This window comes from Bombina bombina, chromosome 2 (genome assembly GCF_027579735.1).
Source record: "Bombina bombina isolate aBomBom1 chromosome 2, aBomBom1.pri, whole genome shotgun sequence".
NCBI classification, from domain to species: Eukaryota; Metazoa; Chordata; class Amphibia; order Anura; family Bombinatoridae; genus Bombina; species Bombina bombina.
Window position 1 is genome coordinate 250,111,554 of NC_069500.1, and position 72,089 is coordinate 250,183,642.

The 72,089-nt window shown below is 37.8% G+C and overlaps 1 protein-coding gene across 1 annotated transcript; it reads left to right on the forward strand.

The window, feature by feature from the left end:
• The first annotated feature begins 12,189 nt into the window (after nucleotides 1-12,189).
• FAM174A (family with sequence similarity 174 member A) lies at nucleotides 12,190-38,430 on the forward strand. Its single transcript, XM_053700476.1, has 3 exons — nucleotides 12,190-12,602; nucleotides 23,374-23,505; nucleotides 38,206-38,430. The coding sequence occupies exons 1-3, from the start codon at nucleotides 12,292-12,294 to the stop codon at nucleotides 38,207-38,209; spliced, it is 447 nt and encodes a 148-aa protein (XP_053556451.1). The 5' UTR covers nucleotides 12,190-12,291; the 3' UTR covers nucleotides 38,210-38,430.
• The last annotated feature ends 33,659 nt before the right edge of the window (nucleotides 38,431-72,089 follow it).

Below are 72,089 nucleotides of genomic sequence, written 5' to 3' on the forward strand. Positions count from 1 at the left end.
TTCAAACAGGTGCCATTAATGCAGGTAATGAGTGGAGGACAGAGGAGCCTCTTAAAGAAGAAGATACAGGTCTGTGAGAGCCAGAAATCTTGCTTGATTGTAGGTGACCAAATACTTATTTTCCACCATAATATGCAAATAAATGATTTCCAAATCAGACAATGTGGTTGTCTGGATTTGTTTCCACATTTTGTCTCTCATAGTTGAGGTATAAAAGGATGAAAATTACAGGCCTCTCTCATCTTCTTAAGTGGGAGAACTTGCACAATTGGTGGCTGACTAAATACTTTTTTGCCCCACTGTATATGCCCCACTGTATATAGATAAATGATATATATGATAGTAGTGTGGGAATGTGAAAAGAGTGATGTAAAAAGAATCTGTAATATTAGGGCAATGAATAATCATTCAGATACATAACTAGTTATGAGTGACATAATCATATTGATAGATGTCAAAAGAACATATAAAGAGAATCTATCAATCCGGATAACAATATAGGTGAACAAGTGTCCAAGTTAGAAGGCAGCCAAATCCATAGTTGAGAAAAGAGGGGGATATAGTTTTCAGCTTGAATATCCAATACATTGCCCTCTGTCTCAATCTATTATACTGATTATAGATATTGGATCTCTCTATCAATTCAATTGGACAGATGAAGAAGATATTTAAATCACTATTATGGACAGTATGGCAGTGTCTAGGAATGCTATGGTTTTTAAAGTTCTTTCCTACAAACTGGATCCCACATATCTGACAGGTCAACACATAAATTACATATGTAATGTTAGGTGATGGGAAATCATATATTTTTTTACCAGTTGAGTTTGATTGAAATTCTTTGCAATCTGGTCTATTGTATTTACAAAAATTACAGTTTTTAAGATGGCATTTACTGTATATACCTTTCTGGAAAGGACTAGTGTTTTGTTTTTCATTTCCTATGGTTTTGGTTCCACTATTCTTATTATCATTTACTACCACTTCACTAGAAGCCAAGTGGTTTTTAAGTGTTGGGGCACGTCTGAAAACACATTTAGGTTTTTTATCCAAACTTTTCCCCAAAATTGGGTCCTTAAGTAAAATACCCCAGTGTTAATTTAAAATTATTTTTATTTTATTATGGTTCACATTATATTGAGTAATGAACATTGGGCACTTCTGGTTTAGATCACTTGTCATTATTATCATTATTATTTTAAATACATCTGTTTGTCTTCTCTTTTGCACTTGAATATCCTACTTCAATAATGTGTATAGGGTAACCTTTTTCCAGAAACCAGTCTTTAAAAACTATGCTATGTGTCTAAAAATCTGCCAAATTACTCCAATTTCTAAGTATTATTTGGAATTTTCCATAAGTGACATTAATTTTCCAGGGAAAATAATGATTGCTTCTATAATCTAGATAACTGTTACAGTCAACAGTCTTAAAGTGAGTAGTTGATTTGATCAATTTCTCCTCTGAGAAGGAAAGGCACAAATCCAAAAAGACTATGGATTCCTTTTGTATATTATTAGAGAAAGTAAGTCCCATATTGTTAGAATTAATATGTTCAATAAAAGCAAGGGCTGAAGATCTAGCTCCCTTCCAAAGGAACAATAGGTCATCTATGTATCTGCCATAGGCCACAGTCGCCGCAAAGTCCTTGTTGTAAATATATTTATGTTCGAACTTGCCCATATACAAGTTAGTGAAACTTGGTGCGACCTGGTCCCCATGACTGTGCCTCTGGTTTGAAGATAGAATTTGTCTTAAAACATAAAATAATTATGCTCCAGGATAAAAGCTATTAGTTGAAGAATGAATTGTTTTTGTACTTCAGGTAAGTATATATCACTTTCCAAATACTCCTGAATCGCTAATACACCTGAAGCATGTGGAATAATAGAGTATAAAGCATGTACGTCACACACATGATCCACAAGTAGTTATCTTCTGTAATACTTTTTACCTATGCTGCATTGGACACCATTAATTCCTGTGTGGAGCTTCTTCTGCTTTGCTGCCTTACTATTTAGGAATTTGATTCTTTAGAACCTGTGGAAACCTGCATCCAGCATTAATAGGAAAAGAGAATTTCCAATGGCACTACTTGTGCATAATAGACCTGTCTATCCTTAATTTGGCCCACTGATACGGCTTGGCATGGGTGCTAAGTGTATAAATTCTAATACTTGCTAGGAGAGAAAAAGAATACACATTGAAAGCACTCCCAGGTCAATTGCATAAAATTCATGTATTCAACTTGAATGTAATTCCACTAAGGAATTGGGGAGACAAGAAAATTAACTATAGTTAAAATATAACTTTTATTGGGGTCAAAAAATAAAATAGGAAAAATATTAAAAACACACTTAAGTACCGAAAGTAGTATACTGAGGTGGAGTGGTAAACTACTGATCAATTATAATATGCCAAAACAATATCTCTGTCTAAAATATCGCAATTGTCAAGTGAATACATAAGGGTTAAATCTAGGTACGAAAATGAATAAGTTATGATCAAAGAAACCACTTAATGTATCCAGTAACTATGCAGGTGACAGAGTGGAGTGAGTAGGATGTCACTGTTGTTTGAGACGTTCAATGTGATAGGTAATAATATTGTACCAAATCTAGAGAAAAGGAGTGAAATAAGGATGCAGACCTTATAGTATTAGTGAATATCAGAACAATGAATATAACCAGAAGTGTGACACAAAATATTTGTTTGGTTAAGGACCAAATCGAATACTCCACTAAAATGTTCAACAACTGGATTATTATGCTTGCTAGTAAAGGATATAAGTGATATTAAAGATGCTCAAGTTGCTAGGTAAAATAAGAACATGCAACTAAGTTAGTAACAGATTCAATCACTGGTAAATTACCATAGTGCTGAAAATACTTAGGTATGCTTATTGTACACTGCTAAGAGTATCGAGCACTGTTATCCTGTGTTAAGCTCCTTAAAAGCGGAGTCTCCACAGTAACTAAGTACTATATATTATCCTGTAATGTGCTCACTAAGAGTGGGGTATTAGCAGTACTGAGCACTATATTAATATTACTAGCAAACCGGGCTCATAAATGCCACAAAGATAAATGATGGAGTTTACTATATAATGATAGAGCTGACTGTAGTAATATTAGTAATTTGCTCAAGTGATATTAGGTGAAGATAAGTTCAATAGGCATACCACCTGAGTGGCAGCGCTAATTATATAAAATTCATATCGACTTAGTAACTTGCGGTGGAGTTAAGGTTAGCTATACTTTTCAAGTTACTGATATATATGCCGGTACTTATTAAATATTTAAGACAAAATAATATTCGTGCGGCTTGAGTAAACTTCTAATATTCAATTGCTGTGAATGTATCTATGTGACTACTGATACATATTGGAGTGTGTCATAGCATTAGAGTTGTATTTTATCAGCAGCATACACACCCTTTATTAAGGTATAGGACTACAACAGATGCCTCTGCATTGTCAGTATGTAGAGCGTTAACTATCTTATAACCCGAACACACCGTTCATCGGGTGTAATTGTATCCAAGCTAAAAGCAGGATATAGTTTGATGTTGTATATACTTAAAAGATCATATAGAGAATACAATTAAGAGTGGTTCGTGTCTCACTAGCTCTGCTAATAGAAGATATGCATTAGGCTGTACAAACCAATAGAACAAATGCTATTGGTTACAGGTGTTGCAACGTCACAGTCACATTTGCGTGTGTATTTGTTATTCACATTAGCATCTCAGTTGTATCGCCAATGCACATACGTTAGAGGTTATAGCTGTCCTGAACAGTAGTTTGGCTGCATAAAATGCACTTAGTAAACGGTGCTGTGTACTTGCGGTCTATACACTGCAGCAGTGCTCGCTCTCACTAGATTAGTGTTAGGTAAATCGAATATGGAATTTCGTTTATGTCTCAAAATAAAACACATTCATTCACTCACATTCACCACGTTATAATGGTAAGGCATATGGTATTAATAACATTGAGATACCACTTAGAGAGTATTCACTTATAGGATAAATAAATGCTTAGTAAGCATAAAAGTAATACGATAGTTGACTACAGTAAATTTCGTAAGCTTAAGGCTTGCTAAAAACACAGGAGCTCCTAGGACTCCTCACCATTGCCCTAACGTCCCTAACATGTTTCGCCACATTGCATGGCTTTTTCAAAGGTGAACGCGCTGCACTATAGTCGGCTATTTAAGGCTGTTAGATGTTACATCCCCAAAATATGTGTATATGCCTTCTGACCTATCAATGACAAGTATGGTATTGGTGTCATAGTGGGGGGGTGGGTATTGACATGATTGCATCACAGACAGTTAACTGTTTCATGGCTGTGGAACTGCCCAGTATTGATATTTGAAGCAAACGGATCCCCCTTGATGATTAGGACTAAATGTTGATAATAGTAACGTGACTAGAACAGACTGTTATACATGTCAGTGTCAGTGAAGCAAATACCAATGTGATACAATTTGTATACTACTATACGTGTTACTATTAAAACTACAGACATGTATGCTTGCTGACTTACATGAAATCGTCAATACACATAATTATTGTGTTAATGTTAATGTACTATGAATGCTTCCAAGTGTTTATTCCTCTATCTAGGAATAGATTAACACAAAATCAAGGTTTCTTCCGTATTAGGTAATATTTAAATCTATATGAGCGGTTAGTTGTAAAAATTATTACCTTGGGTAATTTATAGCAGCAACTTATACTGTATCAAAAATTGACGGAAGTGTACATGTTACATGATGGTGATGATAATTATGTGACTGCGAAATTTGAAACTCGATAGAAACGGGAATGTGATACTCATGTGATGAATATGTCAGGTTATGTGTCCTAGATCAAAAGTGAAGTGCTATTGATGGAAAACAAAAGCAAAAACGTGCATTGACTAACTAAAATGTAAACATGTGCATCAGCTGATCAATAGTGTGCTGGCGTTGACTTGATGTTGAAAATAAAGAACAAACTATATGTATTTAAAATAACTGAGCTACTGTGGTGCAATGTAAGAATAAGGACAATTATGTAAACTCTTATAAATATTGTGTGAGAGATCAGTGCTAACTGATTCGTGTTCAATGTTAAGATAGTGAATTTGAAATAAAATTTATATAATGTGTTGGAAATCAGTGATAACTGATTAATAGGCAGTGTATAAAGAGTGAAAGAATATTCTTAAGTGAAACTTATATAGTGTGAGCTGGATATGTGAATTGAGAAATTTAGACCCACATGTCCAGGGGTGTTGGTGTAGGGGTAAAGTTTGGTGTATTTAGATCCAAAATAAGGTGGCGCAAATTAATGCAGTTCTGTCTTTAGTGGTGTGAATGTAAATGTTGTCTCACTGTGGGTCCAATAATATTCTCTCTACACAAGTGTACAATAGTGTGTGAAAAGGTGCGTGAAAAAAGAGTGTAAAAAAGGAGATATAATCCCTCTGTGACGATAAAAATAAAATCTCTAAACTAGAGTTCCACAATTAAACAAGAAGTTTATTCAATAGAGGACTTTAAAATATGTATATATCAATATGGCGGTCTATTCACATATAAACATTCTGTATAATATACAATCCTAAAACACCGGTGTTGTTTCATATACTAAAAACAGTAAAAAAACCTAAAAATTAAATAGTACAAACATGCGGGTATATACGCAAGATTATGAACTGTATATTCATTAATAAAAAGGTTACTCTTTTACCTCTAAACAAAGGACTGGCAATTAAAAAACATATATGAATAATGAATACATGTAACAAATGTCCGTTATTACAGCAAAGGAACTGCACAGATATTGAAGGGTTTCGCAAGTATATAACAGTTCCTTATAGGCTTATATTTTGGCAAACAGGGGTTACTATTCTTCCATCATTTAGATCGTATGTGGAAACATATATGACAGATATTTCCTAGTACGGTATTTAAACTCGCAACTTTAACTATGTTGCTTGCACTTTACTGTACTGTTAGTTCTTAAGTTTCAGCGTCTCTATTATTTTACCAGGAGGTAAGTTACATACGGTTTAACGATGGGTGTAGGGATTCCTTCCTTCGAACAGTGCACTGTTGACGTCTTCCTTCTGTGGTACAGAAAAGCCGGTGGAGTGCTATATCTCTTAGCCTCCGCTTACCAGCGGTGTTGGTAATTGTCTCCTTGGGTTGCCGCTTCTCCAGTAGCGGGCCTTGGTGGTGATTCCGTGAGCTCCGATCCACAGCTTGCTTCTGTCTTTGTGAGTTATTTAACCCAGACTCGGTATTTGCTTTCACCGGTCTCCTCACTGTTATCACAGCCGACAAAGTCCTCCTCTGGAGCTAAGTTGTTTGGCTCACTTCTCACTTTTTCCAAATTCAAGTGGTCAGGTTTCTACGTGTTTCGGCATTGCGCATTTCTAATTAGATTTATCTCGACCTTTAACCCCAAGAGCACACAAATACTGGACATTCTACAAAAGAATTGGTATATTCTTACCTCCGATCCCATTCTATCACATATTGTGGGAGAAAGAGTCCAAACAGGCTTTAGGAGAACTCGCAATCTAAAGGACCTGATTAGTCCCAGCCACTTACAAGGACCGAAAACAAAAGGAGCATTTAAGAAGGGTTGATATAAATGTGGCACATGCAGCACGTGTAGTTTTATGGTTAAAAAAGACGAACTTTGCGATCGTTTTAAAAAAACGCATAAAATTAAATCACACATCAACTGCCATACAGAGGGAGTTGTCTATGCCCTTCAATGCAAATGCAATAAGACCTATGTAGGCATGACAACTAGGAAAGTTAGACTGAGATTACAAGAACATCTGAGGAACATAAAAAATGCTGCCAAAGATTTACAGGATGGTAAAAATGTGACCTCGGTAGCACGCCATTTTTACAAGCGACACAATTCCAAACAATCTGAACTTAAATGTTTTGGAATAGAAAAAATGCAACTAGGCATAAGAGGTGGTAACCTGGAAAATATCCTGTTACAAGCAGAAAGCAAATGGATTTTCCTGTTGAATACTGTCCAACCGTATGGACTAAATGAATACAACAATTTTGTTTCATTTTTATAACTATCATGAAGATACATAGCGAACGCTAATCTAATCAAACCAAACATCATATTTTTTCATTGTCAGATGACACATCAAACCTTACCCCTACACCAACACCCCTGGAAATGTGGATCTAAATTTCTCAATTCACATATCCAGTTCACACTATATAAGTTTCACTTAAGAATATTCTTTCACTCTTTATACACTGCCTATTAATCAGTTATAACTGATTTCCAACACATTACATAAATTTTATTTCAAATTCACTATCTTAACATTGAACAAGATTCAGTTAGCACTGATCTCTCACACAATATTTATAAGAGTTTACATAATTCTCCTTATTCTCACATTGCACCAAAGTAGCTCAGTTATTTTAAATACATATAGTTTGTTCTTCATTTTAAACATCAAGTCAACGCCAGCACACTATTGATCAGCTGATGCACATGTTTACATTTTAGTTAGTCAATGCACGTTTTTGCTTTTGTTTTCCATCAATAGCACTTCACTTTTGATCTAGGACACATAACCTGACATATTCATCACATGAGTATCACATTCCCGTTTCTATCGAGTTTCAAATTTCACAGTCACACAATTGTCATCACCATCATGTAACATGTACACTTCCGTCAATTTTTGATACAGTATAAGTTGCTGCTATAAATTACCCAAGGTAATATTTTTTACAACTAACCGCTCATATAGATTTAAATATTACCTAATACGGAAGAAACCTTGATTTTGTGTTAATCTATTCCTACATAGAGGAATAAACACTTGGAAGCATTCGTAGTACCGTTAACATTATCACAATAATTATGTCTATTGACGATTTCATGTAAGTCAGAAAGCATACATGTCTGTAGTTTTAATAGTAACACGCATAGTAGTATACAAATTGTATCACATTGGTATTTGCTTCACTAACACTGACATGTATAACAGTCTGTACTAGTCACGTTACTATTATCAACATTTAGTCCTAATCATCAAGGGGGATCCGTTTGCTTCAAATATCAATACCGGGCAGTTCCACAGCCATGAAACAGTTAACTGTCTGCGATGCAATCATGTCAATACCCACCCCCCCATGACACCAATTCCATACTTGTCATTGATAGGTCAGAAGGCATATACACAGCCTTAAATAGTCGACTATAGTGCGGTGCGTTCACCTTTGAAAAAGTCATGCAATGTGGCGAAACATGTTAGGGACTTTAGGGCAATGGTGAGGACTGAGGAGTCCTAGAAGCTCCTGTGTTTTTAGCAAGCCTTAAGCTTCCGAAATTTACTGTAGTCAACTATCGTATTACTTTTATGCTTACTAAGCATTTATTTATCCTATAAGTGAATACTCTCTAAGTGGTATCTCAATGTTATTAATACCATATGCCTTACCATTATAACGTGGTGAATGTGAGTGAATGAATGTGTTTTATTTTGAGACATAAACGAAATTCCATATTCGATTTACGTAACACTAATCTAGTGAGACCGAGCACTGCTGCAGTGTATAGACCGCAAGTACACAGCACCATTTACTAAGTGCATTTTATGCAGCCAAACTACTGTTCAGGACAGCTGTTACCTCTAACGTATGTGCATTGGCGACACAACTGAGATCCTAATGTGAATAACAAATACACACGCAAATGTGACTGTGACATGTTGCAATACCTTTAACCAATAGCATTTGTTCTATTGGTTTGTACAGCCTAATGCATATCTTCTATTAGCAGAGCTAGTGAGACACGAACCACTCTTAATTGTATTCTCTATATGATCTTTTAAGTATATACAACATCAAACTATATCCTGCTTTTAGCTTGGATACAATTACACCCGATGAACGGTGTGTTCGGGTTATAAGATAGTTAACGCTCTACATACTGACAATGCAGAGGCATCTGTTGTAGTCCTATACCTTAATAAAGGGTGTGTATGCTGCTGATAAAATACAACTCTAATGCTATGACACACTCCAATACGTATCAGTAGTCACAGAGATACATTCACAGCAATTGAATATTAGAAGTTTACTCAAGCCGCACGAATATTATTTTGTCTTAAATATTTAATAAGTACCGGCATATATATCAGTAACTTGAAAAGTATAGCTAACCTTAACTCCACTGCAAGTTACTAAGTCGATATGAATTTTATATAATTAGCGCTGCCACTCAGGTGGTATGCCTATTGAACTTATCTTCACCTAATATCACTTGAGCAAATGACTAATATTACTACAGTCAGCTCTATCATTATATAGTAAACTCCATCATTTATCTTTGTGGCATTTATGAGCCCGGGTTGCTAGTAATATTAATATAGTACTCAGTACTGCTAATACCCCGCTCTTAGTGAGCACATTACAGGATAATATATAGTACTTAGTTACTGTGGAGACTCTGCTTTTAAGGAGCTTAACACAGGATAACAGTGCTTGATACTCTTAGCAGTGTACAATAAGCATACCTAAGTATTTTCAGCACTATGGTAATTTACCAGTGATTGAATCTGTTACTAACTTAGTTGCATGTTCTTATTTTACCTAGCAACTTGAGCATCTTTAATATCACTTATATCCTTTACTAGCAAGCATAATAATCCAGTTGTTGAACATCTTAGTGGAGTATTCAATTTGGTCCTTAACCAAACAAATATTTTGTGTCACACTTCTGGTTATATTCATTGTTCTGATATTCACTAATACTATAAGGTCTGCATCCTTATTTCACTCCTTTTCTCTAGATTTGGTACAATATTATTACCTATCACATTGAACGTCTCAAACAGTGACATCCTATTCACTCCACTATGTCACCTGCATAGTTACTGGATACATTAAGTGGTTTATTTGATCATAACTTATTCATTTTCGTACCTGGATTTAACCCTTATGTATTCACTTGACAATTGAGATATTTTAGAAAGAGATATTGTTTTGGCATATTATAATTGATCAGTAGTTTACCACTCCACCTCAGTATACTACTTTCGGTACTTAAGTGTGTTTTTAATATTTTTCCTATTTTATTTTTTGATCCCAATAAAAGTTATATTTTAACTATGGTTAATTTTCTTGTCTCCCCAATTCCTTACTGGAATTACATTCAAGTTGAATACATGAATTTTATGCAATTGACCTGGGAGTGCTTTCAATGTGTATTCTTTTTCATTTCAAGCCTGCATCCAGCATTAGCCTGTGGACTGCGATCAAGTACTGGAGGCGAGTTTGACAGACGACTCAGAGGATCCGGCCTGCTCATATAGCACGCTATATTTTCTGTATGTGTTCCTGCTCACAGCTACTTGGTGCAGTCTGTCTGCCCTATGAGGCGCCCTCTTTCTTCTTTTGTATTGTAGAATTTCCTAGAGTCTGGCCATTCAGAAGAGCTGCCTTGGAGGTTGTTTGGGGACAAGAACTGCTACCTTTGTCATTTACAGACTGTTATTCTTTTATGGGACTATCTCTGGGCTTACTGGTGTGTTTTATCTATATCACATATATAATCTGTGTTTCATCATCACATTGTTTTATATATATATATATCTCCATTTTTGTTACATATACCTGGCGCCCCTTTATTGTGTGTGATTTTATACATACACATAGTTTTTGATGTATTTATACAGTATGTGTATATATGTATGTACTGTATATACATAAGCGATTACATATATATATATATATATATATATACCCACATACACATTTTAGAAATATATATTATACACCTTTGTACCCTTATAAAAAAATGTATTCATATTTTTATGAATCACTTTTATCAAATAGTTTTATGTGAGTTTAACTGTGCATTTTAATGTATTTATGTTGTGTTCAGTGAACATTTGTTTCTTTAAGTTTTAGGGGCCGATTTTTAAATATGTGGGCAGACATGATACGCTGTAGCGGATCATATCCGCCCCACATCGATAAATGCAGACAATATACGCTGTCGTCATTTATCATTGCACAAGAATTTCGGGTGAAATGCTTGTGCAATGCCGCCCCCCGCACATTCGCGGCCAATCGGCTGCTAGCAGGGGGTGTCAATCATCCGATCGTATTCGATCAGAATTATTGCTATCCACCACCTGAAAGGTGGCGGATGAGTTAAGAAGCAGCGCTCTTACGACGGCTGCTTATAACTTTTGTTTCTGGCGAGCCTGAAGGCTCGCACGAAAACTGCTGCATTGGCAGCATGGTAAATCGGCTCCTTAGCCTTTAGGCAAGGTCTTCAGTAGCGCTAACACATTCTTCCTTTAACAATAAAATTATCCCACATAATTTTTGCTATCTATTACACTACTTTATACAAAAATATTTGACGATTCTTAAAAAGAAGAGTGGATTACAAAAATGCAAGTGCACATGGGCTGAAATGTGTAAGTTAATGGTGACCAAAGAGGGGAATAAGACGTGATATGTGTGTGCTCCATCTTTAAGTAAATCATTGGTTTAGCATTTAATACAACAATGATAGCGACTGGCTTCCTAGTGTTGCTAGGAAAAATGCATGGAAGTACAACTTATGTTTCTAAAAATGATTTGCTCTTCTTCTGCTCTATATGTGTACGGTGTTGAGTCACAGCAGACTTTATATTTAGCTAACACACAGGGACATTTAAGTGTCCACTATTTTTGTGAAGATTTTACTGGACTGGTAAAATACTAAACTTCCCAGTTAAATATTGAACGCCTGGCAACTCTATCTGCAGAAGACATAAAACGTACCTCACACGGTCTCAGTGTGACAGAGCTTGTTGTATATAGAATTTTTAAAATGGTAACACTCGCAGAGTGCAAAAATGAAACGAAATAAAAGCCCTTTATGTAAAAGCACTAATAATTCGGCTATGCAAGCATTTTTAATTGAGATGCTTACGCGTATAGATGACACATTCTGTATTTATATGAGAAATGTAACCTTGATGTGTGTATTTGTAACCCACAAAGCAAGAGCTCTTGCAACAGCAGCAGCACACAAACACAATACAATAATACACATTACACAGTTCCACTATCCAAACTGATTGATCGCATACGTGACGTCAGCTCGTACGTTGCTTGGCAACCAAGCGGCGTGTCCGCTTAGACCCGGAAGTAGTGTGATGATGGCCTGTGTGTAGTGGATTCAGCATTACTTGCAGTTGTAAGCAAAGCCTTGTCCTCTGCGGCGACTTGGGGCAGCCCAATATGAGGTGCGGGCATTGCCTCTGGTCGCTTTTCTCGGTGACTGGGCTTCTGTATATACTAATAGCCTTTAGCCTCATTTCTTGTGCTAGCACTTTACCTGGATCTGTCTCTTCTACGTCCCCTACCAATTTAAGTGGCCCTCAGTCTGCAAGCCCTGCTAAAGAGAGCAACTCGAGTACTGTTGGAAAAGAACACGCTTCAACAGTATCCGGAGTGTTCCCACCGAACAAACCCCGCACACAGAGAGCCCTTGTAGTTCTTATGGTTGTGAGCGCTGCCGTTATTGTGTATTTTGTGATACGAACTATTAGGTAAGCACTACTTTAAAGTACAGGGGATATGGACAGTTTGGGAGGGGTGTTGTTTAGCATTATAAAAATGAGAAAATGTAAGCCCTTCCACTGTGATATCTGTCATCCTTTACCCCTTTGAGAAGAAAACAAAAGCACGTGTGGCCAGGCTAAGTCTTTATGATTGGTACCTTGCTCCTGCGCCCCTATTGTAATTTAAGTGTTTTCCACTCCCCTAGGGAGGCCGATGTGTCTTCCATGGACAAGCCCTAGCCATCCTACCTGAAGCACAGTGATTGACACGTGTAGGATCTAATTTTTTTTATTTGTACCCATTTGGCCACACCAAAGGATATAAGATAATAAACAAATATAAATGGGGGTTTCAGGGAATGTGCCCCTGTGTTGCAAAGTCATACAATTGTTGGTAACAAAGTGGATATTTTGCAGTGCCGCAATTAATGTCTGATGTACAGTATATGAAAAAAATGCTTTAATTGCCCTTTAATGCTGTTTAAAGTCAAACACTATAATTGTGGAAATAATCTATCGAAAGCAAAGAGTAACCTGTTAATAATATGCATATGTGTTTAATTATCTTAAATTGGTGATAGAATTAATACATTTGGGATGGTAATGGGCAGATTTTGAAACACTTTGGTGTACCTTAAATCAGGTCAGATCAGGGATAGGCAAGGTGTCCGTATACGGACACTGGTGTCCGTGACTGGCCCCTGCAGTGTCCGCCACCTGTTTTGTGGAGGGGAGGGAGTAGTAGGATAGATGAATGCTGGTCCTCACTCCTCCTTGACCCAAGCGGTGCCACACTAAGTAGCGGGAAAGTGAGGGAAGAAGCAAGCTGCCTGCAGTCAACTAACCGTGAGTCGTGACCCATCACAATTCATTGATCTGTGCGGCAGCATGGTGCTGGTGTCTGTGTGTAGAAGACCGCTGCCTACTCTGACAAACCTTACGTAAACAAGTAAGTAACCAATCATGATGATCATGCAATTAACATCAAGGTGAGTGGGTTTGGTCAGGAGTTGCAGACTCTCAATATAACCACAAAAAAAAGGTAATACCACAAGTAGTCTTTATATAAATGTTATTTTAAACTTGTTTGTATAGATGACTAATTTGTACTTGTGGAATTAGACCAGGGGTGTCCAATATGCAGCCCATTTGACAGCAAAGTGTCGCTCTCCTGACTTATAGAAACATAGAATATGTCGGCAGATAGGAACCATTCGGCCTATCTAGTTGGCCCAATTTTCTGAATACTTTCATTAGGTCCTGGCCTTATCTTATATCTAACATAACCTTATGCCTATCCCATGTATGTTTAAACTACTTCACTGCCTCTACCACTTCTGCTTGATGGCTATTCCACCATGTATCCACTACCCTCTCTGTAAAGAGAGTGCTTTTTGATGTTTTTAATTTGAAATGTACCTTGATGTCCTTCACTAACGTCTGTACTTTGAAAAATGTCCGCCACAGCCTTGGTCCGTGCCTATCCCTGGGTCAGATATATATATATTAAAACTCTAGGAGCCAGTAGAAAAATGTATAGATACATATTTTAACACTTTGCTTATCTTCAAACACACAGGACAATAGAGGTTAAACCGTGGCTCTATGACACACGGCAGTAATTTAATCCCTTGACTGCTGGATCACCTAGACAGCACTGATTTGTCACCCTATTTGTCTAGAGTACACACGGGTAATCACTGATGTGTGTTGCCCAGAGCACATGCATCATGTCATTATTTATTCTACAAAGCTTAGTCAACACCAGTGAGTTGAATGAAAGAGGATGAAAGTGCAAAAGTGACATGTTGTTGCACTGGTGCACATACAGACAGGGTGAGAGTGACTGTAACCCTTTCACTTCTCCCTAGCTACTCAGAGCCAGGAGGGCATTTTACTGAATACTAAGGACTATTTCGAGGCACTATTGCTACCTGCTTTGTTCTTTTAGATACCTATATATTAAAGGGACAGTCAAGTCCAAAAAAAACTTTCATGTTTCAAATAGGGCATGTAATTTTAAACAACTTTCCAATTTACTTGTATCACTAATTTTGCTTTGTTCTTTTGGTATTCTTAGTTGAAAGCTAGACCTAGGAAGGCTCATATGATAATTTCTAAGCCCTTGAAGGCCGCCTCTAATCACATGCTTTTGTATTTGCTTTTTACAGCAGGGGAGAGCTAGTTCAGGTAAACCCTATAGATAACATTGTGAGCACGCCCGTGGATTATGGCAGACACTGCACTAATTGGCTAAAATGAAAGTCAATAGATAATATACACAATGTCATGTGATCAGGGGGCTGTCAGAAGATGCTTAGATACAAGTTAATCACAGAGGTAAAAAGTGTATTATAACTGTGTTGGTTATGCAAAACTGGGGAATGGGTAATAAAGGGATTATCTATCTTTTAAAACAACAAAAATTCTGGTGTTGACTGTCCCTTTAAGTGTCATATTGCTGAAATTTAGAAATAAAGAAGTCTCTGAGTTTCCTTAACTTAGTTGAAAAATACATTTATCTCTCTTGACATATTTTAAAGGGACAGTCTAGTCCAAAACGTGTATTCTTTAAAAATATAGATAATTCCTATATTACCCATTCCCCAGTTTTGCATAACCAACACGGTTATATTAATATACTTTTTACCTCTGTGATTACCTTGTATCTAAGTCTCTGCAAACTGCCCTCTTATTTCAGTTCTTTTGACAGACTTGCATTTTAACCAATCTGTGCTGACTCCTAGGTAATTCCACAGGAGTGAGCACAATGTAATATATATATATATATATCTCACTCACACAAGAACTAGCACTGTCTAGCTGTAAAAAACTGTCAAAATGTACTGATAAAAGGCAGCCTTCAAGGGCTTAGAAATTACCACATGAGCCTACCTAGGTTTAGTATTCAACAAAGAATACCAAGAGAACAAAGCAAATTTGATGATAAATGTAAATTGGAAACTTGTTTAAAATTGCATGCCCTATTTAAATCAAGAAAGTTTAATTTTGACTAGACTGTCCCTTTAACTAAAATGAACCACTGAAGAAATGAGCATTAGTAATGCTTAACTGTAAATAAACCTTGTTTTTAGTGAAAACAGATATTCATCTTAAAATTAAGCATATATTCTACATGAAATACAGTAAAACAGGACGTGTTTAAGCTAAGATCAAGATTAATGCCGCTCAGCTATGTACTTGGTAAAATAACAGCTGGGCAAGAATTTGTAGACTACTATAAAATATTCCATAATTTAGCCAATTCTAATGTTTTTGTTAAACCATTCAAGTGTGAAATTAGAGTTTTCGTCGATCCTCTGCATTTAATTAGATAATTGGTTCTCAACCTCTCTTTCTGTTAGGGCTCACGTAATATATATATATTTTTAATGGCTGACATCCCCTCTATTAATGTACTACAAATAAGTGTATATGAAAATATGAAGGTTCCATCCAAGGAAAAAAAAACATTTAATTATGATTACCAAACATCATGCAAAGGACATAGTACAGTTGGTAAAATATGGTGAAAATACCTTGTTCAGGAAATGTGAACAGAAAAACAGGAGGGTAGTTAAAGGGATACTAAACACATACTTTTTTTTTCTTTCACGATTTCGAATAGAACTTTCATTTTGAAGAAACTTCTAATTTACTCCTATTATCAGTTTTTCTTCATACGCTTGGTATCTTTATTTGAAAAAGCAGGAATGAAAGCTTAGGAGCTGACCCATTTTAGGTTCAGCACCAGTGTAGCGCTTGCTGATTGGTGGCTAAATGTAGCCACCAATCCGCAAGCAATATCCAGGATGCTACCCAGGGTTCTGAACCAAAAATGGGCATGATTGATATTGGAAAAATAACAACTTTTCCTTTTTTTTATTCTTTTCAAACCTAATTTTAATAATAGTACAAGCTGAAAGTAAGGGAACATGAAACCCAAACGTTTTCATTCATAATTCAGACAGAGCATAGAATTAAAAAAAAAAATGTTTCCAATTAACTTCAATTATCAAATTTGTTTTGTTCTTGTGTTATTCTTTGTTTAAAAGAGAGGTAGCTTGCACATGCCCAGAGCACTACATGGTAGAAGTAAATTGTATGCTTTGTCTGAATTATTAAATAAAAATTTGGGGGTTTATGTCTTTTAGGTGAAAATAAAAATTATAACAGTGATAGCCATAGTATAAACTGAAAGCATAACAATTTGTACACCAATTCCGATAAATTTGGTTTCTCTATACTGTTAAAAAAGAAACAGATTATTGCAAAATACGTTTAATTGAAATTTAAAGTTTTTTTATGGCTTACAGTTCACTATGAGAAATGACCAGAAAAATTATGTTACCTCTTACAAAAATACATCTGTATGTCCAGACGTGTTGATAAACCATAACAAATTTGTTGACAGAATGTAATCTGTCTTATTAAGACTTTTGTTTGCTTAAATGGACATGAAACCCAAAAGTTTTCTTTCCTGATTCAGGCAGAGCTTACAATGTTAAACAAGTTTCCTATAGTCTTCTGTTATCTAATTTGCTTCATTCTCTTGGCATCCTTTGTTGCAGTAGCAGTAATGCACTACTGGGAGCTTATTGAACACATGACATCAGGTGAGCCAATGAGAAGAGGCAAATATGTGCAGCCATCAATCAGTCACTAGCTCTCAGTACTACATTGCCGCTTTTGAGCCTACCTAGGTATGCTTAAGTTGTTTAAGATTGCATGCTGTGGTGGAATCACAAAATAAACATTTGGAGTTTCATGTCCCTTAAAGGACAGGAACAGTATAGTCAAAATTAAACTTAAATCGACAGTTTAGTCCAAAATAAACTATCATGATTCAGATAGGGCATGTCATTTTTAACAACTTTCCAATTTATTTATATAACCAATTTTCCTTTGTACTCTTGGTATTCTTAGTTGAAAGCTAAACCTAGGAGGTTCATATGCTAATTTCTTACACCTAGAAAGCCAGCTCTTATCTGAATGCCTTTTGACAGTTTTCACCACTAGAGGGTGTTAGTTCGCGTGTGTCATATAAATAACACTGCTCACGCACGTGGAGTTTAGGAGTCAGCACTTATTGGCTAAAATGCAAGTCTGTCAAAAGAACTGAAATAAAGGGTTAGTTTGCAGAGGTTTAGATACAAGATAATCAGAGGTAAAAAGTGTATTACTATAACTGTTGGTTATGCAAACCTAGTGAATGGGTAATAAAGGGATTATCTATCTTTTAAAACAATAAAAATTCTGGTGTAGACTTACTCTGTAAATTGACTAGATAGATCATGTAATTTTAAACAACTTTCCAATTTACTTTTATCATCAAATTTGCCTAGTTCTCTTAGTAATCCTAGGTGAGCCCAGGATGGTGCACATTTCTTAAGACATCAATCAGCAGTGCTTGTAACATTGTTTATAGCAGTGTTATACATAGTTACTAATAATGCTGCCATAGACTGCTATAGACACATGCACACTCCTATAAGCCTACCTATGTATGCTCTCTTTCGTAAAATAATGATTTTCCACAGTCCTCCATAACATGAGATATTTCCCACCACTAGGAAGAGGTCAATAACCCATATCAGAGCTAAAAATCCCTCCCATCTCTCTCTAGTTTTGTTCTTGGCCTCGTAAGAGATGGTTGAGAATAGAGGTTGATCCAGTTACTTGCTTATGGATTACACATTGGGAGCTCAGACCTATGTGAGACCCAGAGTCCCTGGGGATTATCATTTACAAAGAGGACAGAAAAGACTCTTTGCAGCAGCTGAATGATACAGGGACACAGGAATACCCTTTTATATGCACATCATTCCCCTAATGGGACTTCAGCCATAACTACCCTCAAGTGTCGCAGGGACTTGTCTCTAGCCTCCCCATGAGGGACTCGGGTATTTCCTACTGCAATCCTCTGTGTTATTCAATACCTGCACTGGATGGGCTCTCTACTAAATACTGCTGCATTGACATACCTGCTAAGGCAGTGGAGGGGTGCTGTGTAAGGTAAGTGGCTTTACACAACATAGACACAGCCCAGAGTCTATTTGTAGGTACTCTCACACAGAAATTGAATAGCCAGGGGACTTAACCTGTCATGTCCTTAACGGTTTTATCATCATTGGGAACATTAGCAGGGAAGCATATGACCCTTTTCAGCCCTCTGGCAACTCTGGGGGTGTTTTTTGCGGCACATTTATTATTTAGGTGTATGGCCCTTTTTGCTCAGTGCAATATGCGGTTTTGTAGAGGAGGCTCCGGTTAGGCTGGGGCCAATGTTTTGAGATTTTCAATGGGTTATTATGTTTGGTGTACGATTATTTATTAAAAATGAACCAAATTTCTGCTTTATTTGTTCTTTTTCATAAGATGTTGGCTAAACTTCCTTAGGATCAGACTTTTGTCCAGGTGTTCGTTAGAATTATTCCAATTGTGATTTCTATTTCTCCACCCTGGAATCTGAATCTACTTTTCTCTGCATGACAAGGTTCTTTGTTTGAACAAATGCATTCCATTGATATCTACTTTTACCTTAGAAAGTACTCTTACTATTGGAGAGTTGCTGAGTTGTTAACCTTGTATTTTGATCTCCATGTCTAATTATTCACAAGGAGAAGGCTATACTTTGTACTAAATATGATTTTCAAAGGAACACCCTAGGGTTGTGCAATATGGGCAAAATTAAAAATCGCAATTTAGGACCCAAAAAAATCGCGAGTGTGATTTTAATCGTGATTTTCTTATAAATGACTAACACCTTAATTTTTTTCAAAAAATAATTATTTAACACAACAGAATCTTAATGTACATGTTTCTCAATGTCCAATACACTCTGGGAGCATAAAAATACAAACCGCAAAATAGTTAAAATAAAATTAGCTGCATGTGCTGTGGATACATAGTAGACACTAGCCAGTTCTTAGGTCTTCTGACAGAACATTGTCATGATTTCTTGGGCAATCAGTCTACCTGTGGTATGAGTAACATATGAAGCAGAGTGCATGGAGAAACCTGAAAAGTGCTGACTGTCCAGCAGCATGATTTGTGTTTCTAAGTGCAGTAAAAGTAGTGCAATGCACACTGCTTCATGTGTTAGTCATTTAGCTGAATGACTGTCTAGGAAAGCATGGGGGATGTGTTATTGACTCTCATCCTCCCTCTCCGCCTCCGTTTTCATGATGAACAGAGAATTATTATTAATTTTTTTTTTTACGTGCATACTCTCGCGGTTTTTAAATCGCATATGCGATTAATCGTGCAGCCCTAGAACACACCAATTAAGAAATGGTTGTTCCTTTATTGTGTTCAGATTTTGCTATCACTAAGTAGCGACTCTTACATAATCTTGAGGTAGCCAATGTTTTGAAGTTCTATCTCCAAACCACTAAATATTTCAGACAAACTTCTAGTTGGGGCTTGTAAGGGATAGAAAGCTACTAAGGTAGTATTGACCTCTTGGCTCAAATAAGTGATTCACAGGCTTACTTGAAGGTAGAAAAGTTGCTTCCTAAGTGCATTCAGCTCTACAAGAGCAGTTGCAACATCATGAGTTTTTTAAAATTATGCATCTTTTGGAGCAAATTTGCAAAGCTGCAACATATTTTCTCTGCATACTTTTTTCAGAGTTTATCGCTTTGAGCTTTTGTTTTTTTTTTGCAAGCAGCTTTTGCCAGGAAAGTCCTTCAGGCTACAGCGTCTGCATAAAAAGAACTGCCAAAAAAAGTTATCTCACCCTTTCCGTAACATAGACCACCAGTTTGGGTATTAATCTCATATGTTATAGAGGATTGTAGACCATCATCATTTTATGAAAGAAAACAAAATTGATGCTTACCTGATAAATTATTTTCTTTCGGAATGATGATAGTCTACAGGCCCTGCCCATTTCAATGGTTGGGTGACAGTTCTAATGACACCTCTACAGACCCTACTTTTTCTTTCATACCTATATGTTTCCTATTCTTTACTCAGCTATACGTTAAACTAGAGAGAGATGGGAGGGATTTTAAGCTCTAATATGGGTCCTTGACCTCCTCCTAGTGGCGGGAAATATATCCCATATATGATGGAGGACTGTGGAACATTATCATTCCAAAAGAAAATAATTTACCAGGTAAGCATACATTTTGTTTTTTAACAATGTATTGTATACCAAGAGAACAGAGCAAATTAGATAAGAGAATTAAATTGGAAAATTGTTAAAAAATTGCATGTTTTTTTTTATTAATCATGAAAGTTTAATTTTGACTTTAATGCCATTGCTCCCCTACAAATCTATGTACACAGAATCAACCCATACTAAGTTTCAAGAAGCTCACTGAATAGATGATGGTTTGGAGGGGAATAGATCTGCACAAGTACTTAAATGTGAGGAGGGAGTTATTTTTTATTATACTTTATTTATGAAGCGCCAACATATTCCTCAGCGCTGTCCATGGGTACAATTCATTTAAATAAAACAATGATATAAGACTTGTAGGAGACAGGACAACATTTACAAACACATACAGGAGGAATTGAGGGCCCTATTGCCGTGGGAAACTTACAATCTAGAGGGGTAGAAGGTTGAGAAACAGGAGGCAAGGACTGCAAGATTGAGAAAGATGTTAAGGTAGAGTTAGATGAGGGAAATGTTAGGTAAGTGAAAATGTATTATTGAGTTGAGTGGTAGGCTTCACTGAGTTACAATCATTAACAATTAAATAAGTTATTTTATTTAAATTGTTATTAAAGTGAAGGTCAATTTTCATCAATGAGTGCCCGGTTTTTAAAAATACTTTTAAAAACAGGGGCACTTTCATTGATGAAAATTAACATTGCACTGGATTTGAAGAAATACTTACCTTTTACTCCTGCAAAGCCGGATCGACGATCCCCCTCCTCCTTCTTCCTGCTGTACACCACAGCAATGACGAAACTGGCTTCCTCCAATCACAGCCGGGCATCACGAGCAGGGCGCTCTGGGGTGCAAGCCATGATTGAAGGATGCCGGTTTTGTCATTTCTGACGTCAGTACAGAGGAACTGAGGCTGGGATCGGCGATACGGTTTTGCAGAAGTAAAAGGTAAGTATTTCTTCTAATACAGTGCAATGTAAATTTTCATCAATGAAAGTGACCCTATTTTTAAAAACCGGGTACTCATTGATGAAAATTGGCCTTCACTTTAAGGTAATGGTTATTTCTCTTAAATTAAATAAAACTATTTAAATTGTTATTGTTAAGGTAATCCATTATTTTTCTCCTTCCAATAAAATATAGCTGAAAAGTTGATCAAATATGAAATGTAGCTACCAATCAGCAAGCGCTACCCAGGTGTGATATATATATATATATATATGTTATTACCAAACTGTAATCGTCTTGTATAACTGGAAAAATAATCTGAAAAGTCATTATTTTAAAAATGAAAACCATGATTTATATTGATTTAAATCGGTCTTACTTACTTGTGCTTTATATCGGCTTGATTTAAATCAAATCCACCCTGATAGAGATGGTGTTTCCTTCATTGTGTCACTCCTCAGATGCTTTTGGCGACTTATTACACCTAGCAGTTATGTTTTTATTTACACATTCTGAAGGGATTTTGCATTTCTTTATCTAAAAATATTGCAGATTATGATCTGCCACAGGCTATAGGCTGCTTTCATCAGCATATTGTGGATCGAGCAAAGTGTGCACGCTCATTTGCGTGTTGTCCTCCTAAACATTGGCTCCTTTTTTTTCTTCCTCATAAATTAATTTCTGCTAGGCACCAGTAAAAAACAATGCAAAGATATTGTTTTTTATTTTTCTCAGTGGGTTGATTGACCCAATTTTTATTTCATACTATCATATAAGTTGTTTATTAACTGAATTTACAATTATTACTAGTGGAGCTGTACAACCTTAGCATATCACTGAACAGATGCTGATGAAATGCAGCATTAAAAGTGTGTGTGTTGCGGCATCTCAGTGTTAATAGGCATCGGTTGGTTATTAGGCTCTGTGCAGTGCCATTATAGTGGTAAAGACAAAACCTGCTTTTTTTTTTTTACTTTCTTTTACACACTTTGAATTAAGTGTCTTGCACTGGTTTGCAGTCTTTGATACTGTTGACAACCATCATTGCTCCAAACTTCCAGTCCTTTGACATTTGTGCATCCTCTGCTTCTTTAACACTTTTTGTCTGGGTGCACAAGGCTCTGCTCTTGATCCCCCTCCTCTTTTCAAGCTACACATTATCCCTAGGTTCTTTAATAGAAGTCCCACAGGTTTCAGTATAATTTGCTGATGATCCAAAAATCTACACCAAACCTATAATCCTCCTTGCTAACTTATGTCAGTATATGTTTTTCAAATATTTATCCTCTCAGATAAATGTCTCTAATGCTAAGCTCCTTATCTCCCCCCCCTTCTTCCAAGACCACTACCCCAACTCTCCTATGACCCCAACTCCTCATGCTGATGCCTTGGAGTCACACTTGGCCAATTCATGCTGTTTCCACCTTTATAACATCTCCAAAGTTAGCTGTTTCCTCACACAACTGCAATATTAATCCACTCTAATCATTTCCCACATTGGCTATTGCAACTTCATCTTCTCTGGTCTCCCTAGCTACAATCTGCCCCCTGTTTTTCTCATGCATCAGAAAACACTAACTATTCTGCACGGTTTGTGCATTTTCCCTTTTCTTTGTTGTTGATTTGTTTTTGCTTTTTTTGTTTTTGTTTGTATTTTTATGTTTTTTAATGTAACATTTTTTTCAGGTCAAGAAGGAAAAACAGAAAAACTAGAAAATATGGTGTGTTGGATACTAACATCGGAAACATGGAATTAACTCCATTAGAGCAAGATGATGAAGATGATGATACATTATTTGATGCCAATCATCCTCGAAGGTGAGTCTCTCTGATGTTATACACTTTACATGTTTATCCTGACTTATTAAGGTTTTATTCTCTTCAAAGCACAGAAAAGCATGCTTCCCTAATGCCATACATTTTATATCACACTTTCATATTTATTTCTGACAGCTGAGCAGTTATTAAGATCTTATTAGACACATCACTGATTCTTCGCTACTGTCGGCCACATACAAAGCACTATTTAACCTCTTTGCAGCTTCAATGCTTAATCCTGCTCCACCACATATAGAACATTATAACCCATTGTCACTTGCTTTTGAGTCCGTATTTATCCCTTGAACCATTTGAACACTATTTATCCTACTGTAAGCTGCACACAGAACAGTATTAATCCCTTGTTCAGATATATAAAGTGTTTACCACCACAAAATATGTTTACACCATCTGTGGGCCTCTAAAATAAATGTTGTTGGTCTATGGGCTACATATTTCTAATAGACAACAAAGATCTATGTATGGCACTACTTCGGGCAGACTCTCTACATATAAATGTATTCTGTTGTGATGGGATGCCATCTCACACACAATCATTCTTAATACCTTAAGATCTAAAGAGTGGTGCTCTGCGGTATAATATATTAAAAATCAAATTAGTTAAAGTGAATGTAAGTTTTAATGAAGTTGAGTGCCTGGTTTTTAAAAATACTATTAAAAACAGGGGCACTTTCATTCATTAAACTTTTACATTTTAGCGTTTTTTTTTTTTTTTAAATACTTACCTTTTTTCTTTAGGAAACCCAGACCGGCGACCCTCCACCCGCAGCTTTTCTGTACTTACCTCAGCAATGACAAAACTGGCTTCCTTCCATCATGGCATACACCCCAGAGCGCCCATTGAGTGATTGGAGGAAGCCAGTTTCGTCATTGTGTTGGTAAGTACAGAGGAGCTGCGGGCGGAGGATCGACAGTCTGGGTTTCATAAAGAAAAAGATAAGTATTTAAAAAAACAAAAACTCTTCAATGTAAAGTTTAATGAATGAAAGTTCCCCTATTTTAATAGTATTTTTTAAAAACTGGGCACTTATTCATACAATTTTACATTCACTTAAAAGAACCTAAAAAAGAACCACAATCATATTACTCAATACCCTGACCCAAGAAGAGGGAAAATCTAGTAAATAATTAAACTTAACTTTTAGTAACTCTTAAAAAAAAAATAGGAAGTTTAAAATCGTAATCCCACAGTGCTATTATAATTATATTGATACTCCAAAAGCATAGGCAGAACGCATCAATTGTCTGACTTGGATAATTCAATAATATGTACAAGTTATGGAATAAAATAACGTTCAATAAAAAGTAAAAACAGATCAGTTTTGGTATTATTCATTTGCGTTGGGTACGCTGATTGTTAAATAACAATGAATTTTATGTACATGTGACGTATAACCAGATTAGTCTGGTTTTATTGTGATTCACAGTTATATAAATGCATACAAAGAGAGAAGCGCTCTACCAGGAACAAACAACTCGGTAGCCTGTTCTATGGCGAGTTACAAACTAGGAGCAGCCTCTTGTAGCCTGCTTTGTATGCATTCACAGTAATATATCTGATTAGGTACAAAAAACAGGTAAGTATGGGTAAACTATGTATACTAATAAAACATTAACCAGATGGAGAGAACTGACAAACATAGATAACTGCTATATCGATTAAAGTGCAAGCCTGCTGATAGCTTCAAAAGATACCTGTTTAATAATCCAAGTGCCCCAATATTCCATTGTATAAAATAGCTAAAAAATATTGTGTGGGGAAGGAGAATATAAATAATTGCTGGATTTTAAATAATCTAGATTAAAGGGACAGTAAAGTCGTGATTCAGACAGAGCATTCAATTTCTCTTGTAAGGTGTATCCAGTCCACGGATCATGCATTACTTGTGGGATATTCTCATTCCCAACAGGAAGTTGCAAGAGGACACCCACAGCAGAGCTGTTATATAGCTCCTCCCCTAACTGTCATAGCCAGTCATTCTCTTGCAACTCTCAACAAGCAAGGACGTTGTAGGAGAGAGTGGTTAAATATAGCTAGTTTATTTTCTTCAATCAAAAGTTTGTTATTTTTAAATAGTACCGGAGTTGTGCTATTTTATCTCAGGCAGTAAATAGAAGAAGAATCTGCCTGAGGTTTCTATGATCTTAGCAGGTTGTAACTAAGATCCATTGCTGTTCTCACATATGTCTGAGGGGATTACACAGATGAGGTAAAACTTCAGCGAGAGAATGGCGTGCAGTATATTCTGCTATCAGGTATGTGCAGTTATAATTTTTTCTAGAGATGGAAATCACTAGAAAATGCTGCTGATACCGGATTAATGTAAGTTAAGCCTGAATACAGTGATTTAATAACGACTGGTATCATGCTTACTCCCAGGGGTAATACCCTTATGATATTGCAATATAAAACATTTGCTGGCATGTTTAATCGTTTTTATATATACTTTGGTGATAAAACTTTATTGGGGCCTAGTTTTTTCCACATGGCTGGCTTAAATTTTGACTAGAAACAATTTCCACTGTTGTAGTATAAAAGTTACAGTTGGTGCAGTTAAAATTACAAACTGACATCCAGCTTCCCTCAAAGGCCCTCTGAATGCTATAGGACATCTCTAAAGGGCCCAAAGGCTTTCCAAAGTCGTTTATTGGGGAAGGTAGGGCCACAGCTTGCTGTGGCAGTTGGTTGTGACTGTTAAAAAAACGTCTATCGTTTTTTTGATCCGTTTTTTGAACTAAGGGGTTATTCATCCATTTGCAAGTGGGTGCAATGCTGTAAAAATTTTGTTTGATTTACTGCATTTTTTCACTGTTTTTCAAATTCTGACAAAATTTGTTTCTCTTAAAGGCACAGTACCGTTTTTTATATTTGCTTGTTAACTTGATTTAAAGTGTTTTCCAAGCTTGCTAGTCTCATTGATATTCTGTATAAACATGTCTGACATAGAAGAAACTCCTTGTTTATTATGTTTAAAAGCCATGGTGGAACCCCCTCTTAGAATGTGTACCAAATGTACTGATTTCATTTTATGCAATAAAGATCATTTTCTGTCTTTAAAAAATTTATCACCAGAGGAATCTGACGAGGGGGAAGTTATGCCGACTAACTTTCCCCCACGTTTCAGACCCTTTGACTCCCGCTTAAGGGACTCCCGCTCAAATGGCGCCAAATACATCTAGGGCGCCCATAGCGTTTACTTTACAAGACATGGCGGCAGTCATGGATAATACACTGTCAGCGGTATTAGCCAGACTACTTGAACTTAGAGGTAAGCGAGATAGCTCTGGGGTGAGACAAAATGCAGAGCATACTGACGCTTTAAGAACCATGTCTGATACTGCCTCACAATATGCAGAAGCTGAGGAAAGAGAGCTTCATTCAGTGGGTGATGTTAATGACTCAGGAAAGATACCTGATTCTAATATTTCAACATTTAAATTTAAGCTTGAACACCTCCGCGTGTTGCTTAGGGAGGTTTTAGCTGCTCTGAATGACTGTGATACCATTGCAGTGCCAGAGAAATTGTGTAGACTGGATAAATACTTTGCAGTGCCGGTGTGTACTGATGTTTTTCCAAATACCTAAAAGGTTTACAGAAATTATTAATAAGGAATGGGATAGACCAGGTGTGCCGTTCTCTTCCCCTCCTATTTTTAGAAAAATGTTTCCAATAGACGCCACCACACGGGACTTATGGTAGACAGTCCCTAAGGTGGAGGGAGCAGTTTCTACTCTAGTAAAGCGTACTACTATCCCTGTCGAGGACAGTTGTGCTTTTTTTTTTTTTTTTTTTTTTTTTTTTAGATCCAATTGATAAAAAATTAGAGGTTACCTTAAGAAAATATTTATTCAACAAGGTTTTATCCTACAGCCCCTTGCATGCATTGCCCCTGTCACTGCTGCTGCGGCGTACTGGTTTGTGTCTCTGGAAGAGGCTTTACAGGTAGCGACTCCATTGGATGACATACTTGGCAAACTTAGAGCACTTAAGCTAGCCAATTCTTTTATTCTGATGCCATTGTTCATTTGACTAAACTAACGGCTAAGAATTCTGGTTTTGATATACAGGCACACAGAGCGCTATGGCTTAGATCATGGTCAGCTGACGTGACTTCAAAATCTAAGCTACTTAACATTCCCTTCAAGGGGCAGACCCTATTCGGGCCTGGTTGAAGGAGATTATTGCTGATATCACTGGAGGAAAAGGTCATGCCCAGGACAGGTCCAAATCTAGGGCCAAACAGTCTAATTTTCATGCCTTTCAAAACTTCAAGGCAGGTGCGGCATCAACTTCCTCTAATAATAAACAAGAGGGAACTTTTGCTCAATCCAAGACGGTCTGGAGACCAAACCTGACCTGGAAAAAAGGTAAGCAGGTAAAAAAGCCTGCTGCTGCCTCTAAGACAGCATGAAGGAACGGCCCCCTATCCGGGAACGGATCTAGTAGGGGGCAGACTTTCACTCTTTGCCCAGGCGTGGGCAAGAGATGTTCAGGATCCCTGGGCGTTGGAAATTATATCCCAGGCATATCTTCTGGACTTCAAAGCTTCCCCCCCAAAAGGGAGATTTCACCTTTCACAATTATCTGCACTCCAGATAAAGAGAGAGGCATTCTTACACTGTGTACGAGACCTCCTAGTTATGGGAGTGATCCATCCAGTTCCAAAGGAGGAACAGGGACAGGGTTTTTACTCAAATCTGTTTGTGGTTCCCAAAAAAGAGGGAACCTTCAGACCAATTTTGGATCTAAAGATCTTAAACAAATTCCTCAAAGTTCCGTCGTTCAAGATGGAATCTATTCGTCCCATCCTACCACTGATCCAGGAGGGTCAATATATGACTACAGTGGATCTAAAGGATGCTTATTTTCACATTCCGATACACAAAGATCATCATCGGTTTCTCAGGTTTGCCTTTCAAGACAGGCATTACCAGTTGTAGCTCTTCCCTTGGGATTAGCTACAGCCCCAAGAATCTTTACAAAGGTTCTAGGGTCGCTTATGGTGGTCCTAAGGCCGCGGGGCATAGCAGTAGCCCCTTATTTAGACGACATCCTGATACAGGCATCAAACTTCCGAATTGCCAAGTCTCATACGGACGTAGTACTGGCATTTCTGTGGTCGCATGGGTGGAAAGTGAATGAGGAAAAGAGTTCTCTATCCCCACTCACAAGAGTTTCCTTTCTAGGGACTCTGATAGATTCTGTAGAAATGAAAATTCACCTGACGGAGTCCAGGTTATCAAAGCTTCTAAATTCCTGCTGGGTTCTTCATTCCATTCCGCGCCCTTCTGTGGTTCAGTGTATGGAAGTAATCGGCTTAATGGTAGCGGCAATGGACATAGTGCCGTTTGCACGCTTACATCTCAGACCACTGCAACTATGCATGCTCAGTCAGTGGAACGGGGATTACACAGATTTGTCCCCTCAACTGAATCTGGACCAAGAGACCAGGGATTCTCTTCTCTGGTGGCTATCTCGGTCCATCTGTCCAAAGGTATGACCTTTCGCAGGCCAGATTGGACAATTGTTACGATAGATGCCAGCCTTCTAGGTTGGGGTGCAGTCTGGAACTCCCTGAAGGCTCAGGGATCGTGGACTCAGAAGGAGTCTCTCCTTCCATTAAATATTCTGGAACGAAGAGCGATATTCAAGGCTCTTCAGGCATGGCCTCAGTTAGCAACTCTGAGGTACATCAGATTTCAGTTCGACAACATCACGACTGTAGCTTACATCAACCATCAAGGGGGAACGAGAAGTTCCCTAGAGATGTTAGAAGTTTCAAAAATAATTTGCTGGGCAGAGATTCACTCTTGCCACCTATCAGCTATCCATATCCCAGGTGTAGAGCACTGGGAGGCGGATTTTCTAAGTCGTCAGACTTTTCATCCGGGAGAGTGGGAACTCCATCCGGAGGTATTTGCACAACTGATTCATCGTTGGGGCAAACCAGAACTGGATCTCATGGCGTCTCGCCAGAACGCCAAGCTTCCGTGTTACGGATCCAGGTCCAGGGATCCCAAGGCAACACTGATAGATGCTCTAGCAGTGCCCTGGTCTTTCAACCTGGCTTATGTGTTTCCACCGTTTCCTCTGCTCCCTCGACTGATTGCCAAGATCAAGCAGGAGAGAGCATCGGTGATGCTGATAGCACCTGCGTGGCCACGCAGGACCTGGTATGCAGATCTAGTGGACATGTCATCCTTTCCACCATGGTCTCTGCCTCTGAAACAGGACCTTCTACTTCAGGGTCCTTTCAACCATCCAAATCTAATTTCTCTGAGGCTGACTGCCTGGAGATTGAACGCTTGATTTTATCAAAGCGTGGCTTCTCCGAGTCAGTTATTGATACCTTAAGACAGGCATGAAAGCCTGTCACCAGGAAAATTTACCATAAGGTATGGCGTAGATATCTTTATTGGTGTGAATCCAAGGGTTATTCATGGAGTAAGGTCAGGATTGCTAGGATATTATCTTTTCTCCAAGAAGGTTTGGAAAAAGGATTGTCAGCTAGTTAAGCGTCTGGCAGATGTTCCAGACGTTCAGGCATTTTGTCAGGCTTTAGTTAGAATCAAGCCTGTGTTTAAACCTGTTGCTCCACCATGGAGCTTAAACTTGGTTCTTAAGGTTCTTCAAGGAGTTCCGTTTGAACCTCTTCATTCCATAGATATCAAGCTTTTATCTTGGAAAGTTCTTTTTTTGGTAGCTATTTCCTTGGCTCGTAGAGTCTCTGAGCTATCTGCCTTACAATGTGATTTTCCTTATCTGATTTTTCATACGGATAAGGTAGTCCTGCGTACCAAACCTGGGTTCTTACCTAAGGTGGTATCTAACAAGAATATCAATCAAGAGATTGTTGTTCCATCCTTGTGTTACACAATCTGGACGTGGTCCGTGCTTTAAAGTTTTACTTACAAGCTACTAAAGATTTTCGTCAAACATCTGCTTTGTTTGTTGTCTACTCTGGACAGAGGAGAGGTCAAAAGGCTTCGGTAACCTCTTTTTCTTTTTGACTAAGAAGCTTAATCCGCTTAGCCTATGAGACTGCTGGACAGCAGCCTCCTGAAAGGATTACAGCTCATTCCACTAGAGCTGTGGCTTCCACTTGGGCCTTTAAAAATGAGGCTTCTTTTGATCAGATTTGCAAGGCGACGACTTGGTCTTCACTTCATATTTTTTCAAAATTTTACAAATTTGATACTTTTGCTTCTTCGGAGGCTATATTTGGGAGAGAGGTTTTACGGGCAGTGGTTCCTTCCATTTAAGTTCCTGCCTTGTCCCTCCCTTCATCCGTGTACTTTAGCTTTGGTATTGGTATCCCACAAGTAATGGATGATCCGTGGACTGGATACACCTTACAAGAGAAAACACAATTTATGCTTACCTGATAAATTTATTTCTCTTGTGGTGTATCCAGTCCACGGCCCGCCCTGTCATTTTAAGGCAGGTAATTTTTAAATTTAAACTACAGTAACCACTGCACCCTATGGTTCCTCCTTTCTCGGCTTGTTTTTGGTCGAATGACTGGCTATGACAGTTAGGGGAGGAGCTATATAACAGCTCTGCTGTGGGTGTCCTCTTGCAACTTCCTGTTGGGAATGAGAATATCCCACAAGTAATGGATGATCCGTGGACTGGATACACCACAAGAGAAATAAATTTATCAGGTAAGCATAAATTGTGTTTTTAAGCAACTTTCCAATTTACTTCTATTATACATTTTTTCTTTGTTAAAGAGTAATCCTAGGTGAGCCCAGGAGCATGCACATGTCCTAAGCCATCTGGCAGAGTTTGCAACAATGTTTATAGTAATGTTATACATAGTTGAAAACTCTGCTGCCGTAGGGTGTCTGTAGCATCATATGGCTGCAGTGTTTGTAACTATGTATAACATTGCTCTAAACATTGTTGCAAACTCTGCTGCCAAATGGCTTACGACTCTTCCCTGCTTCTGGGCTCTCCTAGGATACCTCGTTAACAACCGATACCAAGGGAACTAAGCAAAATTCATAATAGAAGTAAATTGGAAAGCTGTTTAAAAGTGTATGCCCTAACCAGTCCATTTAGTTTATTTTTTACTTTACTGTCCCTTTAATTACAATCTTCCATTGGAATTTTTATCAGTTTTGAAATATCTGTGTTGCAGTTAACACTGGTATCCCAGTCAAACCATTGTTAACAAAATTGTTGCATATTTTTTTTTTTTTTAAAAAAAAGCTTCTATTGTTACATCTGTAATTGATTTGATATTAAATATGTGTTCTGGTAACCACTGCAAGTCCAACCCTTTCACTATCATTTATTATTGTTGCTCAATACACATATACAGTGCCCTTCACTAATATTGGAACCCCTGTTAAATAAAGAAGGCTGTGAAAAAATTGTCTTTATTATTTAACTTTTTGATATATTTTTTTTAAAAATACACTAAAATGCCCTGCTCTCATGGATATTAAACAATTGCAAGCACAACACAGGTTTATCCAAATAAATAAAAAAATCTTTGTTAAATATATGTGACACAATTATTGACACCCTTTTAGCCAATACTTTTAGTCAATACCTCCCTTTGCCAAGATAACAACAGCTCTGGGTATTCTATAATACCTAATGAGGTTGGAGAATACATGGCAAGGGATCTGAGACCATTCCTCCATACAGAATCTCTGCATATCCTAAATTTCGAGGTTGATGCTGGTCGACTCTCCTCTTCAGTTCACCCCACAGGTTTTCTATGGGGTTCAAGTCATGGAGCTAGGATGGCCATGGCAGGACCTTGAATTTGTGGTCAGTAAACCATTTTTCTGTTGCTTTTGGTGTATGTTTTGGATTATTGTCCTGCTGAAAGATCCTACATGGCCATTTTAAGCTTCCTAGCAGAGGCAGTCAGGTGTTCATTTAATATCTGTTTATAGTTAATGATGCCATGTATCCTAACAAAATGTCTAGGTCCTCTGGCAGAAAAAATCAATCACCACTATATTTAACCGTGGGCATGAGGTACTTTTCCATATGGCTACCTCTCTGTATGCGCCAAATCAACCTCTGGTATTGCCAAAAAGCTATTTTGGCTTCATCTAACCATATAAACTGATCCCATTTGAATTTCCAGTAGTGTCTGGTAAACTGGAGATGCTTGAGTTTGTTTTTGGATGAGAGTAGAGTCTTTTTTCTTGAAACCCTTCCAAACAACTTGTGGTGATGCAGGTGACATCGGATTGTAGTTTTGGAGACTTTCTGACCCCAAGAGGCAACAAACTTGTGCAATTCTCCATCTCTGATCCTTGGATATATTTTGGCCACTCGAACCATCCTCTTCACAGTGCGTTGATCCAATATAGACACATATCCTCTTCCAGGCCGATTCATAACATTTCCAGTCGACTGGAACTTCTTTGTCCTGATGGTGGAAATGGGCATTTTCAATGCTTTTGTTATATATATTTTTTTATTTATATTTTTATTTATGAACCAATTCAAGATACAAGTCTGCATAAAAAACATATTAAATACATGGCATGTTGTGGTTACATACATGACAAATAACATAATGCGACAAAAAGAATACATTTGAGAATATATATTGAAACTCAGTGATGCTGTATATAACTCCTTTATCTAGTCACAACATAAAAAGAAAGTTTAACTTTTTAGAACTTGAATTGGCGAATTTCATAAGAGATAAAGAGAACAGAAAGAACAAACAAAAACATCCTTCTCTTAACACCACCTCACTCACCCGCGCTTCCCCCCGCCTACCGGTCAGGGAATTCATTGTTTGCAATGGCCAGCTCGAGAAACACAGTGCTTTTAAAAAGTGCAATTAACTGCAGCTGTATTTCTTTAGAGTAGTTTAAGATTAAGTTCTTCCATTTATAGAAAAAAAAACGTTTAATTTAAGTTTCTGAATTTATTGAGGTGTCCAGTTGCTCCATTATGATTTGATTTTTAAGTTTCTGAAGAAATTCTGTCAAACTAGGGGCTTTATTAGATTTTATAAAAAAAGAGGACATGGTTACCTGTTGTTTGTGTATAATTTTGTTTACCCAGTAATTAATCTTCTACCAAAATTTCTTTATTTTGGGGCAGTTCCAAAAACAGTGGTATATATCCGCTTTTGGTGTCTTACATTTATGGCAGTGAGCTCCTGAATTATCCCATCTAGCCTTAAAATTTGGTGTAATATATATTCTGTTTATAAGTTTAGTATGCGATTCTCTCAATGAGGAGGAGAGTGTTGCAGCATCACTTTTTTGAATGATTTCCGGTAAAACCTGCCAAGCATCTGCTATTTTTTGCACATTAACTTGTCAGCGGAAACAAGTAATTAATTTATATAGAAGTTAGAAAGTATTTACCTGCTTTAAACAGGTTCAGCGCAGGGTCTAAAATGAGCCAGGCTTCCTCCTCTATATTATTATGTGTAGATTCAAAAACAAAGTGTCAAACCTGTAAGAAGGCAAAAAATTCTCTATTCGGTATACCGAATTCCTGTTTCAAATCAGTAAATGTCTTACATCTCCAAGACCCTTTTTTCTAAACTGGTGTATATACAATAGTCCCATTGAGGACCAGTATTTGAAAATTTTAGAATCTAACGCTGGGATAAAATTAGGGTTACCAGTAATTAAGTACTTAGAGACGAGGGTTAATGTGTAGAATTTTCAGTATTTTTTTGTCAGGCCACAATCACGTTTTGAATAACGTAGGTAGTTGTTTAACTTTAGTAGGCCACTTATCAGGGATACGATGAAGGAGTGCCCTAAGTGAGTATGACTGTACTAAGTTTTCTTCTAAAGGTTTAACTGCATAATAATCAATTACAGTTAACCAATCCAAGGCAATCTTCCCAATACCTACTAGGTTATATATTTCGCTATCTGGTAGTGCAAATCCCCCATCAGTTCAAAAAATGATTATTTTTTTTTAAACTCAATAGCCCTCCGTTTTCCCCCTACAAGAATTGTAAGCATAACTGTTTAAATGCACTTAAATCCTTTCGTTTTACCATAATTGGGAGATTTTGCATTAAATAAAGAAGTTTGGGGAATATCACCATCTTTTTTAAATTGACTGTTAGAGTTAATTTAAATTTGGTCCAATTTTCCAGGTCATGTTTTATTTTAAGAAAAAATGGGTGGATAATTAAGCTCGTACCATTCGTTGATATCTTTAGATAGTTTGATGCCTAAACGCATAAAGGCATCTTTCTTCTCTTTAAACTGATAAGTTTAGTATAAGTCTTTTTGTTTACTTAGCCAGGAAATTTCTGTTTTAGATGTGTTAACTTTGTAGCCTGAAAATGCACTAAAATCCTGTAATATTTGAATTAAAACTGGAATATTTCTTTAAGTATTTGTCATTAGGACTAATAAGTCATCCACATATAATAATGTATTGGCCTTTCTTGAACCAAAATGAATCCCTTCAATCTCTTTTCTTAAACAAACGGCCAAAGGCTCTAGGGCCAAGTTAAATAAGTAAGGGGAGAGTGGTCATCCTTGTCTTGATCCCTTATGTAGGGAAAAGTTTGCTAAGGGAAATATTAATAATAATGGAAGTGTTGGGACAATTATAGATTAAACAAATAAAATTCAGGAAGGACCAAACGTTGGTGATACTGTAAACAGATGATCCCAAGTAATGGAGTAGATGGCCTTTTCTGCATCTATTGAGATTATTTCTGCATCCGACCCCTTTGTAGAGTTTCTTTTCTGTGAATATGATTGATATGTATTTAATATCAGTTGGAGTTTCCTCAGATTACGAGAAGAGTTTCTACAAGGCATAAAGCCGACCTGATCCTTATGTATAAGGGGACCAGTAACTAATTTAATCCTGGTTGCTATGATACTCATAAGAATTTTATAATCACTATTCATTAGTGAGATCGGCCTGTAAGAGCCAATCTCTTCTGGGTTTTTATTTTTTAAATCATAGATATTAATGATGAGGTAAAATATCTAGACATAAAATAAATGCCCTAAACTCCCCTTTAATGCCACCCACACTAAACTAAAACTATATCTAGCTGCCACCACTTAAAGGGCCATTATACACTCATTTTTTTCTTTGCATAAATGTTTTGTAGATGATCTATATATAAAGCCCATAAAGTTTTTGTTTTTTTTAAAAATGTATAATTTTGCTTATTTTTAAATAACATTGCTCTGATTTCAGACTCCTAACCAAGCCCCAAAGTTTTATTTGAATACCGTCAGCTACCTTCTCCAGCTTGCTCCTGTTTGTGTAACGGGTCTTTTTTCTATGCAAAAGAACATGCAGTTATATGAAAATGAGTGTATACTGTCCCTTTAAGATTATATGATATGGGTAATCTTAAGGAAAACCCAGAAAATTACAAATTAAATTCCAGATTATAATTTAGCAAAAAATAACATAAAATCACAGTACTAATACTACCAGTCTCTTTCAGTAACGTGGTTTAAATATTAGACAAAGGCCAAAGCTTAATAAATAAAGGTTTATTATGCGAAAAATTAGCACAGTGCATTAATAATAAAAAGATATTAACAAATAGCATTACACAAGCAAACAGTTTTTAAAAAGAGAAAAAAACAGAACCCTTATACTTCACTAGTCTTAGTATCTGTGCCAGGGAGATTGGCAGGAAAAGATGGTCTCTCACTCTGTTGGTATACAGCCTCCCATGTAAGAAGAACAACTTTAAATGTTAAAACACAAAACTTTATACCTCTTTCCATGATATCAGATGGCTTGACCCTCCCTCTTTGCAGGGGCTGGGAAGCCCCCTATCTTTTACGACAGTCAATAAACTCTTAAGTATTTTCCTGAAATTATAGAACACATTATAATTTCTGCTAGGTAAATCTAGTGCATGTATACAGAGAGGCAATCCCTTAGGGATATGGTGAGGAATATTTTGATACCAACCACCATATAATATTGCATTATTTATGTTCCTGAAACATTATTTCTGATAAAAGCCCTTATTTACAGAGCTGGATGTCCTATCACTGACCCCAGTGTAGTTCCTGGTTTGAGGCTTTGTGTTCCATCATGCCCTCTGCTGACAGTTTGAGCCATAATGGTCTCTTCTGTGTATACTACAAAGTATTTATGAGGGGTCTGGTATATCAAAGGGAAATCGTATGCACACAAACACAGCAACACAGTTCTTTTTAAAAAACAAACAACTGTTTTTAGCACAAAACTACAGAAAGTTAACCCTTCAGCATCTCAATCATGGGGTATTCGTGACAACTGCCTTAACAGTTTCCCATAATGTTTCAGTGTGAATTTTGGGGGGGAAAATTTAGCTGGTAAAAGTCATTCCATTTTAATTTCAGCCATGCTTTAAACTGCACATTAGTTACAAGAAAAAAAAACCTGTTAAACTTAGCTTCCTGAAATTTCCTTATTTTAATGTTCAGCATGGTCTGATATAATTATTTCTTTGATGTCAGTTGTCATTTTAAAACCCAACATTTTTTCTGATATTAAGAAGTAATCAATTCTGGACATTGGTGTGTGTGACTCGCATGAAAATGTCCTTAGGTCTGGGTTCTGTACCTGCCAGATGTCTTTAACGTGGAGTAAATTACCAGAATTTTTAAAGAATTTAGATTCTTGCTTGCTATTCCTGTTCAGAGAGGGTTTAAGTCTATCCAAAGTAAAGTACAATGCTATATTAAAATCACCTGCAATAATTAGATTTTTCGAATAGACAGTTAAAAGTTTCACCTGTAAATTTTCCCAAAAGACTTTATCCAATTTATTGGGCCCATAAATGTTACATAAAGTTAAAATCATTCCCTCCAAATCCACTTAAGAAGAGATTAAATATCTTTCGTAAGATTCGTAAGATTAAATATCTTTCCTCTGGATCAAGTTCAGATCCCAGAATTTTATATTGAAGATTTTTATTAAAAAGAAAGGCGACTCCTTTTTTCCTGTTTGTTCAAGGGGTTCCCATCGCTTTTGTTTTTTTATAGCCCCTTCCTTTTTTGTGAAGTTCCACAACCTTTTGCCATTCATCACAGCTATATTCCTAGGTCTTATCCATTGTGATGAATGACTAAGGGAATTTGGCCTGTGTTACCTTATATTTATACCCCTGTGAAACAGGAAGTCATGGTTGAACAATTTCCTGTTCCTAATCACACAGGTGTACTAAAAAATGTAAAATATAATTGGGAATATACTTCAAATATATTTTTCTCATATAAATTCATAGGGGTGCCAATAATTGTATTTTTTTTTCTTTTGGATAAACCTGTTTTTGCAATTGTTTGATATCCATGAGAGCAGAGTTCTTTTGTGTATTTTTTTTTAACAAAAGATTAAATGGTAAAACAATAAAGACTATTTTTCACAGCCTTCTTTGCTCATATTTACCAAAATGTTAGTGGAGGGAACCATAACTGATGAAATGTAGCACAATGCTACTTGTTAGCAACTTAGTTCACACCAATTAATATAGTATGCTGCTGCAATACATGTAAAACTTGTAATGCCTATTAATACGTCGCTATACACTCGGTATCAATCTATTTTACATTTTTGTCAGCACAGCCACTTTTGTTTTTCAAAAAACAAAGCTATATAATGCATTGTGAAACATTCTGTTAGAGAATTTTGATTATTGTGTCCCTTTTTATAAGTTATTCTTGTTAATTTACTATTTTTTTTTTTTTAGGTAATCCTGCTTCTTGCCATGGAACTAGTTACATTTATGCTTGACAAAATTATAATTTACTGACAAAGAAATCTACATTTTGTTTACATGTTGTGGTATCTTACGACTTTTGTAATTAAAATTCTTAATGTGTATTTTGTACATAATTTAAAGCAATATCTTGAAAAATGTAAGTCAAACTATCCTTTCATTAAAAAAAAAAAAAAATAGATTTGAGACTGCACATATCCGGATTGTTTTATTACTTTATATTATTGTTTGTTTTTTTGTTTTTTTTCTTTTCTTGTGAAGATTTTGTAAAGATGATCTAAATTGTTAAGTTAATTTTAGATATATTTCCATGTAAAATAGGAAGTTTATAATCTGTCATATTTAATAATTCTACACGGCAAACTTAACAGAAGTGTAAATAATGCATGTTTATGTATATATTGGTAAAAAAATAAAATGTTAGATTAATTCAACAACATCCTGTCTCTGCCTTTTTATGATTTTTTTATGTTTCTATACATATAAATAGCTTGTTGCCTGCAAGAAAAGTGTGTTTGCCAGTGTTGTGTTATGCGGTACTTGTTAACCACACAAATTAATTTTTTGTTTGGACCTCCATATGCTTCATCTTCTTAATAACTTAGTTAAAGCGACATAAAACCCAAAATATTTATTTCATGATTCAGATAGAACATTCAGTTTTAAATAAACTACCAATTTACTTCTAATATCTAATGTGCTTTGCATTCTTTGTATCTTTTGTTGAAAAGAATACCAAGGTATGTTCATGAGCAGAAATATACTTTTGGGAGCTAGCTGCTGACTGGTGACTGCACATATATGCCCCATGGCTCAACTGATGTGTTCGGTTAGGTCAAAATCAAGTATTTGAAAAACAGCACTCTGTATTAGGCACGGAACCCTGGGTAAGCCACCTTCAAATCACGAACCAGAAAAGAAAGATGAGTTTCAGCCTCCAAATTCTCTTAAAAGGAACCTTTATTATTTCATGGCAGGGTCCAAAGTGTAAAACTATGAGAACGATTCGGGCCTACAATCAGTGCTTAAAAGGACCCTGAACCCAATTTTTTTCTTTTGTGATTCAGACAGAGCATGCAATTTTAAGCAACTTTCTAATTTACTCCTAATATCATTTTTTTATTCATTCTCTTGGTATCTTTATTTGAAAATAAATTATTTAAGTTTAGAAGCCGGCCCATTTTTAGTGAACAACCTGGGTTGTTCTTGCTGATTGGTGGATAAATTTACCCACCAATAAAAATGTGCTGTCCAGGGTACTGAACCAAAAAATGTCTGGCTCCTTAGCTTAAATGCCTTCTTTTTTAAATAAAGATAGCAAGAGAACAAAGAGAAATTGATAATAGAAGTAAATTAGAAAGTTGCTTAAAATTGCATGCTCGATCTGAATCGTGAAAGAAAAAATTTGGGTTCAGTATCCCTTTAATCATGATTAAATTTGTTACAACCCATTAAAGCCTATGGGAAAGCCCTTCCTTTTACCACAAAATTACACTACTAGGAAATGCCAACAAATCCAAACATTCATTGCTAACTGGGACACAAGAACATTCAGGAACTGTTACAAGAGTTACAAAGAGAATTCAAACAATAAACTTAATTAAAAAGCACTGACCTTTCCATACGATAATATATATATATATATATATATATATATATATCAACAGATATTTGAATGCAGCGGCCAGCATTTCCCTGAGGATATGGCATTGACAGATGATGACCACGACTTAGCAGGAGTGGCAGCAGCCATCAACATACTTACTGAACTAGGTAGGTAGGCCTGACAGTGCATAAACCTCAACGATACACCTCCAGGGTAGGAAGAGGTCAATAGGTGCCTAGAGCCCCTTGGGCAGAGGGGCCAACAGTTCCCTGTGAATTTGGCATTGATGGATGATGACCACCATGGAGCAGGGAGTGCAAGAGCAGAAGGGAAAAACATTTTTTAAAATGAATCTGTGTGAAAGCTAAGGGTAACCTAGTTTTGTAATGTTAAATTGTAGAAATGCTATTTGCTTGATATACTGCAGAGACATTTGTGAACACTAAGGCTTCAGTATATCAACAGTTAATGGAAAAAAACTGCTCACATTGCATAGTGGTTGGGGGACAAGAGAGTAGCTCTTGAGCTACTGTAGCAAGTGCAGTCCATACAGTCCTCTTGTTATACCAATAGCACAAAGGGTCTGCTGTAGGGGAAAGAGGAGGTTCACAAATATAAGCTTTTACCATCTCTTAGACACTTGTACTACTCCCTGTTTTGGAAGGGGCTTCAGTGGGTACCACCAAATAGTCGAATGCCTCTAATCAAACAACAGCTGCTCCTCTAAGCTTTGTTGTGCTGAAGCTGCTGTTAGGAGATGAAAAAAGAAAATCAGTTTGTCCCTCCAAGTTGTCAGGGTATTAGTTCTGAGTGCCATTTTCCCCTCCAATTCTGGGATCACACAAAGTGACCAGCATCAGATCAGTGAATTTCTCAAGACAGTCCTGCATCTCAGCTTTCAGCTGCTCCTTCAGACTCCTGACAAGTACTGCTGCCTCGCTGCTTAGTACTCCACCAGGGACCACTTCAAAAATTTCCAAGAAGGCATCCATCTTGCTTAATAGGTGAGTGAACAAGGGTATGACCTAACCTAGACTAGCCGTGTTTTGGCTCAAGTTCTTGGTCACATCCCTTAAAGGCTTTAGGACTGCCACTAACTGACCAATCATGGCCCACTCATCTCTGCCTAATGGACTCCTAATGCCAATGTATTGATCAGAAGCCATACCATGGATAGCCTTCTGCTGCTCCAAGATATGTTCCAGCATGTCCAAGGTCGAGTTGCACCTAGTAGTTCTGTCTTGCTTAAGACAGTGCTGAAGAAGCCCTGTCCTCTTGTTCTTGCTTAAGAAGCTGACTGGATTTAAAACTGTTGTGGAAGTGTGGCCTGCCTTCAGAGAAAGCAATCTTTACCACCAGGTGGAGGATGTGAGCTGAGCAACACTCACCGATATAGTAACCCTCACGGGGAGCCTTCACCATATTGGGTGCTCCATCAGTGACAACAAATCCCATTTCTACCTTGATGCCTGCCTGTCCTACCTCCCGCTGTCACTATCCTCCTAAGAGTCTACAATATATTTTCAGCAGTATGCTGCTCATCCAACATCACGGCATGGAGGAGGAATTTTCAGTAGCCCTGCTGATCTGACGACCCACTCCTGCCCTGACCGGACCATCCTGCTCCTGTACAATCACTAGCAGTAACAACACTATCCTCATTCTCATCACATGCCCTGTCCTGTCACCATTTTGCTGTCAGGGAGAGGAAGTCATGATGGCTACTAGCAGCACTCCATAAGTCGGTGATAAAGTGCCTCAACTGTCCAGAAGCCTTTGCTAGCTCCTCCTTTAATACAGCAATTCAGGATCGGTATAGTGATGGGACTATGCTTCTGCTGAAAGTGCTGTGTAAAGGGAGGTGGTAGTAGGAAACAGCAGCTTCCATCAACTGCTTGAAAGGCTCCCTTTATTTATTTCTCCAACATTGGTGTGTCCGGTCCACGGCGTCATCCTTACTTGTGGGAATATCTCTTCCCCAACAGGAAATGGCAAAGAGTCCCAGCAAAGCTGGCCATATAGTCCCTCCTAGGCTCCGCCCACCCCAGTCATTCTCTTTGCCGTTGCACAGGCAACATCTCCACGGAGATGGTTAAGAGTATGTGGTGTTTAGTTGTAGTTTTTTATTCTACTATCAAGAGTTTGTTATTTTAAAATAGTGCTGGTATGTACTATTTACTCTGAAACAGAAAGAGATGAAGAATTCTGTTTGTGAGAGGAAGATGATTTTAGCAGACAGTAACTAAAATCCTTTGCTGTTTCCACATAGGACTGTTGAGATGAAGTAACTTCAGTTGGGGGAAACAGTTAGCAGACTTTTCTGCTTAAGGTATGACTAGCCATATTTCTAACAAGATTGTGTAATGCTGGAAGGCTGTCATTTCCCCTCATGGGGACCGGTAAGCCATTTTCTTAGTCTCGAGCAGAATAAAGGGCTTAATATGGGCTATAAAACTGGTAGACACTTTTATGGGCAAAATCGATTGCTTTATTTGGGCATTTTATACATGTTTATACTGGTATTTCACACTTATAAACTTGGGAAACGTTTTTTAACGTCAGGCACTATGTTAGACACCTTTTCCAGTCAGGAAGGGCCTTCCCAGTTGTAGGCTGAGCCTCATTTTCGCGCCATTACTGCGCAGTTGTTTTTGAGAACAAGACATGCAGATGCATGTGTGAGGTCCTGAAAATAGTTGGAAAAGTTCCTAGAAGGCGTCATTTGGTATCGTATTCCCCTCTGGGCTTGGTAGAGTCGCAGCAAAGGCTGTAGCTGGGACTGTAGAGGGGTTAAAACTGTAACCGGCTCTGAAAATTGGTGTGCAATACTTTTAATGCTTTAAGACACTGTGGTGAAATTTTGGTAAATTTTGAACAATTCCTTCATATTTTTTCACATTTTCAGTAATAAAGTGTGCTCTGTTTAAAATTTAAAGAGACAGTAATGGTTTGGTTTTAAAACGTTTTTTTGTGTTTTACTGACAAGTTTAAGCCTGTTTAACATGTCTGTGCCTTCAGATAAGCTATGTTCTATATGTATGAAAGTCAATGTGTCTCCCCCTTCTAAATTATGTGATAATTGTGCCAAGGCGTCCAAACAAAGTAAGGACAGTACTGTCACAGATAATGAAGTTGCCCAAGATGATTCATCAGATGAAGGGAGTAGACATGGTTCTACATCATCTCCTTCTGTGTCTAAGCCAGTTTTGCCCACGCAGGAGGCCCCTAGTACTTCTAGCGCGCCAATGCTTATTACCATGCAACAATTGACGGCTTTAATGGATAACTCCATAGCAAATATTTTATCCAAAATGCCTGCATATCAGAGAAAGCGCGATTGCTCTGTTTTAAACACTGAAGAGCAGGAGGGCGCTGATGATAATTGTTCTGTCATACCCTCACACCAATCTGAAGGGGCCATGAGGGAGGTTTTGTCAGATGGGGAAATTTCAGATTCAGGAAAAATTTCCCAACAGGCTGAACCTGATGTTATGACATTTAAATTTAAATTAGAACATCTCCGCGCACTGCTTAAGGAGGTGTTATCTACTCTGGATGATTGTGACAACCTGGTCATTCCAGAAAAATTATGCAAGATGGACAAGTTCCTAGAGGTTCCGGTGCACCCCAACGCTTTTCCTATACCCAAGCGGGTGGCGGACATAGTGAATAAGGAATGGGAGAAGCCCGGCATACCTTTTGTTCCCCCTCCTATATTTAAGAAATTATTTCCTATGGTCGACCCCAGAAAGGACTTATGGCAGACAGTCCCTAAGGTCGAGGGGGCAGTTTCTACTCTAAACAAGCGCACTACTATTCCTATCGAGGATAATTGTGCTTTCAAATATCCTATGGATAAAAAATTGGAGGGTTTGCTTAAAAAGATTTTTGTACAGCAAGGTTACCTTCTTCAACCCATTTCGTGCATTGTTCCTGTCACTACAGCAGCGTGGTTCTGGTTCGAGGAACTAGAAAAGTCGCTCAGTAGAGAGACTCCATATGAGGAGGTTATGGACAGAGTTCACGCACTTAAGTTGGCTAACTCTTTTATTTTAGATGCCGCTTTGCAAATAGCTAGATTAGCGGCGAAAAATTCAGGGTTTGCAATTGTGGCGCGCAGAGCGCTTTGGCTAAAGTCTTGGTCAGCGGATGTATCATCCAAGTTGCTTAATATCCCTTTCAAGGGTAAAACTCTCTTTGAGCCAGAATTGAAAGAGATTATCTCAGACATCACTGGGGGAAAGGGCCACGCACTCCCACAAGATAGGCCTTTCAAAGCCAAGAATAAGTCTAATTTTCGTTCCTTTCGTAATTTCAGGAACGGACCAGGCTCTAATTCTGCATCCTCTAAGCAAGAGGGTAATACCTCACAGACCAAACCAGCCTGGAAACCGATGCAAGGCTGGAACAAGGGTAAGCAGGCCAAGAAGCCTGCCGCTGCTAACAAAACAGCATGAAGGAGTAGCCCCCGATCCGGGACCGGATCTAGTGGGGGCAGACTCTCTCTCTTTGCTCAGGCTTGGGCAAGAGATGTTCAGGATCCCTGGACGCTAGAAATAGTTTCTCAGGGTTATCTTCTGGAATTCAAGGAACTACCCCCAAGGGGAAGGTTCCACATGTCTCACTTATCCTCAAACCAAATAAAGAGACAGGCATTCTTACATTGTGTAGAAGACCTGTTAAAGATGGAAGTATACACCCAGTTCCAAGGGCGGAACAAGGAATGGGATTTTACTCAAATCTGTTTGTAGTTCCCAAAAAAGAGGGAACTTTCAGACCAATCCTGGATTTAAAGATTCTAAACAAATTTCTCAGAGTACAATCGTTCAAGATGGAAACCATTCGAACGATTCTACCCACAATTCCTATCCCAGGGAATGAGCTTTCGCAGTCCAGAGTGGGTCATCGTCATGACCGACCGATCGTCACGACCGACGCAAGCCTAGTGGGCTGGGGCGCGGTCTGGGAATCCCTGAAAGCTCAGGGACTGTGGTCTCGGGAAGAGTCTCTTCTCCCGATAAACATTCTGGAACTAAGAGCGATATTCCATGCTCTCAGGGCTTGGCCTCAGCTTGCAAAGGCCAGATTCATAAGATTCCAATCAGACAACATGACGACTGTTGTGTATCTCAATCATCAGGGGGGAACAAGGAGTTCCCTGGCGATGAAAGAAGTGACCAAAATCATACATTGGGCGGAGAATCACTCCTGCCACCTATCTGCAATCCACATTCCAGGTGTGGAAAACTGGGAAGCGGATTATTTGAGTCGTCAGACATTCCATCCGGGGGAGTGGGAACTCCACCCGGAGATCTTTGCCCAGTTGACGCAACTATGGGGCATTCCAGATATGGATCTGATGGCGTCTCGTCAGAACTTCAAGGTTCCTTGCTACGGGTCCAGATCCAGAGATCCCAAGGCGACTCTAGTGGATGCACTAGTAGCGCCTTGGACCTTCAACCTAGCTTATGTGTTTCCACCATTTCCTCTCATTCCCAGGCTGGTAGCCAGGATCAAACAGGAGAGGGCCTCTGTGATCTTGATAGCTCCTGCGTGGCCACGCAGGACTTGGTATGCAGACCTGGTGAATATGTCATCGGTTCCACCATGGAAGCTACCTTTGAGACAGGACCTTCTTGTTCAGGGTCCATTCGAACATCCAAATCTGGTCTCCCTCCAGCTGACGGCTTGGAGATTGAACGCTTGATTCTATCAAAGCGTGGGTTTTCAGATTCCGTGATAAATACTCTGGTTCAAGCCAGAAAACCGGTAACTAGAAAGATTTACCATAAAATATGGAAAAGATATATCTGCTGGTGTGAATCCAAGGGATTCCCATGGAATAAGATAAAGATTCCTAGGATTCTTTCCTTTCTACAAGAAGGTTTGGATAAAGGATTATCTGCGAGTTCTCTAAAGGGACAGATTTCTGCTTTATCTGTCCTACTACACAAACGACTGGCAGTTGTGCCAGATGTTCAAGCATTTGTTCAGGCTTTGGTTAGGATCAAGCCTGTTTACAGACCTTTGACTCCTCCCTGGAGTTTAAATCTAGTTCTTTCAGTTCTTCAAGGGGTTCCGTTTGAACCTTTACATTCCATAGATATTAAGTTGTTATCTTGGAAAGTTTTGTTTTTGGTTGCTATTTCTTCTGCTAGAAGAGTTTCTGAGTTATCTGCTCTACAGTGTACTCCACCCTATCTGGTGTTCCATTCAGATAAAGTTGTTTTGCGTACTAAGCCTGGTTTTCTACCAAAGGTTGTTTCCAACAAAAATATTAATCAGGAGATAGTTGTACCTTCTTTGTGTCCGAATCCAGTTTCAAAGAAAGAACGTTTGCTACACAATTTAGATGTAGTCCATGCTCTAAAATTCTACTTAGAAGCTACAAAGGAGTTCAGACAAACTTCTTCTCTGTTTGTCGTCTATTCTGGTAAAAGGAGAGGTCAAAAAGCAACTTCTACCTCTCTTTCCTTTTGGCTTAAAAGCATCATCCGATTGGCTTATGAGACTGACGGACGGCAGCCTCCTGAAAGAATCACAGCTCACTCCACTAGGGCTGTAGCTTCCACATGGGCCTTCAAGAACGAGGCTTCTGTTGATCAGATATGTAAGGCAGCGACTTGGTCTTCACTGCACACTTTTGCCAAATTTTACAAATTTGATACTTTTGCTTCTTCGGAGGCTATTTTTGGGAGAAAGGTTTTGCAAGCCGTGGTGCCTTACGTTTAGGTAACCTGATTTGCTCCCTCCCTTCATCCGTGTCCTAAAGCTTTGGTATTGGTTCCCACAAGTAAGGATGACGCCGTGGACCGGACACACCAATGTTGAAGAAAACAGAATTTATGCTTACCTGATAAATTACTTTCTCCAACGGTGTGTCCGGTCCACGGCCCGCCCTGGTTTTTTAATCAGGTCCGATGAATTATTTTCTCTAACTACAGTCACCACGACACCTTATGGTTTCTCCTATTTTTTCCTCCTGTCCGTCGGTCGAATGACTGGAGTGGGCGGAGCCTAGGAGGGACTATATGGCCAGCTTTGCTGGGACTCTTTGCCATTTCCTGTTGGGGAAGAGATATTCCCACAAGTAAGGATGACGCCGTGGACCGGACACACCGTTGGAGAAAGTAATTTATCAGGTAAGCATAAATTCTGTTTTTTTTTTACTGCTGCCTGGACATCACCCTAGAGTAAAACCCCTCAAAATCCTCTAGGGTGGGCTGAACACATTGAAGTGATGCTGTCGGTGGTACTTGACTCTGCTGACTGCCTTCTTCCCTCAATATCACAGCCTTGTGGTGTGTGACGGCAATATTTTACGGATAACCTCTTTGCCACACTATTTGCACTTAGTAAGGTGGCCATTTCGTCAATGTCCACTTGTCCCAGTTACACAAGTAAAAGTAGACCTGTGCTTTGCACTGGTAGTGACGCTGCTGGTACTACTGGTGGTAGTAGCCGTAAACATGGTACACACTGATCAACTAACCATTTGATGACAGAATTAAATAATTAAATAGAAGAAAAAACATTTTTATTGGGGAGTGGTTGTTGCCCCCACTGCCATAGCAATTATGCTGTCAATTAGATAAGGGGTAATAGTAATATTTGTTTACAATAGATAGAGAAAACTAAATAAAAAACAAAATATGCATTTATGTGCAAAATGATTATGCACACAAAGGGTTAACAAACTATGTATATTCCACACAAAGGCAGCAGGCCTGCCTATCAGTCACAGGATATGCTCTCACAGAAATATAACTAATAAACTAAACTTACAGGTTAAAGTTAAACTAACTGCAGGAAATTAGAACACAAGGGGTTACCATTTATAGTTAAAGGGACACTCAGGTTAAATTACATTTTCATGATTCAGATACAGTATGTAATTTTAAACAACTTTCCAATTTACTTCCATTAAAAAAAAATGTGCACAGTCTTTTATATTTACAATTTTTGAGTCACCAGATCCTACTGAGCATGTGCAAGAATTCACAGACTATACGTATATGCATTTGTGATTGGCTGATTGCTATCACATGGTACAAGGGGAGTGGAAATATACATAACTTTGAAATTTGTTATAAAAAAATCTACTACTCATTTGAAGTTCAAACCAAGTGCTATTGCATTGTCTTGTTATCTTGCATTTGTTGATTATGCAAATCTAATGTGTTGACTGGTCCTTTAATTTGTTTTTGCCCAAATTAAGGCAGCAGGCCTACCTATCTGTCACATGCTATGCCCCCACAGCAATATACTTAGATTTTAATAAACTAAGCATGCAGTTAGCGCCAAAAAAATAGAAATGTTTCTGCACACAAAGGGTTAAAGTTTTACACAAGCTTTTTTTTACACCCCCAAAAACCTAGCAGGACTGTCTATCAGTCACAGGCTATGCCACCACTGCAATAAAATTATTAATAAATTAAACATGCTGTTAACACAGTTAAAGTGTAATTCTACTTTTATTTGCACTCCCAAAAAAGCAAGCAATCAAGCCAGTATAATCGCAGGCTATGGCTGGCCACACAGCAAAAGTTTACATGCAGCTTTTAAATCAAAGTTTAACTGACTGCAATTAGATAGAAGAGTTTTTCTGCACACAAACTGTTAAAGTTTAATTCTAGGTTGTTTTGCACCCCCAAAAAAGCAAGCAAAAAATAACAACATAGCTAGCTAAGATAGGAACACTACAACACTGCTCAAAACCTAAAATAGAAATGACTATAAGATGGCTGATGATCACTAGACTAACACTTCCCTATGCAGGGTTAACAGTGGATTGGACAAGCCTGTTGCCTGATTTGCTGGCCCTCACATTAATCATTTAGTGATGCTCTGTCCGGATTGGACAGGGAAAGTTGTACACATAAATGGTACATCACTTGAAATGAAGGAGCTATTTTGTCATAGTATCTCAGCTCCTTCCCATCTCCTGTGTTCCGTTCCCTGCCCCTTTTTTGGAGCTGAAAGTTCCAAACGAAAAACTAAAGGAATCACACTAATAGGCATGCAAACATTTTGTTACTTACCAACTTCAGTTCCATTTCCATTCGTCCCCTCTGTGTGCCACGAAGGTACAAATGGACCAATATTCTGCCGAAATGCATGTCTAATTAGTCTTGATTATCCACAGTCATATTTTTAAGATTTCTACTAAGCATACACAAGAACTTAAATCTTAATAATTTTAATGCAAAATGCTAATTTGTTCTGCTTGATTGAGGCTAAAATTTTCTTTATTTAGGGGGTCCAAAATTAAAATTTTAGGTGGACAGGTAGCAGAAGATATTTTTGTATGCTACACAGCTAAAATTATACGAAAGGGCTATAAGTACATACATATTATTCTACAACATTTCCTGGATTGCATTCAACAATATAAGGTCTTTAAAAACGTACCTTTGCACCAACAGAAGTCATAAATTTGCTTGATTTCCAAGGTTGTGCTATGAAGAATACATTAGATACAGTTGAAGCCCGGGGGCCATGCTACAATGAAGAGGTTTAGCTCAATTGACAGTGTGGGTGTGCACTATGCTTGTTGCAATGAGGGATTTTGCTATAGAGGAGTGCGTTACGTTTAGAGCACATGCTTCTTTAAACAATCCACACTATGGCCCCTATTTAACAAAGGTCTTGCGGACCTGATCCGACAGTGCGGATCAGGTCCGCAAGACCTTGCTGAATGCGGAGAGCAATACACTCTCCGTATTCAGCATTGCACCAGCAGCTCACAAGAGCTGCTGGTGCAGCACCGCCCCCTGCTGACTTGCAGCCAATCGGCCGCCAGCAGGGAGGTGTCAATCAACCCGATCATACTCGATCGGGTTGAATTGTGGCGATTCCTGTCGCCTGCTTGGAGCAGGCGGACAGGTTATGGAGCAGCGGTCTTTGTGAAACATGGGCCGTCAAGCTCCTTTCGGAGCTTGATAGATAGGCCCCTATGGGCCTGATGATCAAAGATTCTCCTGCTGAAATCACTGAATTCTATAAGAAGAGCAGAACCTGCAAGTCTCCCAGACAGATGAGAGTTACCTCCCATAACCTTAACCTAGCAACTTTCAGCTCTGTCCCACTCTATTCAAGAGTTGCAAGCATCATAAATTAACTTTGCTAAAGAGGGAAGAGGGACTTCAGGCTCAGTCACAGGCTGCTGTGGGGTCTGCTACTACCCCATCTACTGCTGAGGGGCCTAGTTAGTCTGGTAACCCTGCAATGCTGCATACATGAAATTTGATTTTTTTTTCTGAGCCAAATTGGCTGTTACCAAAGAGATTTTGTGGTGATAGACCTTTTGTCACTGCCTGCCAAATTGTGTTCTCTGCTTATCCTGGGTCTTATGCTACAGATTATGTTTCATACTCAGATAGCCTTGTTATCAGTTTATCCCTAAATATGGGAATTTGATTCAAAAAGAATAAAAAAAGTACTTCATAGTTGGGACTCCTTTGTAGATGCTATGAGCATATTATTTGTTGATTCTCATTACATTTCCTCTGCTCAAGCTGCCATGGACTAAGTTGTGTGCTAAACTGGCACGTAAATAATGCTAAAATTTTGCTGTACTGCACTTTCCATAGCGCTGCCATTACACGTTAACAAAAAACCTTCTTGTGTTGTGCGTTATGGTGCGTTAAGCTCCATACCGCCCAAAAGCCAAGACCTGACTTGACATGCTAGTGCACTTTTCCCCCCATACACATAAATGGAGAAAAATTGTTAGAAAAAAATAACACCTGTGATTGCGGAATGGCGATCGCTATAACGCAATCCCCATTGATGTCTATGGGGACAAGAACATTACGTAAAAACCTAACATAAACCCCTAGTCTAAATACCCCTAATCTGCCGCCCCCCGACATCGCCGACATTAAATAAAGATATTAACCCCTTAACCACTGCCCCCTGCATTGCTAGCACCTAAATAAACCTATTAACCCCTAAACTGCCAGCCCCCCACATTACAACTACTATAATAAAGCTAACAACCCCTAAAACAACGCCCCCCACATCGCAAATATTAAAATAAACCTATTAACCCCTAAACCACCGGCCCCCCACACTGCGACACACTGAATTAAACTATTAACCTCTAAACCTAACGCCCCCCCTAACTTTAAATTAAAGTTACAATATAACTGTCATAAAATAAATAAAAACTTACCTGTGAAACAAAAAAAACTAAGAAAAAATATCAAAAACCTAACATAACTATTTTTAAAAATAAAATTAACTAAAAATAAAAAAAAACTAAATTACAAAATTAAAAAATACTAACACTACGAAAAAAAAAAAAAAATAACATTACAAAAAACAACACAATTACAAAAGGATACAAAAAATAATAAACGAAATTATCCAAAATAATAAAAATTAAACCTAATATAATACCCCTATAAAAACAAAAAAGCCATCCCAAAACAACTCCCCTAATCTAACAAACTAACAATAACCCTTAAAAGGGCCTTTTGTAGGGTATTGCCCTAAGTTAAACAGCCCTTTTACGTTCAAAAAAGACTAAATCCCCCCTAACAGTAGACACCTCCCCACCCAACCAACCCCCCAAAATAAAAAAAAACTAAGTTTAAATAAACTTTAGCTACCCATTACCCCTAAAGGGGCTTTTGTATGGGCATTGCCATTAAAAGGACAATCAGCTCTTTAGTGCCCATTAAAAAATAAAAAATCCCTAATCTAAAAAAAAAAATCCACCCCCAAAAAAACATAACCTATGTCTAACCCTGAAATAGTTACTCACCATTCCTGAAGTCCGGCGGTGAAGGTCTTCTTCTAGGCGGCTCCATCTTCATGGATCCTGCAGCAGTTATGGAATGCATGATCTCTTTAGTCATCCATATTGATAGGAGGTACAATACAGCTGGAGAGGCTTACTTCACAGTTTTCATTACCATCCCAAGCTTATCCTACTTCAGTGCCTGCTTATTCTTCTGAAACATTTTTGTAAGAAGAGTCTATGCAGATTGGAGCTATCAAGGATCAAAACCAAATACAGATATCTGAACCTGTGTTTTTCTTGCGAAAGGCTGGTCATTTTCTTCTTAAATGTCCTACAAGGCCTATGAACAGCTATTAACTAGATACTACATTATAACTATTTCTGGTTCAATAATAAACATTTTCTACAAGTTTGTAGCAAATCCATTGGAACTAAGTTTGCACCCAGCTATGCTAACATCTTTATGGATTTTTTTAAATGCCACTATGTATGGTAAAATAATCCTCTAGGTGCATAACTAGCGTACAATGATGAACTATGTTTATGGAAAAATTTTAAAAGAAAGATTCATAGCCAAGGTATACACTGCTTAGAGCAGGGGTCGCCAACCTTTCGGACCTCAGGGACCACTAAACTCAGAATTTTGAATCCCGTGGACAACTAACGAGATTTAAAAAAAAAAAAAAGGTACACACCTCTATAATGTGTGTGTGTGTGTATATATATATATATATATATATATATATATATATAAATCAATGTAAATATTTGCATAGGAAATTAGTACATCTAAGCAAGTATCCCCGCTTGCCCCCAGAAATTCTTAATATGCAAAGCACAAGAGAATTGTGGGTAAGATATGCAAATTAGGTATGCAAATTCTCAGTTTTTTTGCTTCAAAATACTGTTTTAACACAGCGATCCTTTTAAACAGGAATATGACAGCAAACCAGAAATCACTCACTATACAAGCCTGTTTTGTTCTTTTTAGAACTCATCAGTAGGAGATAGATTTCTGATTGCTGCATTGGAAAAGCTATTTTCATGGTTAAACCAAAATTCATTAAAATTATGGGGGGGGAGATAAAAAACTGAAATTAAAATCCTCCATGTTTCAAAATTAAATCAATGTAAATATTTGCATAGGAAATTAGTACATCTAAGCAAGTATCCCCGCTTGCCCCCAGAAATTCTTAATATGCAAAGCACAAGAGAATTGTGGGTAAGATATGCAAATTAGGTATGCAAATTCTCAGTTTTTTTGCTTCAAAATACTGTTTTAACACAGCGATCCTTTTAAACAGGAATATGACAGCAAACCAGAAATCACTCACTATACAAGCCTGTTTCGTTCTTTTTAGAACTCATCAGTAGGAGATAGATTTCTGATTGCTGCATTGGAAAAGCTATTTTCATGGTTAAACCAAAATTCATTAAAATTATGGGGGGGGAGATAAAAAACTGAAATTAAAATCCTCCATGTCTCAAAATTAAATCAATGTAAATATTTGCATAGGAAATTAGTACATCTAAGCAAGTATCCCCGCTTGCCCCCAGAAATTCTTAATATGCAAAGCACAAGAGAATTGTGGGTAAGATATGCAAATTAGGTATGCAAATTCTCAGTTTTTTTGCTTCAAAATACTGTTTTAACACAGCGATCCTTTTAAACAGGAATATGACAGCAAACCAGAAATCACTCACTATACAAGCCTGTTTCGTTCTTTTTAGAACTCATCAGTAGGAGATAGATTTCTGATTGCTGCATTGGAAAAGCTATTTTCATGGTTAAACCAAAATTCATTAAAATTATGGGGGGGGAGATAAAAAACTGAAATTAAAATCCTCCATGTCTCAAAATTAAATCAATGTAAATATTTGCATAGGAAATAAGTACATCTAAGCAAGTATCCCCGCTTGCCCCCAGAAATTCTTAATATGCAAAGCACAAGAGAATTGTGGGTAAGATATGCAAATTAGGTATTCAAATTCTCAGTTTTTTTGCTTCAAAATACTGTTTTAACACAGCGATCCTTTTAAACAGGAATATGACAGCAAACCAGAAATCACTCACTATACAAGCCTGTTTCGTTCTTTTTAGAACTCATCAGTAGGAGATAGATTTCTGATTGCTGCATTGGAAAAGCTATTTTCATGGTTAAACCAAAATTCATTAAAATTATGGGGGGGGGAGATAAAAAACTGAAATTAAAATCCTCCATGTCTCAAAATTAAATCAATGTAAATATTTGCATAGGAAATTAGTACATCTAAGCAAGTATCCCCGCTTGCCCCCAGAAATTCTTAATATGCAAAGCACAAGAGAATTGTGGGTAAAATATGCAAATTAGGTATGCAAATTCTCAGTTTTTTTGCTTCAAAATACTGTTTTAACACAGCGATCCTTTTAAACAGGAATATGACAGCAAACCAGAAATCACTCACTATACAAGCCTGTTTCGTTCTTTTTAGAACTCATCAGTAGGAGATAGATTTCTGATTGCTGCATTGGAAAAGCTATTTTCATGGTTAAACCAAAATTCATTAAAATTATGGGGGGGGAGATAAAAAACTGAAATTAAAATCCTCCATGTCTCAAAATTAAATCAATGTAAATATTTGCATAGGAAATTAGTACATCTAAGCAAGTATCCCCGCTTGCCCCCAGAAATTCTTAATATGCAATATATATATATATATATATATATATATATATATATATATATATATATATGACATTCATACACATACTGTACATAACTTTACATTATGTATATTTTTAAACATTTTTAAGAATTAACTAACTGAATGATAGAACTGAGAGAATACTTCCAAATGACAGATGAAGGGTGAGTGCCAACTGTTGAGCCGGAAGCAGAGAGCCAGAAACCGGGGGGGATGAAATAATTATGTTTAAAAGCACCATAAGACTTCCAAGTTACCTCCCCAGTTAGGAATTATTCAAAACTACATATGATCATGGACAGATATTGGAGTCATATATTAAGTTTATATCAGAAAGCTCTCAATATGGATGTGAGCTAACCACGACTGATGTTACTGGCAATTACTATAATACTGATGAGATATGGCTGATCTGCTGGATGGCAAAAACTAGAATTCAGGTAGAATGGCTTTGTGCGCAGGAACATTATTAGAATGAAAAATAATTAATGTTTAATAAAAAAAGAAGATGGAGGGGAGAAAGACAAATAGTGATGTAAGTCCATCTGAAGGAATTAGGAAAACTACTACAAAGAGACAGGTAAAGAGAAGAAAATAAATGAAATTTAAGAGAGACATTTTCTTTTTAAGATTTTCTTTTTTTATATACTTAAAGGGACATGAAACCCACATTTTTTCTTTTATGATTTAGAAAGAGAATGCATTTTTAAACATATTTCTAATTTACTTCTATTATCTAATTTGTTTTATTCTCTTGATATTCTTAGCTGAAAAGCATATCTAGATATGCTCAGAAGCTGCTGATTGGTTGCTGCACATGGAAGCCTCATGTGATTGGCTCACCCATGTGCATTTCTTTTTCTTCAAATAAGGATAGAAAAAAAATGAAGCAAAATAAATAATATAAGTAAATTGTAATGTTGTTTAAATTTGTATGTTCTATCTGAATTCTGAAAGAAAGATTTTGGGTTTAGTGGCCCTTTAAAGGGACACTCAGGTCAAATTAAATTTTCATGATTCAGATACAGTGTGTAATTTTAAACAACTTTCCAATTTACTTCCATTAAAAAAAAATGTGCACATACTTTTATATTTACACTTGTTGAGTCACCAGCTCCTTCTGAGCATTTGCAAGAATTCAAAGATTATACGTATATGCATTTGTGATTGGCTGATCGCTATCACATGGTGCAGGGGGAGTGGATATATAACTTTAAAATGTGTTAGAAAAAAATCTACTACTCATTTGAAATTAATGCTATTGTATTTTCTTGTTATCTTGCATTTGTTGATTATGCAAATCTACTGTGTTTACTGGTCCTTTAAACTAACTTTTTAAAGCCAAGACTATACCAACCTCTGCTGGCTTTAGAATGGAAGCATCTTCCTCTGAGCAGCGTGCCGGGCGGGAGGAGTTAAAAATACAATCTAGCTATGCAATGTGGGCAGTACTACGCAACGTGCGTAGGGAGATTGTAATTTAACTCCTCCGTTGATTTTCACTGATGTCCAGGCACTGTAGGGAGTTGCGGCGCGACGGGGTGACACAATCAGAGGAGATTAATTCCTGCTTGATGGTAATAAAATAAATGTGAAACAAAGGTAAATAAAAGTTCAATAGCAGTGAAAGAACTTTCTAATGTCTTGAATCTTCAATGGGTCCTCAAATGAGAGAAGAGAGGAAACACAAAATAGTGTAACACTGTAAACCCACTGGGAGAGATATAATGATGAGACGAATGATTACTCACATTTGTTTGAGCTCACACAAGCTCTATATGATGCACACACCTACTTTATACTGGTAGGCAAACAGTATCCCACAGCATGATCGGGTAAAAATATTTATTTAAAATGTTAAAATACGTCACAAATGCTCAGTTAACAATAGTGTAAAGGGATCCCAAAGGAAAACAGTCAAGACATACTGTCCAGAGTCAACCAGAACCAGCCAGAACCACCATTGAAGATTGAAGACATCAGAAAGTTCTTTCAGGAACGGACATATCCTTCCATTACTATTGAACTTTTATTTACCTTTGTTTCACATTTATTTTATCACTATTTTATTGTTGTGATTTTTTTTGTGTACATTTATTCTATACATTCCTGCTTGATGGTGTCAAGGACCACTGGTTGGCGACCGCTGACTTAGAGAGACAGTACATATATTAGCTACTTTGATAGGGAAAAGATGAAAAAAAAAATTATAATAATTTCCACCCTTTCAAACATCTTTCTCTCAAAATTATCATATGTTAAATCATCTTCTGTAAAAATCATGTTATTTTGGAGAAACCTAAGGTTATTTATTTTAAAAAAGTAAGATTTAAAGGGATATGAAACCAAAACATTTTCTTTCATCATTCAGAGTATACAGTTTGAAAAAAAGTTTCCAATTTACTTTTTTTTATCAAATTTGCATCATTTTCATGTTATGCTTTGTTGAAGATATATCTAGATAGGTGGTGTGCACATGTCTGGAACACTACATGGCCATCTAGTGCTCTTGCTAATGTATAACATTGTTGCAAAATTGCTGCCATATGGTGCTGAAGACACGTGCGCACTACTGAACTTACCTTCCTGCTTTTCAACAAAGGATAACAAAACAAAGAAAATGTGATAATAAAAGTAAATTGGAATGTTGTTTAAAATTGTATGTTCTATCTGAATAGTTAAAGTAAAATTTTGAGGTTTTATGACCCTTTAACCTCTTCTTTCCCAGGAATTTCTGGGAAAAACTTTCCCAAAATGCCGAAGAATTTTTATCATTTTTGCTATCACTCCATTTAAACACAAATAAATTGTTGTTTTTTTTACCTATCAAAAAGATATATTACATTAGGACTTTCAGAAAAAAGAGTATTTTAGGATCTCATGGCATAGAGAATCTTTTAAAAGACAGGGAATACAGCACTCTTTTATTATATAAAAAAAAACACTTTTATTTATACAGTTCCAAACTCCTGAATTGAGAAAAAACATAATTTATGTAAGAACTTAACTGATAAATTAATTTCTTTCATATTGGCAAGAGTCCATGAGCTAGTGACGTATGGGATATACAATCCTACCAGGAGGGGCAAAGTTTCCCAAACCTCAAAATGTCTATAAATACACCCCTCACCACACCCACAATTCAGTTTATCAAATAGCCAAGTAGTGGGGTGATAGAAAAAGGAGTAGAAAGCATCAAAAAAGGAACTGGAAATATAATTGTGCTTTATACAAAAAAACATAACCACCATAAAAAGGTTGGGTCTCATGGACTCTTGCCAATATGAAAGAAATTAATTTATCAGGTAAGTTCTTGCATCAGTTATGTTTTCTTACATGTAATTGGCAAGAGTCCATGAGCTAGTGACGTATGGGATAGAAATACCCAAGATATGGAACTCGACAGAAGAGTCACTAGAGAGGGAGGAATAAAATAAAAACAGCAATTTTCCGCTGAAAAAATTAAATCCACGTCCAAAAAAAAAAGGTTTTCTCATAATTGAAAAGAAAAAACGTAAAACAAGCATAGGAATCAAACTGAAACAGCTTTCCTGAAGAACTTTTCTACCAAAAACTGCTTCCCAAGAGGCAAATACATCAAAACGGTAGAATTTAGTAAATGTATGCAAAGAAGACCAAGTTGCTGCTTTTGCAAATCTGATCAACTGAAGCTTCATTCTTAAAAGCCCATGAAGCCGAAACTGATCTATTAGAATGAGCTGTGATTCTCTGAGTCGGGGCTGACCCGACTCCAAATAAGCCTGATGAATCAAAAGCTTTAACCAGGATGCCAAGTAAACGGCAGAAGCTTTCTGACCTTTCCTAGAACCAGAAAAGACAACAAATAGACTAGAAGTCTTCCTGAAATCTTTAGTAGCTTCAACATAATATTTCAAAGTTTTTACAACATCCAGAGAATGTAAAGATCTCTCCAAAGAATTCTTAGGATTAGGACACAAAGAGGGAACAACAATTTCCCTATTAATGTTGTTAAAATTCACAACTTTAGGCAAAAATTTAAATGAAGTCCACAAAACTGCCTTATCCTGATCGAATATCTGAAAAGGAGACTCACAAGAAAGAGCAGATAATTTGGAAACTCTTCTAGCCGAAGAGATAGCCAAAAGGTACAACACTTTCCAAGAAAGTAGTTTAATATCCAAAGAATGCATAGGCTCAAAAGGAGGAGCCTGTAAAGCCTTCAAAGCCAAATTAAGACTCCAAGGAGGAGAAATTGATTTAATGACAGGCTTGATATGAACCAAAGCCTGTACAAAACAGTGAATATCAGGAAGCTTAGCAATCTTTCTGTGAAATAAAATAGAAAGAGCAGAGATTTGTCCCTTCAAGAAACTTGTAGACAAACCTTTATCCAAATCATCCTGAAGGAACTGTAAAATTCTAGGAATTCTAAAAGAATGCCAGGAGAATTTATGAGAACACCATGAAATATAAGTCTTTCAAACTCAATAATAAATCTTCCTAGATACAGATTTACGAACCTCTATAACTAAGCACTAAGAGTTCAATTTCCATACCTTCAAATTTAACAATTTGAGATCCTGATGGAAAAATGGTCCTTGAGACAGAAGGTCTGGTCTTAAAGGAAGTGGCCAAGGTTGACAACTGGACATCCAAAAACTGTGAGACCATGCTGGTGCTACCAGAAACACAAATGATTGTTCCATGATGATCTTGGAGATCACTCTTGGAAGAAGAACTAGAGGCGGAAAGATATAAGCAGGTTGGTAAAACCAAGGAACTGCTAATGCATCCACCGACTCCGCCTGAGGATCCCTGTACCTAGACAAGTACCTGGGAAGTTTCTTGTTTAGCTGGGAAGCCATCAGATCTATTTCTGGAAGACCCCACATCTGAACATTCTGAAAAATCACGTCTGGATGGAGAGACCACTCCCCCGGATGTAAAGTCTGATGGCTGAGATAATCCGCTTCCCAATTGTCTACACCTGGGATATGTTCCGCAGAAATTAGTGGTAAAGAGGAAGGCCAGCGAGTAGGTTTTTGCAGTAGTCAAGTCGGGAGATAACAAGGGATTGGATTATTTGCTTTGTGGTGGCGAATTTTGGAAATATTGTGTAGATGGTTGCGGCGCTATGTAGAAAGCGATTCAATATGGGGGACGAAGGATAGATTTGAGTCAAGTGTGACTCTGAGGCAGCGGACTTGGGGCGATGGGGAAATGGTGATGCTGTCAACAGGCATAGAGAAGTCAGAAGTCGGTTTAGAGCTTGAGTGGGGGATAAGAAGGAGCTCAGTCTTGGACATGTTAATCTTTAGGTGGTGAGAGGCCACCCAGGAAGAAATACCAGATAAGCAGCCGCTGACATGAGAAAGGACAGAGGGAGAGAGATCAGGGGTGGAGAGATAGATCTGGGTGTCATCAGCATAGAGGTGATATTTGAAGCCATAACTGTTGACGAGTTTACCCAGCGAAGAAGTATAGATGGAGAAGAGTAGAGGACCCAGAACAGATCCTTGAGGTACTCCAACAGACAGAGGCATAGGAGAGGAGGAGTTGCCGGCAAATGACACAGAAAAAGACCTATGAGAAAGATAGGAGTGAATCCAGGAAAGAGCAGTGTCACAGAGGCCAAAAGAGCTAAGGGTCTGTAGGAGGAGGGGGTGGTCAACTGTGTCGAAGGCAGCTGAGAGGTCGAGTAAGATGAGTATAGAGTAGTGGCCAATATTTTTTGCAGAGAGAAGAATATTTGTAACCTTGTTAAGGGCAGTCTCAGTTGAGTGTTTTGGGCGGAATCCGGATTGCAGTGGGTCAAGCAAGGAGTTGGTGGACTGGAAGTGGGTTAGGCGATTGTAAACTAGTTTTTCAAGGAGTTTTGATGTTAGTGGAAGCAGTGATATGGGGCGGTAGCTTTCAGGAGAATTAGGGTCGAGGGAGGGTTTTTTGCGTATGGGAGTGACTTTTGCGTGTTTGAAAGAAGATGGGAATGAGCTGGTAGAGAGAGATAGGTTGAAGATGTGGGTAAGAGCAGGAGTGAGGGTGGAAGATAGGGAGGGTATTAGATGGGAAGGGATAGGGTCAAGTGGGCAGGTAGTGAGGAAGATAGTAAGGAAGAAACTTCATTCTCAGTGGCTGGATGGAAGATAGAGAGGGTGGCAGAGGGAGTAATTGGGCATGTTGTTGGAATATTGCAGGTTGGTGTTGGGATGTTTCTTCGGATAGTACGTGTTTTGTTTAAAAAGTAGTCTGCCAGGGCTTGAGCACTAAAGACAGACGGGGGTGGTGGAGCAGGTGGGTAGAGGAGAGAGTTAAAAGTGTAAAAGAGTCATTTAGGGTTTGAGGAAAGAGTAGATATGAGAGAAGAGAAGTAGGTTTGCTTGGCTAAGTGAAGGGCAGAAGTGTATAAATGAAGAAAAAACTTATAGTGTATGAAATCAGGTTCAGAGTGAGTTTTCCTCCAGACACGCTCAGCAGTATGAGAGCATTTTTGCAAATAGCGTGTTTGCTGAGCATGCCAGAGCTGTAACTGACTGCGTGGTGTTTTGCGCAGCTGGGGAGGGGCAAGTGTGTCTAGTGCAGAGGAGAGAATTTTGTTATAGCGGGCTGTAGCGAGATCAGGGCAGGTTATAATGGAAGTGTAAGGGAGGAGATTTTGAATGATTTTTGAAAATTGGAGCGGGTCCACAGCATGTGTATTTCTGCAGGTGTGGGGGCGGGATGGAGAAGTAGGTTTAGCTTTTGCATTAATATTATAGGTGACCAGGTGATGGTCTGAAATTGGAAAAGGGCGACAGGTGGTGTCAGATATAGAGCAGAGGTAGGAAAATACCAGGTCGATGTAGTGTCCATCACAGTGAATCGGGAGTAGGGTGGATTGTGAGAGACTGAAGGAGGATGTTAGTGAAAGAAATTTAGAGGCAGCAGGGGCAGATGGGTTGTCAATAGGAATGTTGAAGTCCCCAAGAATTAGGGTTGGTATATTTGAAGAATAGATTTGAATAAAACCCCAGACCCTGTTCCTGAAACGGAACTGGTATGATTACCCCTGAAAGCTCTAGACCTGAAACACACTTCAGAAAAGCCTGAGCCTTCACTGGATTTGCTGGAACATGTGAGAGAAAAAAATCTCACAGGAGGTCTTACTCTGAATCCTATTCGATACCCTTGAGAGACAATAATCTGAATACAATGATTTTGGACATAATCTGCCCAAATGTTTTGGAAAAATTTTAATCTGCCCCCCACCAGCTGAGCTGGAATGAGGGCCACACCATCATGCAGACTTGAGGGTTGGCTTTGGTTTCTTAAAAGACTTGGATTTATTCCAACTTGAAGAAGGTTTCCAATTGGAACCAGATTCTTTTGGGGAAGGATTGGCTTTCTGTTCCTTATTCTGTCAAAGAGAACAAAAATTATTAGAAGCTTTAGATTTACCCTTAAATCTTTTATCTTGAGGTAACCCCCCCCCCCCCAGGGACAGTTGAAATAATTGAATCTAACTGAGAAGCAAATAAATTGTTACCTTGGAATGAAAGAGATAGTAATCTAGACTTATAGATATATAGACTTATAGATACCATGTCAGAATTCCAATATTTGAGCCACAAAGCTCTTCTAGCTAAAATAGCTAAAGACATATATTAAACATCAATTTTGATGATATCAAAAATAGCATCACAATTCATCCTCCATGTTTGCGGGAGGCCCATGTGTATTCCTACTCTCCACAGAGAAGTTACAGACATTTACATCCTGTTTTTTTGTATCAGAGATGACCCTATAGTACAAAGGTTGCCCCTTTCTTCGGTTCCTTCTATTATTAGATCCATCCCCCCACATTTACATTTAGATCTGTTTACTGAGTAAACAGAGAAACACAGATTCCATTAAACCTTTTCCCCAAACTCCAAGTATGTGATTTCATTTTAAGAAGCATAGGTTTCCAGTAAGAAATCTAGGTACTACAAGACCTTAGACAGGTGCATAGAGTAACCACTTATAAGTTGATAACGCATAAATCATAGAGACAACACTGGTTGTGTTACTGTAGTCTGCTAGATTAACCCCTTAATGACCAAGGACGTACGCCACACGTCCTCAAAAAAAATGCAGTTAATGACCGAGGACGTGTGGCGTACGTCCCTTGGTCTGGAAAGCAGCTGGAAGCGATCCTGCTCGCTTCCAGCTGCTTTCCGGTTATTTCAGTGATGCCTCGATATCGAGGCATCCTGCAATAACCCCCCTTGGCCATCCGATGCAGAGAGAGCCACTCTGTGGCCCTCTCTGCACCGGACATCGGTGGCCGGTATCGTTGGTGGGTGGGAGCAAGTCTGGGAGGCGGGTTGGCGGCCATCGATGTGCCGGGTGGAGTGGAGGGGGGCGGGATCGGGTACGGGACATACGGGGGCGCGCACGGGAGCGCGCGCGTGCACGGGGGGCGGGGGGCGGGCGCGTGCACGGGGTGGGAGCGGGAGGGAACCGCTACACTGCAGAAAAAAAAGGTTAAGAAAAGTTAAAAAAAAAACATAAAAAAATAATAATAATAATCTAAGGGTTCCTGAAGGGGTGGGGGGTTGGTCTTGGGGGGGGGGGGGAAAGCTACACTACAGAAAAGGGCAAAAAAAACCTCAAAAATCATACTTTTTTTTACTAAACTGGGTACTGGCAGACAGCTGCCAGTACCCAAGATGGCGCCCATTAAGGCAGAGGGGGAGGGTTAGAAAGCTGCTTGGTGGGGGATCAGTGAGGTTAGGGGCTAAGGGGGGATCCTACACAGCAGCATATGTAAATATGCCAAAAAAAAAAGCCCAAATATAGCTTTTATTTTAGTACTGGCAGAGTTTCTGCCAGTACTTAAGATGGCGGGGATAATTGTGGGGTGGGGGAGGGAAGAGAGCTGTTTGGGAGGGATCAGGGGATCTGATGTTTTAGGTGGGAGGCTGAGCTCTACACTAAAGCTAAAATTAACCCTGCAAGCTCCCTACAAGCTACATAATTAACCCCATCACTGCTAGCCATAATATAAGTGTGATGCGCATCGGCATTTGGCGGCCTTCTTATTACCACAAAGCAACGCCAAAGCCATATATGTCTGCTATTTCTGAATAAAGGGGATCCCAGAGAAGCATTTACAACCATTTGTGCCATAATTGCATAAGCTGTTTGTAAATGATTTCAGTGAGAAACCTAAAATTGTGAAAAATGTAACGTTTTTTTTAATTTGATCGCATTTGGCGGAGAAATGGTGGCATGAAATATACCAAAATTGGCCTAGATCAATACTTTGGGTTGTCTACTACACTACACTAAAGCTAAAATTACCCCTAAAAGCTTCCCTACATGCTCTCTAATTAACCCCTTCACTGCTGGGCATAATACACGTGTAGTGCGCAGTGGCATTTAGCAGCCTTCTAATTACCAAAAAACAATGCCAAAGCCATATATGTCTGCTATTTCTGAACAAAGGGGATCCCAGAGAATAATTTACAATAATTTAAGCCATAATTGCACAAGCTGTTTGTAAATAATTTCAGTGAGAAACCAAAAGATTGTGAAAAAATTAGTGAAAAAGTGAACAATTTTTTGTATTTAATCGCATTTGGCGGTGAAATAGTGGCATGAAATATATCAAAATGGGCCTAGATCAATACTTTGGGATGTCTACTAAAAAAAAATATATATATACATGTCAATGGATATTCAGAGATTCCTGAAAGATATTAGTGTTCTAATGTAACTAGCGCTAATTTTGAAAAATAATGGTTTGGAAATAGCAAAGTGCTATTTGTATTTATGGCCCTATAACTTACAAAAAAAGCAAAGAAGATGTAAACATTGGGTATTTCTAAACTCAGGACAAAATTTAGAAACTATTTAGCATGGGTGTTTTTTGGTGGTTGTAGATGTGTAGCAGATTTTGGGGGTCAAAGTTAGAAAAAGTGTGTTTTTTTTCATTTTTTCCTCATATTTTATAATTTTTTATATAGTAAATTATAAGATATGATGAAAATAATGGTATTTTTAGAAAGTCCATTTAATGGCGAGAAAAACGGTATATAATATGTGTGGGTACAGTAAATGAGTAAGAGGAAAATTACAGCTAAACACAAACACCGCAGAAATGTAAAAATAGCCTTGGTCCCAAACGGACAAAAAATGGAAAAGTGCTGTGGTCATTAAGGGGTTAATGTAGTTTCTACCCTCAAAGAATATTTCAGGCAAAACTCCTAGGTATTATGATATATTACTTATTCAAACTTACTCTATCCTATATTTCTATAGCACCTGCTAATTTTTATATAGAAATCATTGTACGTTTATCTAATTTTTTTTAAAAAAAAATATTACCTATCCCCTATAATAATGTTCTTAAAAGTGAACTTTTGTTCATTTATTCTAGATAGTCATTATATGATGCTGTTTTGGAATCATTTGAGGTTTTATTGCTATGTTATGTTATTATGTTGTGTACCATTACAATTTGTGGTCCACTAGGTTTGGTTCATTCTAATTTTTGTGTACTTTAATGGGGTATAACGTGGACATGGATTAAGTTGTAATAGTCTGGTCACTTGCAAAAGATTACTTGTGTAATTTGCTAAGTGTGAATTATATCATATTATGTTTTGATATACCTCAAAAAAAAAAATATTTAAAAAAAAAAAATTGCATTGCACATAAAATGATTAGCATGTTGAAGCAAACAAACAATGCTAGACAAATCAGGATCTGTTTCCTGTTGCATCAAGCTTTCCAACCAAAAAGTTGATGCAGCTGGAACATCAGCCATAGAAATATCAGGCCTGAGAAGATAGCCAGAATATAAATAAGCTTTCCTTAGATAAGATTCAAGTTTCCTATTTAAAGGATCCTTAAAAGGAGTACTATCTTCCATAGGAATAGTAGTACGTTTGGCAAGAGTAGAAATAGCCCCATCAACTTTGGGGATTTTTTCCCAAAACTCCAATCTAACTGCTGGCAAAGGATAAAACTTTTTAAACCTAGAGGAAGGAATAAAAGAAGTACCATGCCTATTCAATTCCTTTGAAATCATATCAGAAATAGCATCAGGAACTGGAAAAACCTCTGGAGTAACCACAGGAGATTTATAAACAGAATTTAAACGTTTACTAGTTTTAGTATCAAGAGGACTAGTTTCCTCAATATTCACAGTAATCAACACCTCTTTTAACAAGGAACGAATATACTCCATCTTAAAGAGATAAGTAGATTTGTCAGTGTCAATATCTGAGGTAGGATCTTTTGAATCAGATAGATCCTCATCAGAGGAGGATAATTCATTACATTGTCGGTCATTTGAAATTTCATCAACTTTATGAGAAGTTTTAAAAAACCTTTTACGTTTATTAGAAGGTGGAATAGCAGACAAAGCCTTCTGAATTGCATCAGCAATAAAATCTTTTATATTCACAGGAATATCATGTACATTAAATGTTGAAGGAACAACAGGCATTGTACTAGTACTGATGGATTCATTCTCTGCATGTAAAAGCTTATCATGACAACTGTTACATACTACAGCTGGAGGTATAATCTCTGCTAACGTACAACAGATACACTTATCTTTGGTAGAACTGTTATCAGGCAGCAGGGATCCAACAGTGGTTTTGAGACAGGATCAGATTGAGACATCTTGCAAATGTAAGAGAAAAAACAACATATAAAGCAAAATGATCAATTTCCTTATATGGCAGTTTCAGGAATGGGAAAAAAAGCATAGGCCTCTGAGCATAGAAAAAGCAAGAGGCATATGGGAAGTGGGGTTTAATAATTAAATTATTTGGGAAACTTTGCCCCTCCTGGTAGGATTGTATATCCCATACGTCACTAGCTCATGGACTCTTGCCAATTACATGAAAGAAAGAGCGTAAACAGGTGCAGTAAAAAGACATTTAACATACATACATATATCATCCTAAAACACCAAATGCATTTTCCTCATATAATGGCACATATATCTCCTAAATTAACTTAGCCTAGTCCACTGATCAAAATCTGAAAAAACAACCTTTTAACAGTTTGTTTTGAGACTTATAGTGGCCAGCGCTGGTATACTGAAGCAAAAAGCAGAAAAAGCAAAAAAAGCATGCTAATTGGAAAATGTCCAGTTATGTTAATTGGAAACAGTCTCTGTTGATATGTGCAACGACTGGAAGTTATATTCCAAGTATGTCAAAGATATCTGTTCCTTTAAACATGCATGTTGCGTAAGCAACAGAAAGTAAGCAGAGTTAGTGCAATAGAAAGTCAATTAGTGTGAGTATACATGCCTCTGTTCGGTGCTTTAAGTGTTTGCAACAAGCCTTGTTATTGGCAGGAAATGTTACCTTCCGCAACTTGGCTTCTTCGGTCCCGCTTCAGTGGTGACAGGATACAAACAGCCTACCTGAAAGCTTTTACTCCCTCTGCTGCTTCCAAACGCTTAGTGGTTCGCACCTCCTTAAACCAGACTGCGGTGCTTTACCATCCTCTGCGTCCGTCCTGGCAATACTCACAAAAGTTGTACGATGCTGTGCAATGCTGTACGCTGCTACTTGCTTTTCACTTTCTGTGACTTTAGCAGATATAATCTGATTTGGAATTATTATAGCTTGACTCCTTCAGGAACGCATTTGGTTGTATCTCATTTAAACAAACAGCCAACGCGTGTTTCACCCATAATCCTTTGAGACAAGGGCTTCATCAGGGCTCTCAATCATTATCTGAGTCATTCTTTTAACTAAACTCCACCTCTTTTTACTTCATAGTGACTTTTAAGGTGTATCGCTACTGTTTCTAATATTAGGACTCACAAATTGTTATTTTTTGTTACAAATAGTATATTTTATACAATTTCATCATACTTTTAACATGCAGTGGCATAACACATATAATAAAAGAATGACCCAAACATAGGTCTACGTATCATTTTGGAGATATATTTGAATAGAGGAAAATACACTATATATCTAGCACAAATTATGCTAAATTATTATTATCTAGACCTATTAATGAGGATCCTTCAAAGAGACAAAGAATCTTTATTCTCCTTATTACAAAAAACTCGCAAACTCTAATTTCTTTCATGTAATTGGCAAGAGTCCATGAGCTAGTGACGTATGGGATATACAATCCTACCAGGAGGGGCAAAGTTTCCCAAACCTCAAATGCCTATAAATACACCCCTCACCACACCCACAATTCAGTTTTACAAAGTTTGCCTCCTATGGAGGTAGTGAAGTAAGTTTGTGCTAAGATTCCTACGTTGACATGTGCTTCTCAGCATTTTGAAGCCTGATTCCTCTCAGCGTACAGCGAATGTCAGAGGGATGTGAAGAGAGTATCACCTATTGAATGCAATGGTCTTCCTAACGGGGATCTATTTAATAGATTCTCTGTTATCGGTCGTAGAGATTCATCTCCTACCTTCCTTTTCAGATCGACGATATACTCTCATATTCCATTACCTCTACTGATAACTGTTTCAGTACTGGTTTCGCTATCTGCTTTATGTGGATGGGTGTCTTTTCGGTAAGTATGTTTTTTTTTTTTTATTACTTAAGACACCCCAGCTATAGTTTGGCACTTTATGCATTTATATAAAGTTCTAAATAGATGTATTGTACTTATATTTGCCATGAGTCAGGTTCATGTATTTCCTTGTGCAGACTGTCAGTTCCATATTTGGGGAAAATTAACATTTTAAGAAATATTTTTCTTACCTGGGGTTTAGTCTTTTTTCAAAATTGACTAATGGAGGTGGTGAAGTAAGTTTGTGCTAAGATTCCTACGTTGACATGTGCTTCTCAGCATTTTGAAGCCTGATTCCTCTCAGCGTACAGCGAATGTCAGAGGGATGTGAAGAGAGTATCACCTATTGAATGCAATGGTCTTCCTAACGGGGATCTATTTAATAGATTCTCTGTTATCGGTCGTAGAGATTCATCTCCTACCTTCCTTTTCAGATCGACGATATACTCTCATATTCCATTACCTCTACTGATAACTGTTTCAGTACTGGTTTCGCTATCTGCTTTATGTGGATGGGTGTCTTTTCGGTAAGTATGTTTTTTTTTTTTTATTACTTAAGACACCCCAGCTATAGTTTGGCACTTTATGCATTTATATAAAGTTCTAAATAGATGTATTGTACTTATATTTGCCATGAGTCAGGTTCATGTATTTCCTTGTGCAGACTGTCAGTTCCATATTTGGGGAAAATTAACATTTTAAGAAATATTTTTCTTACCTGGGGTTTAGTCTTTTTTCAAAATTGACTACATTTTTCTTGCAGATTGTGGGCAGTATTAGGCCCGCGGGTGCGCCAAATGCTAGACTTTATTGTGTCATTCTTGGCGCAATAATTTTTTGGCGCAAAAGTACGTCCGTTGACGCAAGTTTGTAATTTCCGGCGTCGTAGTTGACGCAGAGTTCCTTAAACAGGGTTGCGTTGTTAGTGACGTGAGTGTGTCACTTCCGGATGTTGTTGGCGCCAAAAAAATTTCAGTTACGTTGTGCGTCATACTTGGGGACAAATTTTTTCATTAATTTAATACCCCATTGCTATTTGCCTCTTGCCTTTTTCTATGTCAGAGGGCTATGCTATTTGCATTTTTTTCCCATTCCTGAAACTGTCATATAAGGAAATTGACAAATTTTGCTTTATATGTAGGCTGACCATATTGCCGCTTTAAGAAGGGACACATATGAAAAATACATATGTCAGGGTTCTTATACAAAACTTTTCTTTTAACAGCCCTGAAAACAGCCCTGACACATGTATTTTTCATATGTGTCCCTTTTTAAAGCGGCAATATGGTCACCCTGTTTATATGTTGTTTTTTATTTTACATTTTGCAAGATGTCTTAATCTGATCCTGCCTCAGAAGTATCTGTTGGAACTTTGCTGCCTGATGTCGGTTCTACTAAAGCTAAGTGCATTATATTTCCGAATGTCATTTGTATTGGTTATCATGATAAACTTTTACATGCAGATATTGTGTCCATCAGTAAATAGTACATTGCCTGTTGTTGTTCCTTCAACTTTTAATGTACATGTTATACCTATGAAATTTAAAAAATTTGTTACTGATTCTATTCAGAAGGTTTTGTCTGCTATTCTGCCTTCTAATTAATATAAGGTCTTTTAAAACTTCTCATAAGGTTGATGAAATTTTTAATGACCGACAACATAATGAATTATCCTCCTCTGATGAGGATCTATCTGATTCAGAAGATCCTTCCTCAGATATTGACACTAACAAATCTACTTATTTATTTAAAATGAAGTATTTTCGTTCTTTTTAAATTGTTAATTATTTTGGATATCGTGGAAACTAGTCCTCTTGATATTAGAACTAGTAAATTATGTTTTTAAACCTCCTGTGGTTTCTCCAGAGGTTTTTTCCTGTTCCTAATGCTATTTCTGATATGATTTCTAAAGGAATGGAATAAGCTGGGTACTTCTTTTATTCCTTCTTCAAGGTTTAAAAATTGTATCCTTTTACCAGCAATTTCTATAGCGTTTTGGGAAAAGATCCTCAAAGTTGATGGGGCTATATCTACTCTTGCTGAATGTACCTTTATTCCTATAGAACATAGTACTTAAGTTCCTTTAGATAGGAAACTTGAATCTTATCTAAGGAAAGCTTATTTATATTCAGGTCGTCTCAGGCCTGCAATTTCTTTGGCTGATGTTGCAGCTGCATCAACATTTTTGTTGGAGAATTAGCGCAACAAGATTTCGATTCTGATTTATCTAGCATTGTTCGCTTACTGCAACATACTAATCAGTTCTGATGCCATTTTTTTATATCATCAAGACTGATGTTAGATCTATGTCTTTAGCTATTTTTAGCTAAAAGCATTTTGAGGCTTTAGTCTTGGAATGCTGATATGACTTTTTAAGTCTAGATTACTATCTCTTTCTTTCCAAGGTAATAAGAGACCAAAGGGTAAATATAGAGCTTCTAATCGTTTTCGTTCTTTTTGTCAAATAAGGAACAAAAACAAATCTGTTTCCATTTGGTAACCTTCATTAATTGGAATAAATCCAACCCATTTAAGAAACCAAAAGCCATCCCCTAATTCCGCATGAATGTGCGACTCTCATTCCAGCTCAGCTGTTAGGGGGCAGATAAAGGTTTTTTTCAAGGATGTTTGGATAAATTCTGTCCAAAATCAATGGTTTCAGAGTATTGTCTCTCAGGGGTATCAAATAGGCTACTGAGTAAATCCTCCTGTGAGAAGATTTTTTTCTCTCTCACACATCCCAGCAAATCCAGTTAAAGCTCAGGCTTTCCTGAAGTGTGTTTCAGACCTAGAGTTCAGGGGTAGTCATGCCAGTTCATTTTCAGGAACAAGGTCTTGGGTTTTATTCAAATCTATTCATTGGCCCATATTTATCAAGCTCCATACGGAGCTTGAAGGGCCGTGTTTCTGGTGAGTCTTCAGACTCACCAGAAACACAAGGTATGAAGCAGTGGTCACAAAGACAGCTGCTCCATAACCTGTCTGCCTGCTCTGAGCCAAATACAAGTACGATCGGGTTGATTGACACCCCCTGCTGGCGGCCCATTAGCCGCGAGTCTGCAGGGGGCGGCGTTGCACCAGCAGCTCTTGTGAGCTGCTGGTGCAATGCTGAATACAGGGAACGTATTGCTCGCCGTATTCAGCAAGGTCTGGCGGACCTGATCCGCTCTGTCGGATCAGGTCCACCAGACCTTGATAAATACAGGGAGTGCAGAATTATTAGGCAAGTTGTATTTTTGAGGATTAATTTTATTATTGAACAACAACCATGTTCTCAATGAACCCAAAAAACTCATTAATATCAAAGCTGAATAGTTTTGGAAGTAGTTTTTAGTTTGTTTTTAGTTATAGCTATTTTAGGGGGATATCTGTGTGTGCAGGTGACTATTACTGTGCAAAATTATTAGGCAACTTAACAAAAAACAAATATATACCCATTTCAATTATTTATTTTTACCAGTGAAACCAATATAACATCTCAACATTCATAAATATACATTTCTGACATTCAAAACAAAAACAAATCAGTGACCAATATAGCCACCTTTCTTTGCAAGGACACTCAAAAGCCTGCCATCCATGGATTCTGTCAGTGTTTTGATCTGTTCACCATCAACATTGCGTGCAGCAGCAACCACAGCCTCCCAGACACTGTTCAGAGAGGTGTACTGTTTTCCCTCCTTGTAAATCTCACATTTGATGATGGACCACAGGTTCTCAATGGGGTTCAGATCAGGTGAACAAGGAGGCCATGTCATTAGATTTTCTTCTTTTATACCCTTTCTTGCCAGCCACGCTGTGGAGTACTTGGACGAGTGTGATGGAGCATTGTCCTGCATGAAAATCATGTTTTTCTTGAAGGATGCAGACTTCTTCCTGTACCACTGCTTGAAGAAGGTGTCTTCCAGAAACTGGCAGTAGGACTGGGAGTTGAGCTTGACTCCATCCTCAACCCGAAAAGGCCCCACAAGCTCATCTTTGATGATACCAGCCCAAACCAGTACTCCACCTCCACCTTGCTGGCGTCTGAGTCGGACTGGAGCTCTCTGCCCTTTACCAATCCAGCCACGGGCCCATCCATCTGGCCCATCAAGACTCACTCTCATTTCATCAGTCCATAAAACCTTAGAAAAATCAGTCTTGAGATATTTCTTGGCCCAACCTTGACGTTTCAGCTTGTGTGTCTTGTTCAGTGGTGGTCGTCTTTCAGCCTTTCTTACCTTGGCCATGTCTCTGAGTATTGCACACCTTGTGCTTTTGGGCACTCCAGTGATGTTGCAGCTCTGAAATATGGCCAAACTG

Coding starts and splice junctions, on each gene's coding strand:
- FAM174A (XM_053700476.1), top strand. CDS start 12,292: ATGAGGTGCGGGCATTGCCTCTGGTCGCTTTTCTCGGTGACTGGGCTT. Junction 12,603..23,373: donor TTTGTGATACGAACTATTAG/GTAAGCACTACT, acceptor CATTTTTTTCAG/GTCAAGAAGGAAAAACAGAA.